The sequence below is a fragment of the Anoplopoma fimbria genome, chromosome 13 (genome assembly GCF_027596085.1).
Source record: "Anoplopoma fimbria isolate UVic2021 breed Golden Eagle Sablefish chromosome 13, Afim_UVic_2022, whole genome shotgun sequence".
NCBI lineage: Eukaryota > Metazoa > Chordata > Actinopteri > Perciformes > Anoplopomatidae > Anoplopoma > Anoplopoma fimbria.
In genome coordinates, this window is record NC_072461.1 from 29,446,409 (window position 1) to 29,508,908 (window position 62,500).

Genomic DNA, 62,500 nt, shown 5'->3' on the forward strand with positions numbered 1-62,500 from the left:
ATTCATGGAAACCTGCGAGCGAGAAAGCAAAAAGGGCTTCAGGGTGGAAGCAAAGCCAATAAGCGTAATAGTACAGGCAATAATAATAGTATGTGACTAATAATGATAGTGGTAGTAGCAGTGGGTGTCAGCAGGGCCACAGCAGGAGGCACGACCGCAGTCCAGATATAACCCCGACTCCTGGGAACCTGCGAGGCGAGAAAGCACAAGAACTCCGGGGAAGAGAGGGAGAGGAGCTCAGTGTATCCTAGGTAGTCCCCCGGCTGTCTAGGCATATAGCAGCATATCTAGGGGCTGGGCCAAGGCGAACCAGAACCAGTCCTAACTATAAACCAGAACCAGCCCTAACTATAAACCTGAACCAGTCCTAACTATAAACCTGAACCAGGCCTAACTATAAACCTGAACCAGCCCTAACTATAGACCTGAACCAGCCCTAACTATAAACCTGAACCAGTCCTAACTATAGACCTGAACCAGCCCTAACTATAAACCTGAACCAGTCCTAACTATAAACCTGAACCAGTCCTAACTATAAACCTGAACCAGTCCTAACTATAAGCGCTATCAAAAAGGAAGGTCTTAAGCCTGCTCTTAAAAGTGGTGAGTGTGTCTGCCCCCCCGGACTGAAACTGGAACCTGGTTCCACAGAAGAGGAGCCTGATAACTGAAGGCTCTGGCTCCCATCCTACTTTTATATACTCTAGGAACCACAAGTAACCCTGCATTGATGGAGCGCAGCTCTCTAGTTGGGTAATATGGAACTATAAGTTCCTTAAGATAAGACGGTGACTGGACAGTTAGACTATAAACCTGAACCAGCCTAGGTCAGGTTTATAGTTAGGACTGGTTCAGGTTTAAAATGGCGTAAAATGGCGCCGCGCGAGTGGCTGCCTCTTACAGCAGCTCCTGCTCACCTGTGAGCTTTTTCCTTTAAATTGTGTTTTTTTTTGTTACTTTCTGTTACTTCTTTTACTTATTTGATTTTTGTAAACATTTTTGCACTATGGCAGCGAGACACGTAGAGTTTCACGTGGTCTACCTGCAGTTTTTTGCACTTTTCACCTCCGTGCCCGGAGTCTCAGTCCGCAGCCATGGCCCCCTTTGTTTACAGCAGGGGTCAGCTGTTAGCGCTCCGGGACACGGCGCCGCTGCTGCCAGAGGAGAGACCCGAGGTTCCCCGTGAGCTGAGGAGGAGGAGACGGGGATGCCGTGCTGGGGCAGAACGTCGAGCCAGGACGAGACGTTTCAAACCCGTCCTTCCCTCCATCATCATGGGAAACGTACGGTCTCTCCCCAACAAGATGGACGAGCTATCAGCACTGACTCGCCATCAGAGGGAATACCGGGAGTGTAGCGTCATGGTGTTCACGGAGACATGGCTCACGGAGCTGACTCCGGACACCAACGCTGCACTGGACGGGTTCCGCATCATCCGGGCAGACAGGACAGCAGAGAGCGGTAAGAGGAAGGGAGGAGGCCTGGCAGTGTTTGTGAATGATAGATGGTGTAACTCTGGACACATCACTGTTAAGGAGCAGACCTGTACAGAGGACATTGAGCTGTTGGCCGTTAGCATGAGGCCGGTATATTTACCGAGGGAATTCTCGCATGTTATCATGATAGCTGCGTATATTCCCCCCTCTGCTAACGGAGAAGCGGCCTGTGACGTCATACAGTCGGCGATAAGCAGGCTGCTGACACAACATCCCAATGCCCTCCTCCTCCTCTCTGGTGACTTTAACCATGCCCCTCCTCCTCCTCTCTGGTGACTTTAACCATGCCCCTCCTCCTCCTCTCTGGTGACTTTAACCATGTCCTCCTCCTCCTCCTCTCTGGTGACTTTAACCATGCCCCTCCTCCTCCTCTCTGGTGACTTTAACCATGCCCCTCCTCCTCCTCTCTGGTGACTTTAACCATGCCCCTCCTCCTCCTCCTCTCTGGTGACTTTAACCATGCCCTCCTCCTCCTCCTCTCTGGTGACTTTAACCATGCCCCTCCTCCTCCTCTCTGGTGACTTTAACCATGCCCTCCTCCTCCTCTCTGGTGACTTTAACCATGCCCTCCTCCTCCTCTCTGGTGACTTTAACCATGCCCACCTCTCACCCACCCAGTACTTCACCTGCCCCACCAGAGACAACAGAACCCTGGACCTGCTGTATGCCAACACCAAGGAGGCATACACCTCATCACCCCTCCCTCCCCTGGGAAGATCTGACCACAACCTGGTGCACCTCCGGCCTGTGTACAAACCTCTTGTGCACAGGCAGCCAGCTGTGACCCGCACAGTCAAAAGATGGTCCGATGAAGCCAAGGAGGCTCTTAAGGACTGCTTTGACTCGACTGTGTGAGAAGTGTTCAGTGATGCCCATGGGGAGGACATCGAGGGTCTCACAGACACCATAACAGACTACATAAACTTTTGTGTGGAGAACACCGTACCCACCAGGACTGTACGGTGTTTTTCCAACAGCAAACCCTGGATCAATCCTGAGTTAAATACCCTCCTCAAGGAGAAGAAGAGGGTCTTTAGATCAGGAAACAAGGAGGAGCTGAGGACTGTGCAGAGGGAGCTGAGGAGGAAGATAAGGGAAGGGAAAAATGTCTACAGGACGAAGATGGAGGATCAGCTGCAGCAGAACAACATCAGCGGAGTCTGGAAGAGCCTCAAGGCCATGTCTGGCCTCAAGGGGCCCAACCAACAACCTGTGGGGGACCAACAGTGGGTGAATGATCTGAACTCATTCTTTAACAGATTTGATCAGCCACCCACCCCTCCCCCCACCCAGACCTCCCTGCCGCTGCAGCCCCCATCGTCTGCACCCCCTGTGGATTACCCCCTCTTCTTCCTCCTCCTCCACCCCCTTTTCCACAACACTCGGCTCCCCTCCACACTCCTCAAACACTGCACTCCTCCAACACCCCACCCCCACCCCCACTCCAACAACCTACAGCACACAGCCCCCTTCCCCCAACTTGTCCCTCTCAATTAACCAGGTGAGAAAAGAACTGAAGAGAATAAAGGTGAGAAAAGCCATGGGTCCGGACGGCATCAGCTCAAGGCTCCTCAGATCCTGCGCAGACCAGCTGTGCAGGATAGTGGAGCACATCTTTAACTTGAGCTTGAAGCTGGGGAGGGTACCACAGCTATGGAAGACGTCCTGCGTGGTACCAGTCCCAAAGACCCCGGGGGCCAAGGACTTCAGCAGCTTCAGGCCGGTGGCATTAACATCCCACCTGATGAAGACCCTGGAGCGGCTGGTCCTTGTGCACCTCCGCCCCTGGTGATCTCATCTTTGGACCCTCTTCAGTTCGCCTACCAATCTGGCATTGGGGTGGATGACGCTGTCATCTACCTGCTACAAAGATGCCTTTCTCACCTGGAAAAGGCTGGAAGCACTGTGAGAGTCATGTTCTTCGACTTCTTCAGTGCCTTCAACACCATCCAGCCTTTGCTTCTGAGGGACAAGTTGGAGCAGACCGGGGTGGACCACCACCTCACTGCGTGGATACTGGACTACCTCACCAACCGTCCACAGTATGTGAGGATACGGGAGTGTGAGTCAGATCGGGTGTCCTGCAGCACGGGGGCCCCACAAGGAACCGTTCTGGCTCCATTCCTCTTCTCCATCTACACATCAGACTTCACATTCAACTCTGCTACCTGCCACCTGCAAAAGTTCTCTGACGACTCTGCAATCGTCGGCCTCATCTCCGCCGGCGATGAGAGGGAATACAGAGAACTGAACCAGGACTTCATAGGATGGTGCCGGCGGAACCGCCTCCAGATCAACTCTGGTAAAACCAAAGAGCTGGTGGTGGACTTCCGCCGGGGAAAACACTGTCCTCCGGAACCAGTGAACATCCAGGGACAGGACATTGAGATTGTGCAATCTTATAAGTACCTGGGTGTTCACTTGAACAATAAACTGGACTGGACTAATCATTCAAAGGCACTTTACAAAAAGGGTCAGAGCAGACTGTATCTGCTGAGGAGACTGAGGTCCTTTGGGGTGCTGGAGCAGCAGCATCTCAACAGCAGACAAGAAGAGACTCAACAAGCTTGTCAGGAAGGCCAGCAGTGTGCTGGGGTGTCCACTGGATACGGTGGAGGTGGTGGGAGACAGGAGGGTGATGGCCAAGCTATCATCCCTGATGAACAACACCTCCCACCCCATGCAGGACACCCTGGCAGCTCTGTGCAGCTCATTCAGCCACCGGCTGCTTCACCCCCGGTGGTGAAGGAGAGGTACCGCAGGTCCTTCCTTCCTGCTGCTGTCAGGCTGCACAACCAACTCTGCTCCCAGCAGACCACATGACAATAATAACATGACAATAAAAACCTGTGCAATAATAGTTAAAAAAGTTAAAATAGTTGGGGGGGGGGGTTTCTGTCTGTAAATATAATATTTCAGTTACTGTTGTTTTTTCTACTGTTTTTTTTTTATTGCTTATTTATAATACTTGTTTTATTTTATTTTTTATTTTTCATTTTTTATTTTTTATCTTGTCTTCTTCTATTATGTCTCTTGTGTGCACTTTACTCTACGCTGCTGTAAGCCTGCAAATTTCCCCGCTGCGGGAATAATAAAGGATTATCTTATTTTATCTTTATAGTTAGGACTGGTTCAGGTTTATAGTTAGGGCTGGTTCAGGTTTATAGTTAGGACTGGTTCAGGTTTATAGTTAGGACTGGTTCAGGTCTATAGTTAGGACTGGTTCAGGTTTATAGTTAGGACTGGTTCAGGTTTATAGTTAGGACTGGTTCAGGTCTATAGTTAGGACTGGTTCAGGTTTATAGTTAGGACTGGTTCAGGTTTATAGTTAGGACTGGTTCAGGTTTATAGTTAGGACTGGTTCAGGTTTATAGTTAGGCCTGGTTCAGGTCTATAGTTAGGACTGGTTCAGGTTTATAGTTAGGACTGGTTCAGGTTTATAGTTAGGACTGGTTCAGGTTTATACTGTTTATAGTTAGACTGGTTCAGGTCTATAGTTAGGGCTGGTTCAGGTTTATAGTTGGGGCTGGTTCAGGTTTATAGTTAGGCCTGGTTCAGGTTTATAGTTAGGGCTGGTTCAGGTCTATAGTTAGGACTGGTTCAGGTTTATAGTTAGGACTGGTTCAGGTTTATAGTTAGGACTGGTTCAGGTGTATAGTTAGGACTGGTTCAGGTTTATAGTTAGGGCTGGTTCAGGTTTATAGTTAAGGCTGGTTCAGGCTTATAGTTAGGGCTGGTGGGTCCTGGAGGTGTGAAGATCCTGGAGGGTCCTCTGGGTACTGGAGGTGTGAAGATCCTGGAGGGTCCTCTGGGTCCTGGAGGTGTGAAGATCCTGGAGGGTCCTCTGGGTCCTGGAGGTGTGAAGATCCTGGAGGGTCCTCTGGGTCCTGGAGGTGTGAAGATTAAAGTGGCTGCAGTGGTGAAACTACATCCTCTCTTGTGCTTATTTGATGATGGAGCTGATGTTCCTGGGTGATGATGAAGCAGAAGGAGTCCACAGTGTCCTACCCAGCTCCATGTTATGTTTTTCCTTGTCATTCATCTATTCATTCATTCACCGTTTCCTGTTTTATTTTGATACTCTCACCTCTCCTTTCACAAAGCCTAACTTCACTTCCTGTCCCATCCTGATTCATTATCTTTCCCTCCCAAGCATTTCCAGTCTATCAGAGCCACCAGGTCCTTGAGACCTGAGCCAAGCTTCAGCTGTTCTCCTGAAGTTTAGTGTTCCTGTTTCTCATAACCTCTTCTCAGTAGTCTGTCTTTGCCTCTCGTGAGGCTCCTCCAGTCGTATCAAAGCTGTCGAAACAGACCGCTTCAATAAACTTGAACCCGACATCTCCGCCACAGAAATAAAATACTTGTTTTGATAAGGATCAAAGTAAACCAGTGGAAAGGCGTTTTAAAATAACACATGAGAGCACAGGTGACCTAACCATTACCGGACGAGGACGTCAGCAGTGTCATGACATATGTGGTTTTCAAGTTTTGATCTTTTGTTTGTTAATTTTAGCCTTAAGTGCTAGTGAGTATGTGTGTGCACGTGCGTGTATGTGTGTGTGCTGCTGAGGAATGAGTGCTGTGACTCAGGTCCAGTCCCAGTATCCCCCTAAAGCCTGAAACCTTGAACCCTCAGGGACTGACGTCTCTTGTTAATTTTTTAAGTGAAAGGCTGCAAGTGATATGAAATAGTGCAAATACGAATCGGACCGCACTATGCTGCAGCATATCACATTACCATGACAACGTCATTATATGTTTGTGTTTTATTTGATATATTTTTCCCATTTTTATATTAAACTCTGCTTCCATTCCTCTGATTTCATGAGTTTTATGCTCCATCTGTAATCCTTTGAATTTGCCAGGCTAAACCCCCATGTGCCTCTTTGTTTACCTTTTTTTTACGTCTCAATGCTTTCGCTGGTAATCCTGTGTCTAACATCACATTGCTATGAGAGAGACCCAAACACTGACTCTGATTTAACAGTGGGTTGGGATTGGGCCTCATAGTCCGGCTTTTAACCCTGAAGCCTTGTGAGCAATTTACACGTTGCCTAGCAACACAGTCAGGAATTATATTTAATTTGATTTAAAACAAGAAGGTTAGATTCATAATATGATTCCATGTCATTTTTGTTGAATCAGTTATGTCAGTCTTACATATATTTAGTATAAGTTTGTTTTATTGTGAACTTTCTTTCAGAGGTCATTTAATTAATTTATTGATATATGGAAATCATCTTCCGGTCGCTTTTATCTTTACTTACTGTGTGTGTGTGTGTGTGTGTGTGTGTGTGTGTGTGTGTGTGTGTGTGTGTGTGTGTGTGTGTGTGTGTGTGTGTGTGTGTGTGTGTGTGTGTGTGTGTGTGCTGAGACACACAGACCAATGGGCAGTCAGTGATGTCATGTGTCCCCATGGTAACCCCTGTGTTGTTGGTAACGTGTTATGGTCGGTCATTCAATCATGGAGGAGCAGAAAGTTCAAACCTGCGACTTTTACAGAACTGATCCAAACCTGCCGCATAGATTCAACAACCCTGACTGCTTCCAAGGTTACAGGTACAACTCTAGTCCACTAGTGATACTAGTTATGTAGTTATTTACTAACATACTGACAGTTTAACTAGTCATACTGACGGTTTAATAGTTAACTGGCGGTTTATCTCATCATACCGATGGTTTAACTAGTATGCTGACAGTTAACTGGTTAACTGAGGGTCTAACTAGCCAAACTGATGGTTAAACTGGTTAACTCACTGTTTAACTAGTTTACTGATGGTTTAACTGGTAATACTGAGGGTTTAACTGGTAATCTGACAGTCCAACTGACGATTTAACTAGTTAACTGATGGTTTAACAGGTCATACTGACAGTTTAACTAGTTTAAAGACTTTAACTAGTTTTAAAAGTTTTACTAGTCATACTGACGGTTTAACTAGTTTAAAGAGTTTAGTAGTCATACTGACGGTTTCACTTTACTGTTATTTAATCTGACAGAAACAGAGACAAACAAAAAACTTTAAAATACTTCTTATAGTACGTATCATGTATTACTACTGCTTTTATTATTTAGCATTTCACTACAATTTCTAATGCTATAATACAACTACTTTGATTGAAGAAGTACTTTATGTTTTATGTACTTATGTTAAACTATATCAAACTAATACTTTAACTCTAACATACTGTTTCTTTTCCAGTCAGAAAATTGGTCACCCACTTTATCGAACATCGAATCAAACGTACGGGAGCAAGAAACCAACTGTTCATGAGATACAGGTGAGACACAGACAGGCAGAGAGACAGACAGGCAGAGAGACGGAGAGGCAGCGATACAGACAGGGAGCGAGACAGACAGACAGGCAGAGAGACAGCAGAGACAGACAGAGAGACAGACAGAGAGACAGCAGAGACAGACAGATAGACAGACAGACAGGCAGAGAGACAGACAGACAGGCAGAGAGACAGCAGAGAGACAGACAGACAGACTGACAGACAGACAGGCAGCAGAGAGACAGACAGACAGGCAGAGAGACAGACAGACAGACAGAGAGACAGCAGAGACAGACAGAGAGACAGACAGAGAGACAGACAGACAGCAGAGAGACAGACAGACAGGCAGAGAGACAGCAGAGAGACAGACAGACAGAGAGACAGACAGACAGGCAGAGAGACAGACAGACAGGCAGAGAGACAGACAGACAGAGAGACAGACAGACAGGCAGCAGAGAGACAGACAGACAGACAGAGAGACAGCAGAGAGACAGACAGACAGGCAGAGAGACAGACAGACAGGCAGAGAGACAGCAGAAAGACAGACAGAGAGACAGACAGACAGACAGGCAGAGAGACAGCAGAGAGACAGACAGACAGAGAGACAGACAGACAGGCAGAGAGACAGACAGACAGCAGAGAGACAGACAGACAGGCAGAGAGACAGCAGAGAGACAGACAGACAGAGAGACAGACAGACAGGCAGCAGAGAGACAGACAGACAGACAGAGAGACAGCAGAGAGACAGACAGACAGGCAGAGAGACAGACAGACAGGCAGAGAGACAGACAGAATGATCTCAGGTTCCTGGTTCTGAAAGCAGTTTAAGTTAAAACTCTGAGTTAGGTAAACTGAAAAGAGGGAAACTCTGGTTGTCAGTTCTAGAAAGAGAGCTAACTTAAACTCGGACACTGTTACCATGGTAACTGACTCTGGGAACCTAAACTTGCTCACAAGTAGATTTCCTTTAAACATACTCTGAGCTTCTGTCTCCTCCATCTTAAAGAGATTCAGTTAGAATGTAAATGATACTCAACAGTCACTGTGTAGAATGATATCAGGTGTTTCAGTCTGAGTTTAAAGGAACCCTCCTCTGTGTGTTTCAGTCTGAGTTTAAATAACTATCCTCTGTGTGTTTCAGTCTGAGTTTAAAGAGCTATCCTCTGTGTGTTTCAGTCTGAGTTTAAAGGAACCCTCCTCTGTGTGTTTCAGTCTGAGTTTAAAGAACTATCCTCTGTGTGTTTCAGTCTGAGTTTAAAGGAACCCTCCTCTGTGTGTTTCAGTCTGAGTTTAAAGAACTATCCTCTGTGTGTTTCAGTCTGAGTTTAAAGGAACCCTCCTCTGTGTGTTTCAGTCTGAGTTTAAAGAACTATCCTCTGTGTGTTTCAGTCTGAGTTTAAAGAGCTATCCTCTGTGTGTTTCAGTCTGAGTTTAAAGGAACCCTCCTCTGTGTGTTTCAGTCTGAGTTTAAAGAACTATCCTCTGTGTGTTTCAGTCTGAGTTTAAAGGAACCCTCCTCTGTGTGTTTCAGTCTGAGTTTAAAGAACTATCCTCTGTGTGTTTCAGTCTGAGTTTAAAGGAACCCTCCTCTGTGTGTTTCAGTCTGAGTTTAAAGAACTATCCTCTGTGTGTTTCAGTCTGAGTTTAAAGAACTATCCTCTGTGTGTTTCAGTCTGAGTTTAAAGAACTATCCTCTGTGTGTTTCAGTCTGAGTTTAAAGAACGGTTCTCTGTGTGTTTCAGACTCAGTTTAAAGGGAGTTCCTGCCGGTTCTCGGAGGCCATGCTGCAGAGCGGGATGTACCGTGATCATGGCTTCAACACGTCGGTGGAGAGGAGCAGAGTGATGGTTTCCACGGCAACCCAGACCAACAGAGTCAACCTCCATAACTATTACTACGGAAACAAAAGCAAAGATATAAACAATTAAAGAAAAGGCTGGCGACCAAACTCACAACCTCGATAAGTAATGAAGTTTATGGTTACTTATTTTTATTTTAGAAAGTGATGAGTGGGATTTGACTGAACTGAAATCTGCATCAACAGACGGATTAAAGTCTTAAAAACTCGCAGAATCAGAGTTTAACATCTTCAGCTGATTGATTTCTTTCAACAAGGTTTAAATAATATGAAGGTTTTGAACTTCTGTTTAATTCATACATCAGATTAGTGAGCTGATTGTTTCTCCAAACCTTTAAGCTGTTTTTAATATTTATTACTAAACGATTACTCATTGATTCAAACATAAATAGAGCCGGCTAAATGTTTTCCTTCAGTACATACAGTGGGGGAAATAATTATTTGATCCCTTGCCGATTTTGTAAGTTTGCCCACTGACAAAGAAATGAAGGATCTATAATTGTTATGGTAGGTTTATTTTAACATTGAGAGACAGAATATCAAAAAAAAAATCCAGAAAATCACATTATATAAAAGTTATAAATTGATTTGCATTTGATCGAGTGAAATAAGTATTTGATCCCCTAACAAAACATGACTCAGTACTTGGTGGAGAAACCGTTGTTGGCAAGCTCAGAGGTCAGACGCTTCTTGTAGTTGGTCACCAGGTTTGAGCTCATCTCAGGAGGGATTTTGGTCCACTCCTCTTTGCAGATCTTCTCCAAATCCTGAAGGTTTCGAGGCTGTCGCTTGGCAACTCTAAACTTCAGCTCCCTCCACAGATTTCCTATGGGATTAAGGTCTGGAGACTGGCTAGGCCACTCCATGACCTTAATGTGCTTCTTCTTGAGCCACTCCTTTGTTGCCTTGGCCGTATGTTTTGGGTCATTGTCGTGTTGGAAGACCCATCCACGACCCATGTTCAGTGTCCTGGCTGAGGTAAGGAGGTTGTCACCCAAGAGTTCACGGTACATGGCCCCGTCCATCCTCCCCTCGATGCGGTGAAGTCGTCCTGTCCCCTTAGCAGAAAACCCCCAAAGCATAATGTTTCCACCTCCATGCTTGACGGTGGGGATGGTGTTCTTGGGGTTATAATCACCATTTCTCTTCCTCCAAACACGGCGGGTTGAGTTGATGAATAGCTCGATTTTGGTCTCATCTGACCACATTACCTTCTCCCAAGCCTTCTCTGAATCATTCAGGTGTTCATTGGCAGACTTCAGACGGGCCTGTACATGTGCCTTCCTGAGCAGGGGGACCTTGCAGGCGCTGCAGGATTTTAATCCATGACGGCGTAGTGTCTTACCAATGGGTTTCTTGGTGACTGTGGTCCCAGCTGTCTTGAGATCATGAACAAGTTCCTCCCGTGTAGTTCTGGGCTGATCCCTCACCTTTCTCATGATCATCGATACCCCACGAGGCCAGATCTTGCGTGGAGCCCCAGACCGAGGGCGATTGATGGTCATTTTGTGTTTCTTCCATTTCCGAATATTCGCACCAACAGTTGTCTCCTTCTCACCGAGCTGCTTTCCGATGGTCTTGTAGCCCATTCCAGCCTTGTGCAGGTCTACAATCTTTGCCCCGACGTCCTTAGACAGCTCTTTGGTCTTGCCCATGGTGGAGAGGTTGGAATCTGATTGATTGATTCTGTGGACAGGTGTCTTTTATACAGGTAATGAACTGAGACAGATGTCTTTCATACAGGTAACGAGTTGAGATTCAGAGTACTTTCTTAAAGTGAGAGGACTAATCTAACCGGTATGTGGGAGCCAGAATTCTTGCTGGTTGGTAGGGGCTCAAATACTTATTTCACTCAATCAAATGCAAATCAATTTATAACTTTTATATAATGTGATTTTCTGGATTATTTATTTTATATTCTGTCTCACTGTTAAAATAAACCTACCATAACAATTATAGATCGTTCATTTCTTTGTCAGTGGGCAAACTTACAAAATCGGCAAGGGATCAAATAATTATTTCCCCCACTGTATATGAATATAGAGACTCAGCTGTTCACCTTTTCTCATTAACATATAAATCTATTAAGAATTCATACAATAGTCAAACATTACAATCATACATTATTTATATGATAAGAATTCTGCAAGAAGGTGACACATCCATGTTTCAGAAAGTTTAAAGGTTAAAACTTCTGTTATAAAATAGTGATATTAAAGATAAATGACCTCCATTAACTTCTGATTAACTTCTGATTAACTTCTGATGAATTTATGATTAACTTATGACTAACGTCAGCATTAATGAGTGTTTCTTTAGTGACGGTAAAGTTCCATCAGATTAAACTGATCAACTCAGATGTTATACAGAAGTTTAACCAGCAGATGTCTCCAACTAGACACAGTTTAAACTATAAACACTTACTATGAATTCATATTAATGTTTACATTGATCAAAGGTGAGAAATATAATCTAATTTCAATATTTTAAAAAACTTCAGACTTCAGTGTAAAACAGGTTAAAGTTTATTTATTTATTTTAACATCCGTCTCGAGTTAAAATGTATAAATATATAAAATGATTCTGAACAGTGGTTAGCACTGTCGCCTCACAGCAAGAGGGGCCCAGGTTCAATTCCTGGGCCAGACAACCTTCTGTGTGGAGTTTGCATGTTCTCCCCGTGTCAGTGTGGGTTCTCTCCGGGTTCTCCGGCTTCCTCCCACAGTCCAAAGACATGCAGCTAAGGTTCATTGAAGACTCTAAATTGCCCGTAGGTGTGATTGTGAGTGTGAATGGTTGTCTGTCTCTATATGTCAGCCCTGTGACAGACTGGAGACCTGTCCAGGGTGAACCCTGTCCAGGTGAACCCTGTCCAGGGTGTACCCTGCCTTCACCCATTGACAGCTGGGATCGGCTCCAGCACCCCTGCGACCCTTAACTGGATAAGCGGTTACGGAAGATGGATGGATGATTCTGAACATCCTGATGTGAAAGAAGTGAAACTATGTTCATGTTTAATAAATTAAAATCATTTTGATAATTTCACTGTCTGTTTCCATTTCGTTCCTGTGAAATTTGTTAGGATTTCCTGCCAAAAGACGTGTGTGTGTGTGTGTGTGTGTGTGTGTGTGTGTGTGTGTGTGTGTGTGTGTGTGTGTGTGTGTGTGTGTGTGTGTGTGTGTGTGTGTGTGTGTGTGTGTGTGTGTGTGTGTGTGTGTGTGTGTGTGTGTGTGTGTGTGAGTGTGTGTGTGTGAGACTGTGTGTGTGTGTGTGTGTGTGTGTGTGTGTGTGTGTGTGTGTGTGTGTGTGTGTGTGTGTGTGTGTGTGTGTGTGTGTGTGTGTGTGTGTGTGTGTGTGTGTGTGTGTGTGTGTGTGTGTGTGTGTGTCTGTGTGTATGTGTGTGTGAGTGTGTGTGTGTGTGTGTGTGTTTCAGTGTGTCAGATGGTCCTCAGCAGGGTTGAGAACGCACACACACACACACACACTTTGATGTGCCTGCGGATAGAGATGTTGTTTCCATGACAACCGCGTGATGAAAACGATGATTAATTTAGAGACCTTTCTCTCCTCCATCTGTTTCTTCTTCTTCTCTTCATAAATCATAAACCTTCTGACTCTAGTTAATAAATGAATCTTTGTTTGATCAGATGGGAAGCTGATTGGTTACCTGTTTGTTTACACCTGTCGCTCATTAACAGACCAATCTATCCACAGCGTGGTGTCACCACTAATGATATAATAAAACATTTATTTATATATATATATTTATAAGACATAGACAGACACACAGAAACAATCACACTCTAACAAACACACTCTAACAGACACACACACACTTTAACAGACACACACACTCTAACAGACACACACACACCCACACTTTAACAGACACACACACTCTAACAGACACACACACACACACACACACACTTTAACAGACACACACACTCTAACAGACACACACACACACACACACACACACTTTAACAGACACGCACACACTCTAACAGACACAAACACACACACTTTAACAGACACACACACTCTAACAGACACACTCTAACAGACACACACACACGCTAACAGACACACTCTAACAGACACACACACACACACACACTTTAACATACACACACACACTCTAACAGACACACACACACACACACTCTAACAGACACACTCTAACAGACACACTCTAACAGACACACACACACTCTAACAGACATAAACACTCACACACTCTAACAGATGCACTCTAACAGACACACACACACACACTCTAACAGACACACAGACACACACTTTAACAGACACGCACACACTCTAACAGACACACACACACACACTTTAACAGACACGCACACACTCTAACAGACACAAACACACACACTTTAACAGACACACACACTCTAACAGACACACTCTAACAGACACACACACACGCTAACAGACACACTCTAACAGACACACTCTAACAGACACACACACACACTTTAACATACACACACTCTAACAGACACACACACACTCTAACAGACACACACACACACACTAACAGACACACTATAACAGACACACGCACACTCTAACAGATGCACTCTAACAGACACACACACACACACACACTCTAACAGACACACTCTAGCAGACACACACACACACTCTAACAGACACACAGACACACACACTCTAACAGACACAAACACACACACTTTAACAGACACACACACACACACTCTAACAGACACACTCTAACAGACACACACACACTCTAACAGACACACAGACACACACACTCTAACAGACACACTCTAGCAGACACACACACACTCTAACAGACACACAGACACACACACTCTAACAGACACAAACACACACACTTTAACAGACACACACACACACACACACACTCTAACAGACACACTCTAACAGACACACACACACACACACTCTAACAGACACACAGACACACACACTCTAACAGACACAGAGAGAGACACACACACACACACACACACTCTAACAGACACACAGACACACTCTAACAGACACACACACACATACACACTTTAACAGACACACACACACTCTAACAGACACACAGACACACACACACACTCTAACAGAAGGGACTAGAAATACTCGTTGAGACAACATGAACCTTTATTATCTTACATCAAACTGACTAAAACATTTTAATATTTGTAATATTTGTTTTGTTGCTATGACTGAAAACGCAGTATGACCTCATTTTGTTGAGCGATGATTTATATAAACAGTCTCTTATAAATAAGTGGGCAGTATCTTATAAAGTAAACAAATATTGGTCAAGAACAAAACAAATCTATGCTTAAGAAGTTGTGTTTTTAGATTATATTGCAAAAGTACGAGTTGTTTTTTGTCCAGTGTTTTAAAAAAATGTTTAAAGGCCCAGCTTACTGCTAAATGAGCGGATTCAGTAGTTTCATACTGCATACTAGTGACAAATCTACTATGTACTATACTTCTTAGAAACGCAGTAGTATGTACTATACTACATACTATCGAGGAACGCAGTAGTATGTACTACACTACATACTACTACATTCTCAGTAGTACTGACACCATCAGCAGGAAGTTCATGTTTCCACTTGGCCGATATTTCGCGTCATATCAGAGAAGAAGAACGAGAGAGGAAGAGCAGAGAGATGAGGGAGGGAGGAGGAAGAGCAAAGAGACCAGAGAGACGAGGGAGGAGGAGAACAGAAAGGGGAGGGAGGGAGGAAGAGCAAAGAGAGCAGAGAGATGAGGGAGGAAGGAGGAAGAGCGAGAGACCAAAGAGAGGAGGGAGGAGGAAGAGCAGACAGAGGAGGGAGGGAGGAGGAAGAGCAAAGAGAGCAGACAGAGGAGGGAGGGAGGAAGAAGAGCAAAGAGAGCAGACAGAGGAGGGAGGGAGGAAGAAGAGCAAAGAGAGCAGAGAGAGGAGGGAGGAGGAAGAGCAAAGAGAGGAGGAAGAGCAAAGAGATACGAGAGAGAAGAAGAGAGACAGATACACACCAGGTTAACAGATAAGAAGGTTACCAGATAACCAGGTTAACAGATAACCAGCTAACCAGATAAGGAGGTCAGTAAGGAAGAAAACACAGATGGAGTCTGAAGAGAATCTGCTCAACGTTTTTCTGCTGCTGCTGATCGGCTCACACTTCACTGTGGTGAATAAGAGATGTTTCTATTTATATTCTACTGTCTTCTGTTCTGTTCTACTGTCTTCTATGTATATTCTTCTGTCTTCTGTTCAATATTCTACTGTCTTCTATTTATATTCTTCTGTCTTCTGTTCTGTTCTACTGTCTTCTATGTATATTCTTCTGTCTTCTATTCATATTCTACTGTCTTCTATTTATATTCTACTGTCTTCTATTTATATTCTACTGTCTTCTGTTCGATATTCTACTGTCTTCTATTTATATTCTACTGTCTTCTGTTCGATATTCTACTGTCTTCTGTTCTATATTCTTCTGTCTTCTGTTTATATTCTACTGTCTTCTGTTCTATATTCTACTGTCTTGTATGTATATTCTAATGTCTTCTATTAATATTCTACTGTCTTCTATTATATTCTACTGTCTTCTGTTCTATATATATTCTATCTATATCTATTGTACAACGTCCCCTGTTGGACAAACAGGATGGAGGTCTTTACTTTGGTTGAGGTGAAACATGCAGAACAATCAACATCCAGTTAATATGGCAGGAAACAAAGAATTGTAAACAGAGTTGGTTTTCATAAACGTAACTATGAATATTATTTATTACCTCAGATGTTTTCACTGTTTGAGATTTGGTAAACTTCAAGCACAATTAATGTATAAAGACACTATAGTACGCCAGTAATGTACAAGAACAAGATCAGAACAACAGCAAAGAAAACAGTCAACAGATTCGATTTGTGAATGGTTTACAAATGAAGTTAACTGCTGAGATTAAAAATGTATATACGAGGATTAAACATAAAAGATGATTACATAAAAATACCTTTGAGGCAGGATCTTACACACTAATATAAAAGATGCATGTGAATAGAATAAGGTGGGCCTGCCGTAGAGGGGAGACTTGTTGTGACCATAGAACCAGTTTTTAAGGATGGGGTCCCTCGACTTCTCGGTACCTCCAGTCTCCCCTCACAAAATAGTTTGGAGCTCCACCCGTACAGTGCATGCAGAAGTAAAAATGAAACATACCTCATCTAACGACAGGCAGAAAAAAATATGACATCACGAAATTATGTCATAAAATATGAATAATTTACATTGTGTGAAGAAAAAAGCATTTTTTGTCAAAAAACCTATAGCTCACTAGTTTAGATGAATCTGGTTGAAGTAAACCAGGTTTTGACATTTCTGCTTTCAGCAGGTGTAAAGAAACAATGTTCCTGCCAAAATGTGTTTTATTCCTATTTATCACTCATAGTTTGATAAAATTCATGTTGACATTAAAAGACTACAAACTCCATTAAGGTTAATCAGGAAGTTCCACATTTATGAGCTGGAAAATGGACAGGTTTGAAATAATGTATTTATTTTAAAGAGTTAAGAATCTGAATCATGAGAAGTAAGAATAAATTAAATTGTTTGTATTTTAACACATTATTTGTTTTTAACACGTCTTCAACACATTTTTAACACGTTTGGTTCATCCCTCATTGAGGCCTCGACTCCTCCTTAAGGATCCTCATGGTCCAAATGTGAGAAACAACTCATGTGGAGAACATTTATTTTTACAATTAACACTTGAAATGATGAAGACATTTGCAAATGACAAGCTGGCACAAAACATGAACTTTGACTTAAATGTTTACCTCTTTACTTAATTCAATTCAATTCAATTCAGTTTATTTTGTATAGCCCAGAATCACAAATTACAAATTTGCCTCAGAGGGCTTTACAATCTGTACACATGCGACATCCTCTGTCCTTACACCCTCACATCCTCTGTCCTTCCCTCACATCGGCACAGGAAAAACTCCCCTAAAAAACCCCTTTAACAGGGAGAAAAAAGGAAGAAACCTCTGGGAGAACGACAGAGGAGGATCCTTCTCCCAGGATGGACAGAATGCAATAGATGTCATGTGTACAGAATGAGCAGCATAACAGAGATACAACACATTCAATGTATATGACATAAATGATTCATATAATAAGACTACTTATAATAACAGCAGCAATTATTATCGTAGAATTATAATTATGAAATAGGGATAGTAATGTGATTAATAATAATAATAATCGAAGTAGCAGTGGGTGTCAGTCGGCTCACAGCTGGAGGCACGACTACGGTCCAGGTACCACAACGATTCATGGAAACCTGCAGAGCGAGAAAGCAAAAAGGGCTTCAGGGTGGAAGTAAAGCTAAAATGCTTAATGGTACAGGTAATAGTAACAGTAATGTGACTAGTAATAATAATGGTGGTAGCAGTCGGTGTCAGCAGGGCCATAGCAGGATGCACGACCACGGTCCAGGTACAGCCACGATTTATAGAAGCCTGCGAAGCGAGAAAGCACAAAGACTCCAGGATAGAAGCAAGTCAATAAGCGTAATAGTACAGGGAATAATAATAGTAATGTGACTAATAATGATAGTGGTAGTAGCAGTGGGTGTCAGCAGGGCCTCAGCAGGTGGCATGATGACAGTCCAAATATAACCCCAGTTCCTGGGAACCTGCGAGGCGAGAAAGCACAAGGACTCCGGGGAAGAAGCAAAATCAGTAATGTGCATAAATAGGAGATTAATACATAAAGAAGGAGTGAGAGAAGAGGAGAGAGGAGCTCAGTGTATCCTAGGTAGTCCCCCGGCTGTCTAGGCATATAGCAGCATATCTAGGGGCTGGACCAAGGCGAACCAGAACCAGCCCTAACCATAAGCGCTATCAAAAAGGAAGGTCTTAAGCCTGCTCTTGAAAGTGGTGAGTGTGTCTGCCCCCCCGGACTGAAACTGGAACCTGGTTCCACAGAAGAGGAGCCTGATAACTGAAGGCTCTGGCTCCCATCCTACTTTTATATACTCTAGGAACCACAAGTAACCCTGCATTGATGGAGCGCAGCTCTCTAGTTGGGTAATATGGAACTATAAGTTCCTTAAGATAAGACGGTGCCTGGCCAGTTAGAGCTTTGTAGGTAAGTAGTAGAATTTTAAATTCTATTCTTGATTTAACAGGGAGCCAGTGCAGAGAAGCTAATACTGGAGTAATATGATCTCTTTTCTTAGTTTTTGTTAGAACACGTGCTGCAGCATTCTGGATCAACTGTAAAGATTTAAGAGACTTATTAGAGCAGCCTGATAATAAGGAGTTACAGTAATCTAGTCTAGTTACAGTAATCTAGTCTATTTTACGACTTTTACTTCCTCTAGATAGTCAAGTTTCAATGCATTTATTAACATTCTAGTTACTGTGATAAAAAACATGGAAATGCAGGTGAAGAACCAACTATTTTGGATTGTATAAATTCTTAGAGCCTGTCTATCCATCCATCCATCCATCTTCCTCCGCTTATTCGGGGCCGGGTCGCAGGGGCAGCAAGCTAAGGAGGGTCCTCCAGAGGTCCTTCTCCCCAGCAACACATTCCAGCTCCTCCTGGGGAACCCCGAGGCGTTCCCAGACCAGACGAGATATGTAATCCCTCCAGCGTGTTCTGGGTCTACCCCGGGGCCTCTTACCATTTGGACGTGCCTGGAAAACCTCTAAAGGGAGGCGTCCAGGGGGCATCCTGATCAGATGTCCGAAACACCTCAGCTGTCCCCTTTCGACGCGAAGGAGCAGCAGCTGAGCTCCTCACCCTATCTCTAAGGCTGAGCCCAGCCATCCTACGAAGGAAGCTCATTTTGGCCGCTTGTATCCGAACCATGGCCTCAGACTTGGAGGTACTGACTCTCATCCCGACCACATCACACTTGGCTGCAAACCGCCCCAGTGCGTGCTGAAGGTCAGGTTCTGAAAGAGCCAACATCATCCGCAAAAAGCAGGGATGCGATTCTGAGGTCCCCAAACCGGAAACTCTCCTCCCCCCGGCTGCGCCTTGAAATCCTGTCCATGAAAATCACAAACAGGGTTGGTGACAATGGGCAGCCCTGGCGGAGGCCAACATGCACTGGGAACAAGCTCGACTTTGTGCCGAGTATCCAGACACAGCTCTCACTTTGGTCATACAAGGACCGAATAGCTCGCAGCAACGAACCACATATTCCCGCAGTATCCCCCACAGGACTCCCAGAGGGACACGGTCGAAGGCCTTCTCCAAGCTCACAAAACACATGTAGACTGGATGAGCAAACTCCCATGCCCCCTCCAACAGACCTGCAAGGGTAAAGAGCTGGTCCACTGTTCCACGGCCAGGACAGAATCCGCATTGCTCCTCCTGAATACTAGGTTCGACAATCGGCCGGAACTTCCTTTCCAGCACCCTGGAGTAGATTTTCCCAGGAGGCTGAGCAGTGTGATATCCCTATAATTGGAGCACACTCTCCGGTCCCCCTTTTTGAAAATGGGAACCACCACCCCGGTCTGCCACTCCACAGGCACTGTACCCGACTTCCACGCGACACTGAAGAGACGTGTCAGCCAAGACAGCCCAACAATGTCCAGAGCCTTCAGCATCTCCGGTCGAATCTCATCCACTCCTGGCGCTTTCCCACTGAAGAGCTTTTTAACTACCTCAACGACCTCTGCCAGGCATATGGACGAGTCTTCCCCTGAGTCTTCAGACTCTGCCTCCTCCACAGAGGACGTGTTGGTCGGGTTCAGGAGTTCCTCAAAGTGTTCTTTCCACCGCTCGACAATATCCCCAGTCCGGGTCTGCAGTTCTCCCCCCTGCTGAGCACGGCCTGATACAAGCCCTGCTTCCCATTTCTGAGTCGTCTCACGGTTTGCCAGAACTTCCTTGAGGCCAGTCGAAAGTCCTTCTCCATGGCCTCCCAGAACTCCTCCCACACCTGGGTTTTTGCCTCAACTATTGCCGTAGCTGCAGCCCTTGTGGCCAACCGGTACTTGTGTCCACCAGCGGGTTCTCAGGTTGCCACCACGACAGGCACCAATTGCTCTCCGACCACAGCTCCTAGCAGCAGCTTTCACAATGGAGGTTCTGATCATGGCCCACTTGGATTCCATATCCCCAGCCTCCCCGAGAATCACCAGAAATTCTTCTGGAGGTGGGAGTTGAAGACCTAACCCTAACCCTCAGATCGGCCAGGCCGTTCCTCCCAATCATGCCCCTCCAGTTTTCTCCATCGTTACCCACATGAGCGTTGAAGTCTCCCAGAAGAAGTCCCCAGTTGGCCGCAGAGTCCCCAGTTGGCCGCATACTCCGAACTGCCGTTCGGTGCATAGGCACAAACGACAGTCACAGAATTCCCTCTCGCGATTTGCATTCGCAGGGAGGCGACCCTCTCGATCTCCGGGGAAAACTCCAAAACAGCGGCGCTCAGCCGGGGGCTCGTGAGTATCCCCACACCCGCCCGGCGCCTCTCACCCTGGGCAACTCCGGAAAAGGATAGAGTCCAGCCCCTCTCCAGGAGTTTGGTTCCAGAACCAGTGCTATGCATGGAGGTGAGCCCAACTATATCTAGTTTTTACCGCTCCACCTCCCGCACCAACTCCGGTTCCTTCCCCGCCAGAGAGGTGACATTCCACGTCCCTAGAGCTAGTCTGCGATGCCGGTCCTGCCCTGCCTGCTGCCCAGCTTACATTGCACCCGACCCCAATGCCTATCCCTGCGGGTGGTGGGCCCACAGGGCGGCGGCTCAATGTGGATTTTTCGGGCTGGGCCCGGCCAGGCCCCATGCGCCAAGGCCCGGCCACCAGACGAGAGCATGTCATGAAACTTTAAAATGTGTTAGTTTCCCAACTTATCCATAAAATAAAGATGTGAGACAGGCAGAGTCTAAAAATGAACAGAAAAATCAGCTTAGCATCCAAATTGTTGAATTCCAGATAAACAAATCAAGTCAATGCTTTGGTTTTGATGTATCCTAGACAAACTACAGTAAAAGAGCTAAATGTCATATTGTTAAATGTTGAACTCTGCACACAGTAGCAACATGAACCCTTTTGATGTCTCAATGCGGCTACAGAGAACATGTTTTCAGCTTGTCTGTCCCGTCCTTTCTATTGAATGAGATAGCTCAGAAACAAATGTCTTCAAATCTGGCTGAACCATCCACCTGGACTCAAAGAAGAACTAATAAGATTTTAATGCAGGTCAAGATCACTCTGACCTCACGTCTGTCTCAATCTCAGGGAACGCGATATCTCAGGAACTCCTTGAAGGACTTAATTTAAATTTGGCACAAACAGCTACCTAAGGATGAACTGATCAGAATTCACCTTCAACTTGCAAAACAAGTTTTTGTCCATAGCTCAAGAATTCATATTCAAATTAAGACAATTTCCCACAAATGTCTAATAAGATAAAATGTAAAACGATGACATTTTTGATTTGATGACTTGATTTCTTACCGTCAGATGTTTGAGAGGACGACTGCATGTCTGATTGTAGAAAGTGTCTTTACTTATAGATGTTATTCAGTTTGGTAGATGAAGAAGAAAAAGCTGTTCAATGTTTCAATCGGACTGACAGGTCAAAGAAACTGGAAGGTTAGATTTAAACAGGAACAGTTTCCTGTTTCAGTTTCACAATAAAAGCATCCTAGAACAAGTTGGTGCTAACTAAGCATCGTTGTGGTTCATTTATAATCTAAAGTCACACATCTGTAATCCGGATCTCGATGAACAAAATGTATATATATAGGAGGAACCCAGGGCCCTCTGCAGTAGGAGGAACCCAGGACCCACTGCAGTAGGTGGAACCAAGGGTCCACTGCACCAGGAGGAACCCAGGGTAAAAAACGTATTTGATATATTGATATCTTCATTGTGTAATTGGTCGCAAAACTAAATTACTTAAGAACGGTCATTAACCAAACCAAAATTACTAACCCAAAGTGGGCTGGATTAAAGATCACACAGAAAACCAAAGTCGAACATTTTTTAATCTTGGCTGATCCAACTTGGATTTCATCAGGACAACGCCTAATGTGCTTGGTCTCCAAGTGCCTGTATGCAATCCTGGCAACATCTGGACATGCTACTGATGACACGGCATATGGTGTGCTGGGGGATCTCATCCCAGACCTGGGTCAGTGCATCAGTGAACTCCTGGACAGCCAGTGGAGCTACTTGGCGGAATTGAATGCGGTGACACATAACGTTCCAGAGGTTCACAATTGGATGGAGGTCTGGGGAACGTGAAGGTAAATGACATCAATGCCTGCGTCATCCAAGAACTGCCCATACACTCTGATCAACAGGAGGAACCCAGGGCCCTCTGCACCAGGAGGAACCCAGGGTCCACTGCACCAGGGGGAACCCAGGGCCATGTGCAGTAGGAGGAACACAGGGCCTACTACGATTTCATCCCCGGTAGTTCACCCTCATGGAGTCTGTTTTTTTGAAAGTTTGATCCACATGAGCTACCCTCTTGTGCTTCTACAGTCCTGTCCAGCTCTCCTCGTGTTATGGCCCGTCTCCTGGTTCCTCCTCCATGCATTTGTGAATGTGCTGAGACACAGCAAACATTCTTTTGACAGCTAGACTACCTGTGCAACCTAGATGGAATGCAGGTATCCCCATATGCAAAAGGCAAAAATAGAGAAACATCAGCCAGGGAAGATGAGGGAGAAAACCGTTCCCAATTTGGGGTTGTCTTGGTGTGAATCTTCTGTCCACCTGCTGTTGCTTTCAGTTGAATCTGATTCACAATTTCTTACTCTTTCTAGCAGGACATCATATTTTTAATGAAGAGTGAAAAAATTAAAAGTAGACACTTATTCTTTGTTTGGAGAAAGAAAAAGCATTTATTTGGGTATTTGAATTAAAAAAAGGGTTAGGGTTAAAAAAAAAATTCTGTTTATGTGTGAATGGTCATTTATTTATTATAACAATACTAAATCTCTGTACTTAAGCTTTTCTTTTGTCATTTTATCCAATTTATCACTTTGTTAAATGTCAAATATTTCATGGATTAGGGATATTTCTTGAAAAATGAAACGAAAAGATGTTAAATACGGTAAAGATATTTACTTCTTTATTACTTTTTTTACAGTGTATCAGCGTTTTTTATCTGACACACGTTCCTCACCCTTCCTGCCAGAAAAGTTCCTTTTTTAGATGTAACAATTTTTTTACAGCGTAGTCTGCCTACTTCTCTGACTTTGATTGATTGATTGATTGATTGATTGATTGATTGATATAAGTTGATGATTGGAAACACAACTCTGCACAGCAGTAGTTACAATCATCACCATATCTTATTTAGTTGGTTGTCCTCTGATTTCCTGTCTAACAGGTGGGTCCTTCTGCCCCAGAGGAGGGCTGGCAGGTGTACAGTTCAGCTCAGGACTCTGAAGGTCGATGTGTTTGTACAGTGGTCGCTCCCCAGCAGACGGTCTGTTCCAGAGATGCCAGAACCAAACAGCTCAGACAGCTGTTAGAGAAGGTACCAAATACTGCTTGTAATAATGCTTTTAAAATAATATTTCTGGTAATACTACTACTAATAATAATAACAATGCTGATGTCACTTTCAGCAGTGACTTTGGAGTCTTTGAATCTTGAAGATCAACGGATCATTGGTTTTCTGCCAAAAACAACATGTACCTCTGTATAAAGGATAAATGGTATATTTATTTAACGTTATAACAATAAAATATTTCACAAGTCAACAGGGAATAAACTGTATAAAAAACAAAAAACAAGATCCCCTAGATGGCAGGAGGTAGCTTAACAAAACTTCTTGAGTTTCTCAGAGTTTACCAGGTTCACCTGGATGCAACATGAAGTCCCTATTGTAGGTAGGGATGTGTGGCAGAATTGAATTTGTGTAAAACCTGAAAGTGATATTCATGATAAAGATACAAAAAAGCGTACAACACACACACACACACGCGCACACACACACACACACACACACACACACACACACACACACACACACACACACACACACACACACACACACACACACACACACTACATGTTGTTAACTGGCCTAACTTGAATGTTGTTGTCGTTCTCTTGATGTGTTGTCTTTTTGCTTGTAATAAAAAATATATATTTATATTAAATATATATGTTTTATACATATAAAAATGATAAAGGTACCTCAATAGTAGTAATATAGTCATATATGTTATACTATTATCGGAATGTGTAGGTCCAGAATATGAGTCAGTCCATCGAGGTCCTGGACCAACGGACTCAGAGAGATCTGCAGTTTTTGGAGAAAATGGAAGTTCAGCTGAAAGGTCTGGAAAACAAATTCAAACAGGTGGAAGACGGACATGAGAGCAACATCGCCAGACAGTACAAGGTAACACCCACATTATGACATCGTGGCTTAAATTACCAATCCTCAACCTTTATGAAGTTATGTCACTGACTAACCAACCTAATCAACATCTGAGCAAAGCACTCTGTAAACTATGAGGCGCTTCATATCAAAGGCGATACAGTAAATGATCAAACTTATGTAGATACACGGGAAGTGATTCTACGATTAAGTCGGGTTGTGGGATGTTTGCTTTCCACTTGCAGTAAATGCACATTAATGAAATCAAAGTTTCTTCTATTTTATTCATGTAACTAAAGTGATTGAGGTGACCTACACATATTATTGTCAGTAGCGACGGAAGCTGCTGCTCTGCTAACATGCTGCTCATGCTTTGCTATCACTCTCACCCTGTTAATTCTACAAACATTATAATTAAATATATGTGATATGAGTCCTATAATTGGTACCAGAGCAACAATAGAGGAATCTGTTAAATACAGATTTAACACACAAGTGCTGCAGCAAAGTAGACACGGAGATCAGACATTGGAACAGTCTAGAGAGAGCACCATTGTGCAGAAGAAATGGACATGCTTTTTTATTTTTTTATTTAAAACAATTCAGCATATTACAATTTATAGTAGGAATATTGACTTTGCATCCCTCAAAACAATATATTCAAAACACGTCGGCCTATTAAAAAATCTGTGGGGATTTTTACAATTAATCTGATTTGTAAACATCAATCAATATACTCTTTTTAAGGCTACTGGACTTTTTTTGAAAACTAAATTAAACTCATCAAAACTGTCTTGCTTCATCTTTCCTCTGTTCCAACAATCACCAACTCTGGTTTTGTGGAAATAAACCCCTCAATTCATTGAGTAATAGACGCTGGCTGGAAAATATGCTGGCTTCTGTCTCTCTCAGCCGTTGCTGGTACCAGTGTTATTAAAAGGGTGATGAACGCGTTTGACGTTGCAAGAAGAAAACTGGAAAAAACATAAAAATGAAGCCTTACGAATGAAGATTAGGCAACTTGATTAACAATTTCTCCCCAACATTTGTTCAGAAACAGATTTTGAATGCTGAGGTAAATTGACGAGCATATTGAATGTGTACAAATCGGGGGACAGCAACTGCATTGTGTACCTGAGATTGTTGGAGTTTTATTTAGGAGTGCTGAGTAAACACAGGCATCCATGAAAATCATCTGAAGGAATGATTCAGTCCCCGGTAGAATTCAGAGGATTCTGAACATTTGAACTGTCCTTTTGCAGGATTCAATGATGTAGCATCCTTGATATTTCCTTGACTTTGAGAAACACTCAAGCGGTTGAATGTTTCCGTAAGACAAGCCGGGATGCTGCTTGCAAATAACCTCTCTCTTCACAAGTATACGAAAAACAAATTGCCTGTTCAGCTAATTAAATTAGAAGTACACAAAAGTAATCACACGATTTAAGAATGTAGCAAGTATGAAATGGAGTCGCTGATGCACGGACCACCTTCAGTTGAATGTGGACTTCTGGATATGTCTGGACAGTTATTGATCTCTGCTATGTGTCTGTCAGTCCATCAAAGCAAAGATGGAAGAATTACGTCCTCTGATCCTGGTCCTGGAGGCCTACAAGGAAGACGCTCTGCTGGTCCGACAGTTTAAGGAGGAGGTGGTCAATGTGACAGAGCTGCTGGGATCACTTCAGGAACAACTAGGAGGTCTGGACTACCAGGAACTCCACAGTCGAGTGATGGACCTGGAGGACCGGCTTAGGGCCTGCATGCAGAGACTGGGTGAGTAAACAACAATGAATTAAACAGACACTGGAAAAGTAAGGATGTTAAATACAGAATATAAAGGAACACCAAAGCAAAAACAGAAAACAGGGTCCCTTTCTTACAGTCATAGGAACATTTTCTTAAGTAGACGGCAGTCCATCAGAAAACAGTTTCTAATATTTATTTAGATGATCAGGCTAACAGGGAAAGAGCTGTTGTTTCTTAATGGCATCTTACAAGGAAACCTGCGAGGCGAGAAAGAACAAAGACTCCGGGAAGGAAGCAAAATCAGTAATTTGCATAAATAGGAGATTAATACATAAAGATGGAGGGAGAGAAGAGGAGAGAGGAGCTCAGTGTATCCTAGGTAGTCCCCCGGCTGTCTAGGCCTATAGCAGCATATCTAGGGGCTGGACCAAGGCGAACCTGAACCAGTCCTAACTATAGACCTGAACCAGTCCTAACTATAAACCTGAACCAGCTCTAACTATAAACCTGAACCAGTCCTAACTATAAACCTGAACCAGCTCTAACTATAAACCTGAACCAGTCCTAACTATAAACCTGAACCAGTCCTAACTATAAACCTGAACCAGCTCTAACTATAAACCTGAACCAGTCCTAACTATAAACCTGAACCAGTCCTAACTATAAACCTGAACCAGTCCTAACTATAAACCTGAACCAGTCCTAACTATAAACCTGAACCAGTCCTAACTATAAACCTGAACCAGTCCTAACTATAAACCTGAACCAGCCCTAACTATAGACCTGAACCAGTCCTAACTATAGACCTGAACCAGCCCTAACTATAGACCTGAACCAGCCCTAACTATAGACCTGAACCAGCCCTAACTATAAGCGCTATCACAAAGGAAAGTCTTAAGCCTGCTCTTAAAAGTGGTGAGTGTGTCTGCCCCCGGACTGAAACTGGAACCTGGTTCCACAGAAGAGGAGCCTGATAACTGAAGGCTCTGGTTCCTGTTCTACTTTTTGAGACTCTAGGAATTACAAGTCTCTAGTTGAGAAATATGGAACCATAAGTTCCTTAAGATAAGACGGTGCAACTGTAGAGATTTAAGAGACTTATTAGAGCAGCCTGATAATAAGGAGCTACAGTTATCTAGTCTAGAGGTAACAAATGCATGAACTAGTTTGTCTGCTTTGAGACAGGAAGTGACTGATTTTAAATGTTACATAAATGAAAAAAGGATCCGTCCTTGAAATCTGTTTTATCTCCGGACGGATCCTGATCAAAGATAACTCTGAGGTTCTTAACGGTAGTGCTGGATGCTAGAGCAATGCCATCTAGAGAAACTATATCCTTAGATAATTGATTTCAAGGGTGATCTGGGCCTAGTAGAATAACTTTAGTTTTGTCGGAGTTTAACATCAAGAAGTTACAGGTCATCTACGCCAGTGGTTCTCAACCTTTTTTCAGTGATGTACCCCCTGTGAAATACTTTTTTAGCCAAGTACCCCCTAACCAGCGCAAAGCATTTTTGGTTAAAAAAAAGATGTAATACTAAGCGCTCTGCCATCAGTGTCTGATTTATTAAACTGTCAACACTGATGATTGCATTGTTGCATTAAATTCAGTTTATGAACTTACACTTATATTTTATTGAATATTTATTAAATAACAATTTTTAAAGGATTTTTGAATGGATGCTAATTTTAAATATATATATTTTAAATCTCACGTACCCCCTGGAGTGCCTTCACGTACCCCCAGGGGTACACGTACCCCCATTTGAGAACCACTGATCTACGCATCTGATTTGCGACTGCTTTCTCAAAGGATCTTAGAGAGGAAGGGAAGGTTAGATATAGGTCTGAGGTTAGATATAGGTCTATAGTTAGATATAGGTCTATAGTTAGATATAGGTCTATAGTTAGATATAGTCTATAGTTAGATATAGTCTATAGTTAGATATAGTCTATAGTTAGATATAGGTCTATAGTTAGATATAGGTCTATAGTTAGATATAGTCTATAGTTAGATATAGGTCTATAGTTAGATATAGTCTATAGTTAGATATAGGTCTATAGTTAGATATAGTCTATAGTTAGATATAGTCTATAGTTAGATATAGGTCTATAGTTAGATATAGGTCTATAGTTAGATATAGGTCTATAGTTAGATATAGTCTATAGTTAGATATAGGTCTATAGTTAGATATAGGTCTATAGTTAGATATAGGTCTATAGTTAGATTAGATATAGGTCTATAGTTAGATATAGGTCTATAGTTAGATACAGGTCTATAGTTAGATATAGTCTATAGTTAGATATAGTCTATAGTTAGATATAGGTCTATAGTTAGATATAGTCTATAGTTAGATATAGGTCTATAGTTAGATATAGGTCTATAGTTAGATATAGTCTATAGTTAGATATAGGTCTATAGTTAGATATAGGTCTAAGGTTAGATATAGGTCTATAGTTAGATATAGGTTCTTTTATTAGCTTCTTTTTTAGAGGAGCTATAGAGTCTAGTGTCATTCAGTGAGCATGCAGCACTATCAACAAGATGGTCAATCTGAGACGGACTAAAGTTAGAGTAGGAGTCCTCTGTTATATGGAGACAGACTAAAGTAGAGTAGAGTCCTCTGTTATATAAAGGAGACAGACTAAAGTTAGAGTAGGTCCTCTGTTAGTCCTCTGTTATATGGAGACAGACTAAAGTTAGACCTCTGTTATATGGAGACAGACTAAAGTTAGAGTAGGAGTCCTCTGTTATATGGAGACAGACTAAAGTTAGAGTAGGAGTCCTCTGTTATATGTATATTACATATCATTACATATCATTCACCCATTCACACACTGATGACAGGCTACCATCAAGGTGCCACCATCAGACTCTAACTAACATTCATCATCCAGTCCACACCGATGGCCTTCAGGAGCAACTTCGGGTTAAGTGTCTTGCCCAAGGACACATCGACTGCCGAAGCCGGGTATCGAACCACCGACCCTCTGATTGGAGAACTACCTTGCTCTCCACTACGCCACAGCCTCCTACTCTAACTAACTAAAGTTAGAGTAGGAGTCCTCTTTATGGAGAATGACTAAAGTTAGTGTAGGAGTCCTCTGTTATATGGAGACAGACTAAAGTTAGAGTAAATATGGAGACAGACTAAAGTTAGAGTAGGAGTATATGGAGTCCTCTGTTATATGGAGACAGACTAAAGTTAGAGTAGGAGTCCTCTGTTATATCCAGTCCACAGATAAAGTTAGAGTAAGTCCTCTGTTATATGGAGACAGACTAAAGTTAGAGTAGGAGTCCTCTGTTATATGGAGACAGACTAAAGTTAGAGTAGGAGTCCTCTGTTATATGGAGACAGACTAAAGTTAGAGTCCTCTGTTATATGGAGACAGACTAAAGTTAGAGTAGGAGTCCTCTGTTATATGGAGACAGACTAAAGCTAGAGTAGGAGTCCTCTGTTATATGGAGACAGACTAAAGTTAGAGTAGGAGTCCTCTGTTATATGGAGACAGACTAAAGTTAGAGTAGGAGTCCTCTGTTATATGGAGACAGACTAAAGTTAGAGTAATATGGAGACAGACTAAAGTTAGAGTAGGAGTCCTAGAGTAGGAGTCCTCTGTTATATGGAGACAGACTAAAGTTAGAGTAGGAGTCCTCTGTTATATGGAGACAGACTAAAGTTAGAGTAGGAGTCCTCTGTTATATGGAGACAGACTAAAGCTAGAGTAGGAGTCCTCTGTTATATGGAGACAGACTAAAGTTAGAGTAGGAGTCCTCTGTTATATGGAGACAGACTAAAGTTAGAGTAGGAGTCCTCTGTTATATGGAGACAGACTAAAGTTAGAGTAGGAGTCCTCTGTTATATGGAGACAGACTAAAGTTAGAGTAGGAGTCCTCTGTTATATGGAGACGGACTAAAGTTAGAGTAGGAGTCCTCTGTTATATGGAGACATGGTAATGAATTAAACGCTGATGGAATGGCTTCTTTAAATTTGGCTACAGCACTATCAGATAGACATCTGCCTTGGTGTTCCTGTTATTTTGTCCACCCTGTGCCTTGGTGTTCCCGTTATTTTGTCCACCTTGTGCCTCTGTGTTCCTGTTATTTTGTCTATTATTCATGACATCATTATTTTCAGCCTGTGGGAAGCTGACAGGGATCTCTGAGCCAATCACCATCAAGACGTCTGGATCGAGGTTTGGATCGTGGATGACCGACCCGCTCGCTCCGGCTGGAGACAGCAGAGTGAGTCAACAAAAACAACACAATAATGTCGTCAGTTTTATCTTAACCTCTATAAACATTCTGGATTCATATACAGAATCAGGCAACAGAAGCGTTCTGGTGTCCATTAGTAGTCTGAGTAGTATTGACCTATAACGTTAGAGCATTTGGTAAATGCAGGTCAACAGAGCAAGGAGAAGGAACAAATCAGATCCCTCCTCTGACGTTCTGATCATGATTAAGTTTTCGTTTGTTTGAAATCAGCTTGAAATCTGGCTGCTTGTAAAACAATCTGGTCGTACCCGTCGCATCACAAATTGGTCATTGCCACATTATCAACGTGCAGAAGAGGAAGTATGGGCCCGGATATCCTCTGGAGGTCCAGGAATTAAGAATTTTGATGGTCGCCATTAAGACTGATAGGTTCAGAACGGACTCGTTGTTTAGACCGATGGGTTCTGAGAGGACTCGTTGTTTAGACCGATGGGTTCTGAGAGGACTCGTTGTTTAGACCGATGGGTTCTGAGAGGACTCGTTGTTAAGACCGATGGGTTCTGAGAGGACTCGTTGTTTAGACCGATGGGTTCTGAGAGGACTCGTTGTTTAGACCGATGGGTTCAGAGAGGACTCGTTGTTTAGACCGATGGGTTCAGAGAGGACTCGTTTAGACCGATGGGTTCTGAGAGGACTCGTTGTTTAGACCGATGGGTTCTGAGAGGACTCGTTGTTTAGACCAATGGGTTCAGAGAGGACTCGTTGCTAAGACCGATGGGTTCAGAGAGGACTCGTTGTTTAGACCGATGGGTTCTGAGAGGACTCGTTGTTTAGACCGATGGGTTCTGAGAGGACTCGTTGTTAAGACCGATGGGTTCTGTGTGGACTCATCCCTGCCCCACAAAAAACAAGGATCACAGGACTACTGACTTGTCACCCTGACCTCTGTGGTCATGATGTGTTTTGAGCGCCTTGTCCCTTCCCACCTGGGAAAAGGATGAAAGCAAGTATTTGTAGACATTTGTATACACAGATTTAAAGTTTAAAATTTGCATGGTCAATATTTCCTTCAGATTGAAACAGGTGTGGTAATGTAGAGATGATTCATAGTTTTCACACTGAGTGGGAACAGGAGGAGATGAACCAGAAGAATACTGGATCTCCCTCTAATGTGTTTAATTGTAAAAGAGACTGTTAGCTGATAACAGTTTAACTTTAGCTGAGACTACAGTTAGCTGTGTTTATTATGATGAAATAATAAGTATACATAAATATACATATCTTATTTGTATAGTGTATGGAATGCAGTTTATGTCATCACATTGACACAAATCATAATACAAATCTTTACACATTGTTTGATTATTTTTGGTTTCTTCCTTTATAGGTATGGTACATGGATGGTTACCATAACAACCGCTTTGTTAGGGAGTATCCGTCGATGAGTGACTTCATGGCGACAGATAACTTCACCTCTCATCGCCTGCCTCACCCCTGGTCTGGTACTGGTCAGGTGGTTTATAACGGATCCATTTACTTCAACAAGTTTCAGAGTCACACGATCATCAAGTTTGATTTCAGCACGTCGCTCATCAGCCGCTCCCGGCAACTGGACTTTGCTGGCTACAACAACATGTACCATTACTCCTGGGGGGGGCACTCAGACATCGACCTCATGGTGGATGAAGGAGGGCTCTGGGCCGTCTACGCCACGAATCAGAATGCTGGAAACATCGTCCTCAGCCAGTTAAACCCAAACACTCTGCAGATCATCCGCAGCTGGACAACCAACCACCCGAAACGCAGCGCCGGTGAGGCGTTCATGATATGTGGAACCCTGTACGTTACCAACGGGTACTCGGGTGGAACAAAAGTGTACTACGCCTACTCCACCAACTCCTCCACCTACGAGTACATCGACATTCCTCTGACCAACAAATACAGCCACCTGTCAATGCTGGACTACAACCCCCGAGACAGAGCGCTGTATGCCTGGAACAATGGCCACCAAGTCCTTTATAATGTGACTCTCTACCACATTATTCAGTAACACTTTCTATAGGTAGATGAAGATCACAGTATAAAGACATGCTTTATAGAAATCCTCATGGGCTCTTGTACAGAATCAGAGGAGAAGTTAGTTTTCATGTTTATATCTGTGTCCCCAGGACAGAGAGAGTTATATTAGCCTAGCTTAGCACAAAGACTAGAAGCAGGGGGAAGCTGTTTGGTTAGACACATGCAAAGAAAATCCACTTTTAATGGAAATCAGGTCTGATTGTTAAACATGTTGCATGTTGTTAGAGAACCAGCAAGCAGCCCATCCTGTAATCAGATGGTTTATTTTACTGTTCAGATAAAAAAAGTTCAAAGCAACAACTCAGAGCTCAGGACATTTGGGATATTGTTAACCAATAGTAGTTTAAAACCACAAAGTCTCGATTTGATATTTAAATTTTACACCTGTAAAATGTAACAACATGGAAATCAGACAGCCTCAGATTTGCTTTTGATGGAGCTGGGCTTGTAGTTTCCCTTTGCTTCCAGTCTTTGTGCTAAGCTATGAAAAACATGTGCAGGACCTGTGTCCTTACTGGAGCGTCTCCAAAGTGTTGGACTGTTAACTTAGATCTTAGATTTTAGTTATTTCATTAAATGAACAAAGTTAATTCTGTTTTTTTTTGGTTAATGACCAACGTATTTGACACAAAAGTTTTTGAAAAGTATAAAACACTGAAACAATCACAAAGAAATGAGAAATGTTTTTTCACAATAACAGACACTGAAATGTTGAAATAATTTCATGGTGGATACTGAAGATGAGACTTTATTTCTATTGGTCCCATTTCCTGACTTTATGAAATAAGACCTACTGTTCTTACTCTGAGGTAATAATAATTATGATACTAATGTCTTTTCTTACTATTGTAAATTATACAGCGATAAAAAAACATTTAGTAGTCTGTCTTTTCCAATAATTCCCTTTTTTAAAATCAGTTGTGGGAAGTCAGATCAAGTCCCCGGCCTCTGCTGTATACTGAAGTCCTGTCAGATCACTGAGCTGAAGCCACAGCATGATTATACATTCCATCAATACGTTCCATCAATACATTCCATCAATACGTTCCATCCATTCCATCAATACATATCATGATCAATACATTCCATCAATACGTTCCATCAATACATTCCATCAATACATACCATCAATACATTCCATCAATACATACCATCAATACATTCCATCAATATGTTCCATCAATACATTCCATCAATACGTTCCATCAATACATTCCATCAATATGTTCCATCAATACATACCATCAATACATTCCATCAATACATTCCATCAATACGTTCCATCAATACATTCCATCAATACATTCCATCAATATGTTCCATCAATACATTCCATCAATATGTTCCATCAATACATTCCATCAATACATTCCATCAATATGTTCCATCAATACATTCCATCAATACATTCCATCAATACATACCATCAATACATTCCATCAATACGTTCCATCAAAACGTTCCATCAAAACGTTCCATCAATACGTTCCATCAAAACGTTCCATCAATACGTTCCATCAATACGTTCCATCAATACATACCATCAATTCTTTGAGTGACAGGTTGGTGTGTTCTCAGGTGTGAAGGTGTGTAGCTGCTAGCTGTCTGCTGCGTCACGTCAAATTCCCTGACGATCCTCTTTGAATCTTTTTTGAATTAGACTGTTTTTGTGTGTTTGCTGCAGTTTGAAATGAGGCCCCTGGTCTGCTGGTCTGTTCATGCTGACGTTGTGCTTCATGCCAGATTTCTTCTGAAAGTGTCTGTCTCCCATCCAGGATCCACTATGGGTTAGGGTTAGAGTTAACGTCGGTGTTGAGATAAATCCAATATGAATTCTGTCTGAATGGATGAATATGTGAGGAATGAAGAGCAGAAAGTTTAAAAACTAACCCTAAAACCATCTGTCACAATCAAAGAACATGAGTTTTTTTCTGGTTGATCTCTTGTCCTGTTATCGCCATATTTCTTGGCATTCAGCTTTTACTGGTCTGTGAAAAATGAAACAATTTGAGTGTAGAAGTATGTTAAGATAGCAAACACTATGAAACATGGGATTTTATGTATTATTCACAGAATGCATGTAAGTAAATGTAAATGGATTACTGTTGGTTTCCACTAGCCTTAACATGTGAAATGTTTTGGATTTTATCACCAAACCACGATGTAATACTTGTACTTTTTATTAAAAAAAGTAAAATAAAGAGGCTTCACTTAACATACACCTTACAGTCTGCTGGATGTGTTTTTGTTTGAGAGAAGCAGCATGTTAATAATAAGAAATATCAAGGGAACTAATACACAAAAAACATGTCCTCGCTCCTCCTAAGGGCTTCACAATGCTCTTTGATATTTGATGTAAGTCATCATCCTTCAAATTGTATTTCCTGTCTTGTAACAAGAGGTTACGGGTTAGGGGAGAGGTTTTTTTAATTCCAGCGTCAGAATTGATGCACTCACCATCAACTGCCTCACACTACAATACTCCTATTTCTCCATGAGGCCTTTAGGATGTATGATGTGTACTTTAGTAATCCAAATGTTCTCGGTTTTCTGCCTTATGTGGTGACGATTGAGAGGTTAGAGGACAGTGCAGTGGTCCGTCTGTATGTCACGAGACACTTTCTCAGAACAGACGTAGAGCACCACCTTTTGGCCAAAGCTAAGAACAGCACTTTTGTGTTCCATTTGATATGAAGATTTCTGAAAGAGGAAACTAGTGTTTGGACACTTTTAGAGGTCTCTGCAGTTTTTTAATGGTTGTGCCTTTAAAAACAAGGTCCTTTTTTCCATGGTGCCCAAGTGTGTCTGAATGTGGCCCCTGATCTGGTTACATTAGAGTCATCTATGATAAGACATTTCTTTCCCCCACTCAGACTCCAGTCCTGTGCTTTTGGAGATGTGCTGAGGTGTCTCGTTGGTTGACATGTGGTCGGTGTTGGTGGTGTGAACTCTGTAGCTGACTGGTCCAGATCCAGCCGGGTCTGTACAGTTCCTTGTAGTCTCCTAGGTCATGGACTCATCGTGGGAGGCGGCGGGTTTGCTGGTGCAGCAGTGGGCATCGCCGAGAAGGGTCTTTCTGGTCTTTGAGGAAGGGGGCGGGGCTGGTGCGGCGTGGAGGTAGATAGCACGATGAGCAGGTCTTCATCACTCATCTGTGAAGCTGTCGGGTCCTCTGCCAGGTCCTTGCCAGGGGGGTCAAGGTCACTGTGGTGTGCTGCTTGGTTGGGGTCAGCGTTGGTCACTGGGGGGTCTGTACCTCTGTGGGCGGGGCCTTGGGCTGTGAGAGCGTGACAGTCATTGTAGTTGTCTGCGCATCAGGTTTTAAAGGGTTAGGGGGTTAGGGGTTATGGTGAAATCCTATTCCCATAGATCTCCTTGCGTCTCCGTCGACTTTGCGGTTGAATAGAGACCTAAGGCAAGGCACCGGGCCAGTCTTACAAGCCAGATGAACTTTGACCCGAGGAATAAGTCGGATGAGCTCTTCTTTTCTTCTTAAGCCGGTCTCTTCATTTTGAAGAAGGAATCCTGACCCCAAGATGGGTTAGGCTTAGGCATGGAAGAGGAATGGTTGGGTTAGGATGGCCCATAGAACACCAGAATGAGTAGTGTAAGACCGTACCAACCACAAAGACGCTGTAATTCAATTCACTTTATGTTATAGAGCCCAAAATCACAAAAGACAAATTTGCCTCAGAGGGCTTTATAATCTGTACACATCCTCTGTCCTTACACCCTCACATCCTCTGTCCTTACACCCTCTCCTCCTCTGTCCTTAGACCCTCACATCCTCTGTCCTTACACCCTCACATCCTCTGTCCTTACACCCTCACATCCTCTGTCCTTAGACCCTCACATCCTCTGTCCTTATACCCTCACATCCTCTGTCCTTACACCCTCACCTCCTCTGTCCTTACACCCTCTCCTCCTCTGTCCTTACACCCTCACATCCTCTGTCCTTACACCCTCTCCTCCTCTGTCCTTACACCCTCACATCCTCTGTCCTTACACCCTCACCTCCTCTGTCCTTAGACCCTCACATCCTCTGTCCTTAGACCCTCACATCCTCTGTCCTTACACCCTCACATCCTCTGTCCTTACACCCTCACCTCCTCTGTCCTTAGACCCTCACATCCTCTGTCCTTATACCCTCACATCCTCTGTCCTTAGACCCTCACATCCTCTGTCCTTATACCCTCACATCCTCTGTCCTTAGACCCTCACATCCTCTGTCCTTACCCCTCCTCCTCTGTCCTTAGACCCTCACATCCTCTGTCCTTATACCCTCACATCCTCTGTCCTTAGACCCTCACATCCTCTGTCCTTACACCCTCACATCCTCTGTCCTTAGACCCTCACCTCCTCTGTCCTTACACCCTAACATCCTCTGTCCTTACACCCTCACATCCTCTGTCCTTAGACCCTCACCTCCTCTGTCCTTAGACCCTCACATCCTCTGTCCTTAGACCCTCACATCCTCTGTCCTTAGACCCTCACCTCCTCTGTCCTTAGACCCTCACCTCCTCTGTCCTTAGATCCTCACCTCCTCTGTCCTTAGACCCTCACATCCTCTGTCCTTAGACCCTCATATCCTCTGTCCTTAGACCCTCACATCCTCTGTCCTTAGACCCTCACATCCTCTGTCCTTACACCCTCACCTCCTCTGTCCTTACACCCTCACATCCTCTGTCCTTAGACCCTCACATCCTCTGTCCTTACACCCTCACATCCTCTGTCCTTACACCCTCTGTCCTTAGACCCTCACCTCCTCTGTCCTTACACCCTCTGTCCTTACACCCTCACATCCTCTGTCCTTACACCCTCACATCCTCTGTCCTTAGACCCTCACATCCTCTGTCCTTACACCCTCTGTCCTTAGACCCTCACCTCCTCTGTCCTTAGACCCTCACATCCTCTGACCTTAGACCCTCACATCCTCTGTCCTTACACCATCTGTCCTTAGACCCTCACATCCTCTGTCCTTACACCCTCACATCCTCTGTCCTTAGACCCTCACATCCTCTGTCCTTATACCCTCACATCCTCTGTCCTTAGACCCTCACATCCTCTGTCCTTAGACCCTCACATCCTCTGTCCTTAGACCCTCACATCCTCTGTCCTTAGTCCCTTCTATCAGGATGGACAGAAGTCAATAGACAAGGTCAGAGATATGTGTATGTGAAATGTATAACATTATGAATGATAGTGGGTTAGGGTTAGTTTGTTTGAATTTACTTTATTAAAATCATCTTTACCGTTGACTGAAAAATACACAACTGTAAAAACACTCAAATCCAACTTTATTCAAACTTGTTTGTACAAACTATGAACAGATACAAAATGTAGTCCTTAAACAGATAAACAGGAAGTGGTTGTTTACATGCGACAGGTGTCGTGAAAGGCCTCCAGGGTCCTAAAGTCCCTCCATGTTGGAGGAAGTCCGTCCTGCAGAAAACGACCACAGCGCTGACAGGGAGACTGGAAGAGTTTAATGTAGCTCCGCAACCAAGTCTACAGAGGGTGAGACAGGTGGAGAGACAGACAGGTAGAGTTTAATGTAGCTCCGCAACCAAGTCTACAGAGGGTGAGACACAGACAGGTAGAGTTTAATGTGAGACAGGTCTACAGAGGGTGAGACAGGTGGAGAGACAGACAGGTAGAGTTTAATGTAGCTCCGCAACCAAGTCTACAGAGGGTGAGACAGGTGGAGAGACAGACAGGTAGAGTTTAATGTAGCTCCGCAACCAAGTCTACAGAGGGTGAGACAGGTGGAGAGACAGACAGGTAGAGTTTAATGTAGCTCCGCAACCAAGTCTACAGAGGGTGAGACAGGTAGTAAGACAGATTCTGCAGACAGGTAGAGAGACAGACAGGTGAGGCAGACAGATAGGCAGACAGATAGGGAGACAGACAGGTGAGGCAGACAGGTGAGGCAGACAGGTGAGGCAGACAGGTAGGCAGACAGATAGGGAGACAGACAGGTGAGGCAGACAGGTGAGGCAGACAGGTGAGGCAGACAGATAGGCAGACAGATAGGGAGACAGACAGGTGAGGCAGACAGATAGGCAGACAGATAGGGAGACAGACAGGTGAGGCAGACAGGTGAGGCAGACAGATAGGCAGACAGATAGGCAGACAGGTGAGGCAGACAGATAGGCAGACAGATAGGCAGACAGACAGGTGAGGCAGACAGGTAGAGAGACAGACAGGTGAGGCAGACAGGTAGAGAGACACGCAGGTAGAGAGACAGACAGGTAGGTAGATCAGTGTCTCACCATGAAGGATCGGACCACGACGTCGGGCATCTGGGGCAGCTGGTAGTGAAGCAGGGCAGTGGTGGCATGGTCAGTTACCTAGCAACAACACAACCAGTCAGAGCGCTGCACACTCAGCTCAGGTGTGCAGGAGTTCAGGGGAGAACGAGTGAATCTTACCTTCTGGAACACCTGGTACTTAGACTTGGTCCATATGTCCAGCTAAGAAGGACAGACAGGTTAATATGGAGACAGACAGGTATCAGGGGTCACCTGTCAGGTAAGCTTGACCTCCCACCTTTCCGTCCTCGTTGTAAACATTTTCATTGAATCCTCGAACAACGGTTCTGTCAATGAACAGCGAACGCATCACAACGATCGCCTTCAACACCTTCCCCAGGGTCACCTGAGAGAGAAACAAACACCTGTTACCTGCTGAAGATTACCTGCTGAAGAACACCTGTTACCTGGTTACCTGGTGTGAACACACCTTTACAGTGGGTTTGAATAGGTTTTATTACCAGCAGTACAGCAGACGTCCCGTTGGGTCTGAATAGCTCGATGGTCATATCAGGAAACATCCTGCCGATCCGAGAGATGACATCATCCACATACCTGTACACAGAGGAGCAGAGTATTACAGTACTGTAACACTCTGTACACAGAGGAGCAGAGTGTTACAGTACTGTAACACTCTGTACACAGAGGAGCAGATCTTACAGGTAGTAACACTCTGTACACAGAGGAATGATTACAGTACTGTAACACTCTGTACACAGAGGAGCAGAGTATTACAGTACTGTAACACTCTGTACACAGAGTATTACAGTACTGTAACACTCTGTACACAGAGGAGCAGAGTATTACAGTACTGTAACACTCTGTACACAGAGGAGCAGAGTGTTAGGTGAGCAGTACTACTGTAACACTCTGTACACAGAGGAGCAGAGTGTTACAGTACTGTAACACTCTGTACACAGAGGAGCAGAGTATTACAGTACTGTAACACTCTGTACACAGAGTATTACAGTACTGTAACACTCTGTACACAGAGGAGCAGAGTGTTACAGTACTGTAACACTCTGTACACAGAGGAGCAGAGTGTTACAGTACTGTAACACTCTGTACACAGAGGAGCAGAGTGTTACAGTACTGTAACACTCTGTACACAGAGGAGCAGAGTACAGTACTGTAACACTCTGTACACAGAGGTACTGTAACAGAAGTATTACAGTACTGTAACACTCTGTACACAGAGGAGCAGAGTATTACAGTACTGTAACAGGAAGTATGGCAGTATTTTACAATTAATAGATGCAGATCTCAACAGGTAGATGACACTAATGATTAGCGCTGATAAAAGGCTTTCGACATATTAATCAGGTGACTATGTTGAACAAGCATAAGTGTTACCACGGTTACTAGTGGTTTAACGACTTTCCTTCTAAATTCCCTCACTATTTTATTCTGTCTCACCACGTGTCCAGAGAAAACAAAAGAGAAACACTTGAAGGTAAACCGTCCTTAGACCCTCACCTCCTCTGTCCTTACACCCTCACCTCCTCTGTCCTTACACCTCCTCACCTCCTCTGTCCTTAGACCCTCACATCCTCTGTCCTTAGACCCTCACATCCTCTGTCCTTAGACCCTCACCTCCTCTGTCCTTAGACCCTCACCTCCTCTGTCCTTAGACCCTCACCTCCTCTGTCCTTAGACCCTCACCTCCTCTGTCCTTAGACCCTCACCTCCTCTGTCCTTAGACCCTCACATCCTCTGTCCTTAGACCCTCACCTCCTCTGTCCTTAGACCCACATCCTCTGTCCTCCCATCCTCTGTCCTTAGACCCTCACCTCCTCTGTCCTTAGACCCTCACATCCTCTGTCCTTAGACCCTCACATCCTCTGTCCTTAGACCCTCACCTCCTCTGTCCTTATCCCTCCTCTGTCCTTAGACCCTCACAGACCCTCCTCCTCTGTCCTTATCCTGTCCTTAGATTCAGACAAACTCTGTCCTTAGACCCTCACCTCCTCTGTCCTTAGTCCTTACCCTCACATCCTCTGTCCTTAGACCCTCACCTCCTCTGTCCTTACACCTCTGTCCTTACACAAGACCCTCACATCCTCTGTCCTTAGACCCTCACCTCCTCTGTCCTTACACCCTCACATCCTCTGTCCTTACACCCTCACATCCTCTGTCCTTACACCCTCACCTCCTCTGTCCTTACACCCTCACATCCTCTGTCCTTAGACCCTCACCTCCTCTGTCCTTAGACCCTCACCTCCTCTGTCCTTAGACCCTCACATCCTCTGTCCTTAGACCCTCACATCCTCTGTCCTTAGACCCTCACATCCTCTGTCCTTAGACCCTCACATCCTCTGTCCTTAGACCCTTATATCAGGATGGACAGAAGTACAATAGATGTCATGTGACCAGAATGAACAACATAACAGAGTTACAACACAAATCAAGACTTCATATTATAATAATGGGCGTCAGTGCTGAAAAACAAAAATTATTATTAAAAATCAAAGATAATCGTGACCTTAAACTTGAATTCATGTAGAATTGTGGATTTGGTAAACCAGTTTATAACCTATTCAATACACAGTTTATAACATAGTTAATAACACTGATTATAACACAGTTTGAAACATTGTTTATAACACTGATCAGAACACTCTTTATAACAGTCTTCATAACAGTGTTATAAACAGTGTTAATAGTTAATAACTGTTTAAAACAGATTTAATAGTTCATAACACTTCATAACAGTCTTTATAACAGAGTTTAATACATGACTGTAATGTAATGTAATGTAATATAACAGTTTATTACACTGCATGCACCGCTGCAGTACTCACTGAGGAGGTAGTACCAGAGTACTGGGTTGGACTTTGGGTCGTCTCTTGGCTGAAGCTCCCATTTGATTGGCCGATCGTTTGAGTGATTGTTGATTCAACAAACTGGAGGCCAAACCGGCGTGGTACTGCAACTACACAAACACATATACAGAAATACAAACAGGTACACAAATATCATCATCATGTACTGTATGTGATATCACATAGTTTTGACCAACTGTGGATCTGCTGTGTGTGCTTCCATTAGGCAATATTATCAGGAAAAACACAACATAAATGTTCATTGTTATGCAGATGATACCCAGTTATATCTATCGATTAAGCCAGACGAAACTAACCAGTTCTCTAAACTTCAACAGTCTTACGGACATAAAAACCTGGATGACCTGTAACTTCTTAATGTTAAACTCAAAGTTATTCTACTAGAAATCAATTATCTAACGATATAGTTTCTCTAGATGGCATTGCTCTAGCATCCAGCACTACTGTTAAGAACCTCAGAGTTATCTTTGATCAGGATCTGTCCTTTAACTAACAGATAAAACTCATTTCAAGGACAGCCTTTTTTTTTTTTTTTTTTTACTTACGTAACATTTCACGTGACTTCCTGTCTCAAAGCAGAAAAACTAGTTCATGCATTTGTTACCTCTAGACTAGATTACTGTAACTCCTTATTATCAGGCTGCTCTAATAGGTCTCTTAGATCTCTACTGGTTCAGGTCTATAGTTAGGACTGGTTCAGGTCTATAGTTAGGACTGGTTCAGGTCTATAGTTAGGACTGGTTCAGGTTTATAGTTAGGACTAGGTAGTTCAGGTCTATAGTTAGGACTGGTTCAGGTTTATAGTTAGGACTGGTTCAGGTCTATAGTTAGGACTGGTTCAGGTCTATAGTTAGGACTGGTTCAGGTCTAGTTAGTTTCAGGTCTATAGTTATAGTTAGGACTGGTTCAGGTTTATAGTTAGGACTGGTTCAGGTCTATAGTTAGGACTGGTTCAGGTCTATAGTTAGGACTGGTTCAGGTTTATAGTTAGGACTGGTTCAGGTCTATAGTTAGGACTGGTTCAGGTCTATAGTTAGGACTGGTTCAGGTCTATAGTTAGGACTGGTTCAGGTCTATAGTTAGGATGTTAGTTTCAGGTTTATAGTTAGGACTGGTTCAGGTCTATAGTTAGGACTGGTTCAGGTTTATAGTTAGGACTGGTTCAGGTTTATAGTTAGGACTGGTTCAGGTCTATAGTTAGGACTGGTTCAGGTCTATAGTTAGGACTGGTTCAGGTCTATAGTTAGGACTGGTTCAGGTCTATAGTTAGGACTGGTTCAGGTTATAGTTAGGACTGGTTCAGGTCTATAGTTGGTTCAGGTTTATTAGTTTCAGGTCTATAGTTAGGGCTGGTTCAGGTCTATAGTTAGGAGCTGGTTCAGGTTTATAGTTAGGACTGGTTTATAGTTAGGGCTGGTTCAGGTCTATAGTTATAGTTAGACTGGTTCAGGTCTATAGTTAGGACTGGTTCAGGTCTATAGTTAGGACTGGTTCAGGTCTATAGTTAGGACTGGTTCAGGTCTATAGTTAGAACTGGTTCAGGGCTAACCCTAACTTCACAAACATTATTTCTGTTTATTTATAATAATGATAATAGTTATTCTCACACCACTAAACTGAGATATCAGGTCTACAATCATCTGTAAAAACTGTGAAGAGTGACTTTGAGCTAACACATTAGCATGTTAGCTTGTTTACCTTGTTAGACCACTTGTAGGCTTGGAGCAGCTGAGAGTATAACGGGGTTTTGTCCTGAACTGGATCCAGACTGAGAAGACCGCTGTTATGAAGAGGATGAGACTCTGAGGGACGGCCGACCAGACCACTGAGACGCTCCAACTCACTGAGAGACAGACAGGTGGACACACAGACAGAGAGACAGGACATCTTTAGTTTGGTTTATTGTCTTGTTTTTTGTGTTGAAATTGGGCTACAACAGCATTTCAATGAACCTTGAATCCTTAAATATTCCTTAAAATATATTTCAATTTGAACGCTGTCTTTTGGGACAATGACTGAGTCTATGCTATTCATAATCAGTATATATTTACATGTAGTCTGGTGGGACAATGACTGAGTCCAAACTATTTATAAATCAGTATATATTTCTCTCGGTCATCCTCAGACGAGCTTCCATCGGAGTATATTTACATGTATTTATAATCAGTATATATTTACATGTATTTATAAATCAGTATATATTTACATGTATTTATAATCAGTATATATTTACATGTATATTTATATAAATTTACATTTATATATATTTACATGTATTTATGTGTATATTTAAATATACTTACATGTATTCATAATCAGTATATATTTACATGTATTTATATTTGTGTATATTTATATTTATTTACAGGTATTTATATTTGTGTATATTTATATATATATTTACATGTATTTATATATATCCATATATATTTACATGTATTTATATATATATATATATATATATATATTATAGATATATAGATATATTTATATATATTTACATGTATTTATACATGTGTATATTTATATATATTTACATGTATATATATTTATTTATGTATATATATTTACATGTATTTAGATTTGTGTATATTTATATATATTTACATGTATTTATATATTGATATATATATTTACATGTATTTATATATTTACATGTATTTATGTATGTGTATATTTATATATATTTACATGTATTTATATATTTATATATATATATTTATAGATATATATATATTTATATATATTTACATGTATTTATAGATATATATATATATTTATATATATTTACATGTATTTATGTGTATATTTATATATATTTACATGTATTTATATATATATATATATATATTAATATATATTTACATGTATATATATTTATTTATGTATCTATATTTACATGTATTTATATATTTATATATATATATATTTATATACATTTACATGTATTGATATGTGTATATTTATATATATTTACATGTATTTATATGTATACATATATATTTACATGTTTTTATATATGTGTATATTTATATATATTTACATGTATTTATATATATATATTTATATATATATATTAATATACATTTACATGTATTTATGTGTATATTTATATATTTACATGTATTTATATATATATATATTTATATACATTTACATGTATTTATATGTGTATATTTATATATATTTACATGTTTTTATATATGTGTATATTTATATATATTTATATACATTTACATGTATTTATATATATATATATATATATATATATATATATACACATTTACATGTATTTATATATGTGTATATCTATATATATTTATATATATATATTTATATATATTTATATACATTTACATGTATTTATATATGTGTATATTTATATATATATTTATATGTATATTTATCTATATATACATTTACATGTATTTATATATGTGTATATTTATATATATTTATATACATTTACATGTATTTATATATGTGTATATTTATATATATTTATATACATTTACATGTATTTATATATGTGTATATTTATATATATTTATATGTATATATGTGTATATTTATATATATATATATTTATATACATTTACATGTATTTATATATTTATATACATTTATATACATTTACATGTATTTATATATGTGTATATTTATATATATTAACATATATTTATATATGTGTATATTTATATATATTTATGTATATACATTTACATGTATTTATATACAGTGGGTACGGAAAGTATTCAGACCCCTTTAAATTTTTCACTCTTTGTTTCATTGCAGCCATTTGCTAAAATCGAAAAAGGTTTTTTTTTCGCATTAATGTACACTCAGCAACCCATCTTGACAGAAAAAAACAGAAATGTAGAAATTTTTGCAAATTTATTAAAAAAGAAAAACTGAAATATCACATGGTCATAAGTATTCAGACCCTTTGCTCAGTATTGAGTAGAAGCACCCTTTTGAGCTAGTACAGCCATGAGTCTTCTTGGGAATGATGCAACAAGTTTCTCACACCTGGATTTGGGGATCTTCTGCCATTCTTCCTTGCAGATCCTCTCCAGTTCTGTCAGGTTGGATGGTGAACGTTGGTGGACAGCCATTTTCAGGTCTCTCCAGAGATGCTCAATTGGGTTTAGGTCAGGGCTCTGGCTGGGCCAGTCAAGAATGGTCACAGACTTGTTCCGAAGCCACTCCTTTGTTATTTTAGCTGTGTGCTTCGGGTCATTGTCTTGTTGGAAGGTGAACCTTCGGCCCAGTCTGAGGTCCTGAGCACTCTGGAGGAGGTTTTCTTCCAGGATATCTCTGTACTTGGCCGCATTCATCTTTCCTTCAATTGCAACCAGTCGTCCTGTCCCTGCAGCTGAAAAACACCCCCATAGCATGATGCTGCCACCACCATGTTTCACTGTTGGGATTGTATTGGGCAGGTGATGAGCAGTGCCTGGTTTTCTCCACACATACCGCTTAGAATTAACGCCAAAAAGTTCAATCTTGGTCTCATCAGACCAGAGAATCTTATTTCTCATAGTTTGGGAGTCCTCCATGTGTTTTTTGGCAAACTCTATGCGGGCTTTCATATGTCTTGCACTGAGGAGAGGCTTCCGTCGGGCCACTCTGCCATAAAGCCCCGACTGGTGGAGGGCTGCAGTGATAGTTGACTTTGTGGAACTTTCTCCCATCTCCCTACTGCATCTCTGGAGCTCAGCCACAGTGATCTTTGGGTTCTTCTTTACCTCTCTCACCAAGGCTCTTCTCCCACGATTGCTCAGTTTGGCTGGACGGCCAGGTCTAGGAAGAGTTCTGGTCATCCCATACTTCTTCCATTTAAGGATTATGGAGGCCACTGTGCTCTTAGGAACCTTGAGTGCTGCAGAAATTCTTTTGTAACCTTGGCCAGATCTGTGCCTTGCCACAATTCTGTCTCTGAGCTCCTTGGGCAGTTCCTTCGACCTCATGATTCTCATTTGTTCTGACATGCACTGTGAGCTGTAAGGTCTTATATAGACAGGTGTGTGCCTTTCCTAATCAAGTCCAATCAGTTTAATTAAACACAGCTGGACTCCAATGAAGGAGTAGAACCATCTCAAGGAGGATCAGAAGAAATGGACAGCATGTGAGTTAAATATGAGTGTCACAGCAAAGGGTCTGAATACTTATGACCATGTGATATTTCAGTTTTTCTTTTTTAATAAATTTGCAAAAATTTCTACATTTCTGGTTTTTTCTGTCAAGATGGGTTGCTGAGTGTACATTAATGTGAAAAAAATGAACTTTTTCGATTTTAGCAAATGGCTCCAATTAGGGCTGGGCGATTTTTTCGGTTTAATCGATTAATTTGCATTTTTTCTTTCCTACGGTTTGTGAAATGGCTGAACCGAAAAATCGCGATTTAAAAACAGTTCTAGACTCTTCCGATTTGTTTTGCTGAATAGACTCCGTAGTAGCCTCCTCTCTCACTTTCCAGAACGCGCGCAAAACTCAGCCTACTGCAATCACATTCACCTCGCCCCCGACAGACTTGGGGGAGAGCCGGGTCGATTGAAACACTTTTCAGTTAAACGTCTTTTGCAAAGATGACGTTATGTATACAAATAATTTGTGATCAACAACTCACATGTGTGTTCTCTTAGTTACAAGTGTAATTTAATACATAATGATCGAGCTGTTTTTTAACTTTGAACGTAAGTTGACATCCGTTTCAAAAGCCCCGACTAGTCAGGACGTTTGAAACACACATGCAGGACGAATGAAACAGCATATTTTAAAAAATAATAAAAAATTTCGCGGGGTTGGTCAGTCTTGCCGTGGTTTTCGAGGAAATCGCTGTGTTTCAATCGACCCTGATCTCCCCTACCATAACAATGTCCACGAACACCGATGAAGAAGAACTCGTTCATAAAAAGGGTGCTACTTCAGTCGTATGGAAGTGGTTCGGGTACAAGCGGACAGACATAGAACAAACATCTGTACTTTGTAAGGTTTGTAGAAAGTTGATCGCGGCAAAACATGGGAACACAACCAACTTATTCCAGCACCTGCGACAGAGACATGCAGTGGAATGGCAGGAGTGTGTAGCACTAAAAGATGCAGATCCGAGCTCAAGCCACAAAGCGCCTGTAAAAAAGCAGGTAACCTTGGCAGCAGCATTTTCAGCAGTCATTCCTTATGACAAGAAAGGGCCCCGGTGGCAGGCGATCACAGATGCGGTGACATATCACATCGCAAAAGATATGGTCCCCATCTATACCGTAGAAAAAACGGGTTCATTAAGATGCTGCAAACGATAGACCCAAAATATCAACTGCCCAGCCGCAAGCATTTCGCCACAGTTGCATTGCCTAATTTATACAACATAACAAGAGCTGGAGTCGCAGAGCAGCTGCAAAACATCGTTTATTTTTCCACCACTACCGACCTATGGTCCAGCCGAACCACACACCCATATTTGAGTCTGACTGTGCATTTTATTGACGGAGAATGGACCCTGCGAGGCAAGTGCCTGCAGACATCGTACTTCCCGGACGACCACACTGGCGAAGTAATAGCCCAAGGGTTACAAGACTCGCTGGCCTCCTGGAAGCTTCGAGAAGACCGTCTTGTTTGCATGACTACGGACAGCGGTACCAACATGATTAAAGCCTTGAGACTGACTGAGTGGCCCAACCTCCAATGCTTTGGACACAGACTGCACAACGCCATCAGTAAGTGCAATTTATTTATTTAAAAAGGGACAGTGTGCAATTACATTGGACATATAAATGCACCAGATTTAGTTAAAAAACTATTCAATGCATAACAAAGTGCTACATGTATGTATAAAAACGAATTGAATGGATTGATGCAGTTGCATATTAGGTTGCACTGAGTTACATTATGATGTGTTCAAGCTCTATTCAGTAAAAAAAAAGTGTGTGTGTGTGTGTGTGTGTGTGTGTGTGTGTGTGTGTGTGTGTGTGTGTGTGTGGGCTACGCATTAATTAAATTATACCAGTACAGTGTGAAACATTTTCTTTTCTTTGTCAAACAGAATTAAGCTTAATTAAGAAGTGTTAGACTATCATAATGTGTAAGATAATGCATGTGTTCCTGCGGACACACTAGGCTATGTGTTAAAGAGAGACACATGCATAAAATAATTTAACACTGTAACCCTCTCTCCTCCCACTGGTTTGACTAGTCTGTGCTACAGCCATCTCCTTGTATTGTCATAGTTTTTTTTCTTGTGTTTGTCTGTCATGGAAAAATACAATAATATTTAAATCATTAAAAAAAAGACTCACAATGTGTGAATGCAGTTCTTGTCACATTGATTAAATGGTGCTATTCTAAAATGTTCCTTTTTGGTTTCCTCCCTTTTTCTTTCCTTTTTACAGTGAATGGTATGAAAGATCCACGGATTGACCGTGCCATCGGTGTTTGCAAAAAAGTTGTAAGTGCCTTTTCCTTCAGTTGGAAGAAGAGAAGAGATATGGCAGTGGTACAGGCTGAGCTCGGTCTACCATCTCACAACCTCATCACCGAGTCCCTAACCAGGTGGGGTTCGAGACAACTGATGGTAGAACGAGTGTTGGAACAGGAGAAGGCCATAGCACAGGTCCTGGGAGCAGACAAGAAAAGCAGGCACCTGGTGCCCACCTGGCAGGACATTGACGTGTTGGAGTCAATGAATAAAGCTGTAAGTCCACTGAAGGAATTCACTGATGCCCTATCTGGTGAAGCCTACGTGAGTGTCTCCTACCTCAAACCGGTACTCCACCTGTTAAACAACAGCCTTCTGCAGCCAGAGGAGGGTGAGACCGAGCTCACCAAACAAATCAAGAGCAACATACTCAACTACCTCAACAATAAATACAATGACCCTGTAACACAGGAACTCCTGGACATGGCCTCACTCATGGACCCCCGGTTCCGGACAACGTATATAGCAGATGACGAAGTGGACGGAATCAAGAAAAGAGCTGTTACAGAGCTGATGTCTCTTCCAGCTGAGAAAAGCAAATCCCAGCCTGGCACATCTGTGCAGGACCTGCACCAAGAAGAAGCTGCTGAGCCTGTTACAAAGAAGAAGAAAACTCTAGCAAGCTTCTTCAAGAAGAAGACAGTGACGCCTACCTCCCAGTCAGAGCAGGACAAAATTGAAGCTGAGCTGTCATCCTACTTGTTGTCGTCTGAGACAGACCCTGATACAGACCCACTGCAATGGTGGAAGGTACATGAAGCTAACTTCCCAAGACTGAGTAATCTGGCCAGGAAATATCTCTCCATTCCTGCCACAAGTGCCCCTTCGGAGAGGGTTTTCAGTACGGGGGGTAACATTGTAACATGCCAAAGAGCATGCCTCAAGCCAGAGGCAGTAGACAGGCTTGTCTTCCTCGCGAAAAACCTGTAGACAACTTCCCAGAAAGTTAAAGGGATGTTATTTTGTTTGAGAGTATTTTCATCATAAATTGTATTATCATTATTTATTATTTGTTGTATTTCATTTTACAAGTTTTTCAGGAATGGCCTACAAGATCTTTTTTTTTTCAGTTCGCTTGGACCCCTGGATAACTGCTTGCAGTTTTGTTGTGTTAATAAAGAAAATATGTATTTAAATTTTGCCCTGGTCTTTTTAATTTGTTTAGAGAAAAACAGAAAAAAAAAATCGAGGTTTAAATCGAAAATCGTCCATTAGTTAGAAAAAATCGAGATTTTATTTTTAGGCCAAATCGCCCAGCCCTAGCTCCAATGAAACAAAGAGTGAAAAATTTAAAGGGGTCTGAATACTTTCCGTACCCACTGTATGTGTATATTTATATATATTTATGTATATTTATATACATTTACATGTATTAATATATATTTATTTATATATATTTATGTATATTTATATACATTTACATGTATTTATATATATATATTTATATATATTTATGTATATTTATATACATTTACATGTATTTATATATGTGTGTATTTATATATATATATATATATATATATATATATATATATATACATTTACATGTTTTTATATATGTGTATATTTATATATATTAATATATATTTACATGTATTTATATTTATATATATTAACATGTATTTATATTTATATGTATTTACATACATGTATATTTATATATATTAATATATATTTACATGTATTTATATTTACATGTATTTATATTTACATGTATTTATATTTATATATATTTACATGTATTTATATTTACATATATTAACATGTATTTATATTTATATGTATTTATATTTACATATATTAACATGTATTTATATTTATATGTATTTATATTTACATGTATTTATATTTATATATATTTACATGTATTTATATTAACATGTATTTATATTAATATATATTTACATGTATATATATTAACATGTATTTATATTTATATATATTTACATGTATTTATATTAATATATATTTACATGTATTTATATTAATATATATTTACATGTATTTATATTTATATATATTTACATGTATTTATATTAATATATATTTACATGTATTTATATTTATATGTATTTATATTTATATATATTTACATGTATTTATATTAATATATATTTACATGTATTTATATTTATATGTATTTATATTTATATATATTTACATACATGTATATTTATATATATTAATATATATTAACATGTATTTATATTAATATATATTTACATGTATTTATATTTATATATATTTATATATTATATTTAATATATTTACATGTATTTATATTAATATATATTTATGTATTTATATTAATATATATTTACATGTATTTATATTTATATATATTTATGTATTTACATGTATATATTAATATATATTTACATGTATTTATATTTATATTTATTTACATGTATTTATATTATATATATATATTTATATTATATATATATTTTATATATATATTTACATGTATTTATATTTACATGTATTTATATTTATATGTATTTACATGTATTTATATTATATATATTAACATGTATTTATATTAATATATATTAACATGTATTTATATTTATATATATTTACATGCATGTATATTTATATATATTTACATGTATTTATATTAACATGTATTGACATGCAGTCTGGAGGACTCACTTCAGGTCTCTGTTCACTGCCTGCAGGTTGTCCTGGAACTCGGCTATGAACTGCTTCTCTCGGCCCTCCAGAGTCTCCCGGTTCTTCATGCCATCCTTCAGGGACTCGAACACGCGGCTCACGCTGGAGCGCAGCGCCTGGATGCCGCTAATGGCGTGAGAGAAGGCGTCCAGATTCACGCCGACATTCACCACGTCCGCCATCTTCTCTCCTCTGAGTCTGCTGCCGGCGCTCAGAGATGACGTCACAGGGTCTCCTCAGCTGTTTTTCTTTCTCTTTCTCTCTAGTTCTGCTTAACCTGAATACTTCTCTTCAAACGTGAAACATGTGTCCTAACGGGTTTCATATGTTATTCGTGAAGCATATAATAGAGATATATTATATATGTATGTATGTATATATATATATGTTGCCCTGGTCAAAAAAGTTAGGGATTAAAAAGAAGTTCCTAATAGTTCCTAATAATGTTTTAATAAAATAACTCAAAGTAATTTAGCTTAATCAAAATGGTTAAATGGGAAATTAAGATAATCTCGTCATAAATAAAGGATGTAAATATGTGAATAAGAGTTGAAATGAACAGCTAACGATGGGTTGAACTACGTGAACCCTAAGTTCACCTTTAGGTTGACTGAATGGCTTCTCAAGGTATCAATCAGCCACACCTTGTTCGTAGGTAAACGAGGGGGCGGGGCTAAAGATAGAAGTAGAGCATGTAGAACATGTAGAGCATGTAGAGCAAGTAGAGCATGTAGAGCTAGTAGAGTATGGAGAGCATGTAGAACATGTAGAGCATGGAGAGTATGTAGATAATGTAGAGCATGGAGAGTATGTAGATAATGTAGAGCAAGTAGAGCATGTAGAGCATGTAGAGCATGTAGAGCATGTAGAGCATGTAGAGCATGTAGAGCATGTAGAGCAAGTAGAGCATGTAGAATGTAGATGTAGAGCATGTAGAGCATGTAGAGCATGTAGAACATGTAGAGCATGGAGAGCATGTAGAGCATGTAGAGCATGTAGAGCATGTAGATAATGTAGAGCATGTAGAGTAAGTAGAGCATGTAGAGCATGTAGAGTAGAGTAGAGCATGTAGAGCAAGTAGAGCATGTAGAACATGTAGAGCATGTAGAACATGTAGAGCATGTAGAGCAAGTAGAGCATGTAGATCAAGTAGAGCATGTAGATATGTAGAGCATGTAGAGTATGTAGATAATGTAGAGCATGTAGAGCAAGTAGAGCATGTAGAACATGTAGAACATGTAGAGCATGTAGATAATGTAGAGCATGTAGAGCAAGTAGAGCATGTAGAACATGTAGAGCATGTAGAACATGTAGAGCATGTAGAGCAAGTAGAGCATGTAGATCAAACAGTAGAGCATGTAGAGTATGTAGAGCATGTAGAGTATGTAGATAATGTAGAGCATGTAGAGCAAGTAGAGCATGTAGAGCATGTAGAGCATGTAGAGTATGTAGATAATGTAGAGCATGTAGAGCAAGTAGAGCATGTAGAACATGTAGAGCAGTCATACTCAATGTAGCGGCCAGAAGGCCTTTGTGGCCCGCGGGGTGTCTATTAATGGCCCTCGAGCTGTTTTGAAAAGTTTTTTTAATTATTAAAAAAAAAAAAAATCGTGCTGGGCGCTCTTATTTTGAAACCGCGCGCCGCGATCTCAATACGAGGCTGGGGTTCAACGATAAACAGATAAACAGATAAACAGATAAACAGATAGCACTCCAGCCCACAGACCGCTCCAGCCCTCCCAAACTCGAGGCAGACAGTCCATCTCAGCAGCAGTCAGTCACACGTATGTATACACATATGTATATATACATATGTATACATATGTATATATACATATGTATACCGACCGGAGCCGTAATGGCATGCTCCAAATTTGCCCCAAAAAGAAAACTGGACAGCGAAAACCGCCAGTTCCAACCAGAGTGGACAGAAAGGTTTGCGTTCTTTCTACCACCGTCCAGCCCTCTGTGCTTAATATGTCAAGAGTCTGTCGCGGCAATTAAAAATGTTGTAAATGTTATACATACGTTATGTTATGATACGTTATCGGACGTACACGGTCCCAATAAATGGCCCCTTGAGTCACTGAAAAAAAAGTTGTGAGCCCCTCATCATTTCTACTTGAGTACCCCTGATGTAGAGCATGTAGAGCATGTAGAACATGTAGAGTATGTAGAGTATGGAGAGCATGGAGAGTATGTAGAGCATGTAGAGCATGTAGAGCATGTAGTAGAGCATGTAGAGCATGTAGAGTATGTAGAGTATGTAGAGTATGAGTATGTAGAGTATGTAGAGCATGTAGAGCATGTAGAGTGTATGTAGAGCATGTAGAGCATGTATGTAGAGTATGTAGAGCATATGTAGAGCATGTAGAGCATGTAGAGCATGTAGAGTATGGAGAGTATGGAGAGTATGGAGAGCATGTAGAGTATGGAGAGTATGGAGAGCATGTAGAGCATGTAGAGTATGTAGAGTATGGAGAGCATGTAGAGCATGGAGAGTATGGAGAGCATGTAGAGTATGGAGAGTATGGAGAGTATGGATGGAGAGCATGTAGAGTATGGAGAGTATGGAGAGCATGTAGAGTATGGAGAGTATGTATGTAGAGTATGTGTAGAGCATGGAGAGTATGGAGAGCATGTAGAGCATGTAGAGTATGTGTAGAGTATGGATGGAGAGCATGTAGAGCATGGTAGAGTATGTAGAGCATGGAGAGTAGGAGCATGTAGAGTATGGAAGCATGTAGAGTATGTAGAGTATGGAGAGTATGGAGAGTATGTAGAAGCATGTAGAGCATGGAGTATGGAGTATGTAGATGGTAGAGCATGTAGAGTATGGAGAGAGCATGTAGAGTATGTAGAGTATGTAGAACATGTAGAGCATGTAGAGCATGGAGAGTATGTAGATATGGATGTAGAGCATGTAGAGCATGGAGAGTATGGAGAGCATATGTATGGAGAGCATGTAGAGTATGTATGGAGAGCATGTAGAGCATGTAGAGCATGGAGAGTATGTATGGAGAGCATGTAGAGTAGAGTATGTATGGAGAGCATGTAGAGCATGTAGAGTATGGAGAGTATGGAGAGCATGTAGAGCATGGAGAGTATGAGCATGTAGAGCATGTAGAGCATGTAGAGTATGGAGAGTATGGAGAGCATGTAGAGTATGTAGAGTATGTATGAGAGCATGTAGAGCATGGAGTATGGAGAGTATGTAGAGTATGGATGTAGAGCATGTAGAGCATGTAGAGTATGGGAGTATGGAGAGTATGTAGCAGTATGTAGAGAGCATGTAGAGTATGGAGAGTATGGAGAGTATGTAGAGCATGAGTATGTAGAGTATGGAGATGTATGTAGAGCATGTAGAGCATGTAGAGTATGTAGAGAGCATGTAGAACATGTAGAGTATGGAGAGTATGGAGATGTATGTAGACATGTAGAGCATGTAGAGTATGTAGAACATGTAGAACATGTAGAGCAAGTAGAGTATGTAGATAATGTAGAGCATGTAGAGCAAGTAGGGCATGTAGAGTATGTAGAGTATGTAGAACATGTAGAGCATGTAGAGTATGTAGATAATGTAGAGCATGTAGAGCAAGTAGAGCATGTAGAGCATGTAGAACATGTAGAGCATGTAGAGCATGTAGAGCATGTAGAGTATGTAGAGCATGTAGAGTATGTAGAACATGTAGAGCATGTAGAGTATGTAGAGCATGTAGAGCATGTAGAGCATGTAGAACATGTAGAGCATGTAGAGCATGTAGAACATGTAGAACATGTAGAACATGTAGAACATGTAGAGTGAGAAGGGAGAGGACGGGAGACAGTTTGATGAATGTTGTCAGTAAACAGAAGAAAGCGAAGCTGAAGACATTAATGCTACGTTCACTCCCAACGCGTTCCTCTGTCAGGTTACCTGCAGGTCCGTTTGTGTTTATTCCTTCATTCGCGCCAAAGAGGGGGCGGGGCTTACCTCCCTGGAAACCGTCGTCAACTCAGCCATTTATTTCCATTACATTACATTACATTACATGACATTATATTACATTACATTACATGACATTATATTACATTACATTACATTACATGACATTATATTACATTACATTACATGACATTATATTACATTACATTACATTACATGACATTACATGACATTATATTACATTACATGACATTACATGACATTACATGACATTACATGACATTATATTACATTACATTACATGACATTACATGACATTATATTACATTACATTACATTACATGACATTATATTACATTACATTACATGACATTACATGACATTACATGACATTATATTACATTACATTACATTACATTACATTATATTACATTACATTACATGTATTTATGTTTGTGTATATTTCCGCCATCAACCATTCATAAATAACTACTATATCTGCTTTATTCTTGCTGTGGCAGTCCCAGATGTCCCGGGAAACTGAACGCCGTCTTGTCTTCATAACATCACCGTATTCACTGAATCCAGCTGGTTTACTCCAGCTGTGTGGTCTGAAAGTAAACCATTTTACTGTGATTTGTACAAAAAAGGACGCCGAAATAACATCATAATGATGCCGCTTTTGTAATAAGTCAGAATTCATGTTTCGTTGGTTCTCTCTGCAGGACGACAGGACATCACTTTATAAAAGCTTGTTTTCTGAACGGAGCTGGACTTTGCTTACATGACAGGATGACAGGAGGAGAATCTCAATGCTGATTGGCTGTCGCAACACAGCGTAACGCGAAATTTGCGTTATTTGCGTTATTTGCGTCATTCTCGTCATTCTCTCCGCCCGTCACGATTCGCGTCTACTTGCGTATATTCGCGTCTGTGCATTGCCTTTACATGTAAACTAAACACGCGAACATTCGCTTTGCGCTTGGTGTGAACGCAGCAGAACGTTTACATTTCTGTTGATTTAGCTGAAAGTTTGTGAGAGTGTTTATGTATAGTTAAAGTTTGTGAGAGTGTTTATGTATAATTAAAGTTTGTGAGAGTGTTTATGTATAGTTAAAGTTTGTGAGAGTGTTTATGTATAGTTAAAGTTTGTGAAAAGTTTGTGAGAGTGTTTATGTATAGTTAAAGTTTGTGAGAGTGTTTATGTATAGTTAAAGTTTGTGAGAGTGTTTATGTATAGTTAAAGTTTGTGAGAGTGTTTATGTATAATTAAAGTTTGTGAGAGTTCAATTCAATTCAGTTTATTTTGTATAGCCCAAAATCACAAATTACTAATTTGCCTCAGAGGGCTTTACAATCTGTACACATGAGACATCCTCTGTCCTTACACCCTCACATCCTCTGTCCTTAGACCCTCACATCCTCTGTCCTTAGACCCCTCTGTCCTTAGACCCTCACCTCCTCTGTCCCTCTGTCCTACACCCTCACATCCTCTGTCCTTAGACCCTCACATCCTCTGTCCTTAGACCCTCACCTCCTCTGTCCTTAGACCCTCACCTCCTCTGTCCTTACACCCTCACATCCTCTGTCCTTAGACCCTCACATCCTCTGTCCTTAGACCCTCACCTCCTCTGTCCTTAAATCCCAGGATGGACAGAAGTCAATAGATATCATGTGTACAGAATGCAGTAGTAAGCAGAGTAACCAAGGAAACATTAAGAATACTTATGAAAGCAGCAATGACTATAGTGGAATTAAAATAATGATATAGGGAATAGTATTAGCAGTGGCTGTCAGCCGGGTCACTGCAGGAGGCTAAACCACGGTCCAGGTACCACAACGATTCATGTAAACCTGCGAGGCGAGAAAGCAGAAAGGGCTTCGGAGTAGAAGCAAAGCCAATATGCGTAATGGTACAGGGAATAATAATATTAATGTGACTAATAATAATAATGGTAGTAGCAGTTGGTGTCAGCAGGGACACATCAGGATGCACGACCACAGTCCAGGTACAGCCACGATTTATAGAAGCCTGCGAAGCGAGAAAGCACAAAGACTCCAGGGTAGAAGCAAGTCAATAAGCGTAATAGTACAGGGAATAATAATAGTAATGTGACTAATAATGATAATAATAATAGTAATGTGACTAGTAATGATAATAATAATAGTAATGTGACTAGTAATGATAATAATAATAGTAATGTGACTAATAATGATAATAATAATAGTAATGTGACTAATAATGATAGTGGCAGTAGCAGTGGGTGTCAGCAGGGCCACAGCAGGAGGCACGATGACAGTCCAGATATAACCCCAATTCATGGAAACCTGCAAGGCAAGAAAGCACAAGAACTCTGGGGAAGAAGCAAAATCAGTAATGTGCATAAATAGGAGATTAATACATAAAGAAGGAGTAAGAGGAGCTCAGTGTATCCTAGGTAGTCCCCCGGCTGTCTAGGCATATAGCAGCATATCTAGGGGCTGGGCCAAGGAGAACCTGAACCAGCCAGTGAGAGTGTTTATGTATGGTTAAAGTTTGTGAGAGTGTTTATGTATAGTTAAAGTTTGTGAGAGTGTTTATGTATAGTTAAAGTTTGTGAGAGTGTTTATGTATAGTTAAAGTTTGTTTTATGTATAGTTAAAGAGAGTGTTTATGTATAGTTAAAGTTTGTGAGAGTTTATGTATAATTAAAGTTTGTGAGTGTTTATGTATAGTTAAAGTTTGTGAGAGTGTTTATGTATAGTTAAAGTTTGTGAGAGTGTTTATGTATAGTTAAAGTTTGTCAGAGTGTTTATGTATAGTTAAAGTTTGTCAGAGTGTTTATGTATAGTTAAAGTTTGTCAGAGTGTTTATGTATAGTTAAAGTTTGTCAGTTTATGTATAGTTAAAGTTTGTCAGAGTGTGTATGTATAGTTAAAGTTTGTGAGAGTGTTTATGTATAGTTAAAGTTTGTGAGAGTGTTTATGTATAGTTAAAGTTTGTGAGAGTGTTTATGTATGGTTAAAGTTTGTGAGAGTGTTTATGTATAGTTAAAGTTTGTGAGAGTGTTTATGTATAGTTAAAGTTTGTCAGAGTGTTTATGTATAGTTAAAGTTTGTGAGAGTGTTTATGTATAGTTAAAGTTTGTCAGAGTGTGTATGTATAGTTAAAGTTTGTCAGAGTGTTTATGTATAGTTAAAGTTTGTGAGAGTGTTTATGTATAGTTAAAGTTTGTCAGAGTGTTTATGTATAGTTAAAGTTTGTCAGAGTGTTTATGTATAGTTAAAGTTTGTCAGAGTGTGTATGTATAGTGTTTTAAAGTTTGTCAGAGTGTATGTATAGTTAAAGTTTGTGAGAGTGTTTATGTATAGTTAAAGTTTGTCAGAGTGTTTATGTATAGTTAAAGTTTGTCAGAGTGTGTATGTATAGTTAAAGTTTGTCAGAGTGTGTATGTATAGTTAAAGTTTGTCAGAGTGTGTATGTATAGTTAAAGTTTGTCAGTGTCTGTGTGTGCGTTATATATATTCTTTACTCATAGATGTATCATCACTAGCTCTGTTGTTTCATGTTATATATATTCTTCATATATATGCAGCCACACCCACAAACATCTAAGCTCCGCCTCTTCTCCAAGCACAGAGAGACGACCTCCTCAGTCTCATAAGAACTAAACTGATGAGTCAGGTTTTTTTAAAACAACACCTCTGTTCACCTGTTCACCTGACATTCATACCAATAAAACATTTTAAAAATCAAAAATGACTGAGAGAGGGAGAGAGAGACAGACAGACAGAGAGAGAGAGACAGAGAGAGAGAGAGAGAGAGAGAGAGAGAGAGAGAGAGAGAGAGAGAGAGAGAGAGAGAGAGAGAGAGAGAGAGAGAGAGAGAGAGAGAGAGAGAGAGAGAGAGAGAGAGAGAGAGAGAGAGAGAGAGAGAGAGAGAGAGAGAGAGAGAGAGAGAGAGAGAGAGAGAGAGACAGAGAGAGAGAGAGAGAGAGAGAGAGAGAGAGAGAGAGAGAGAGAGAGAGAGGACAGTTGAGCTCTGAGAGGTTTAACAGTGAAGAAGGGGGAGGAAGGAAGAGCAGCAGGAGATTAAGAACAATAAGAAGAGAAACAAGAAGAACAGAAACAAGAAGAGATGAAGACGTTTAGTGTTTAATGGACTATTTAATGAGCAAGAACCAACCTGAAGACCCCACAGACAGGTGAGTTACACAGAGCAGGAGATAGACAGACAGGTGGAGAGAGAGACAGGAGACACCACTGACAGGTGAGCAATACAGAATAAGAGAGAGACAGACAGGTGGAGAGAGAGACAGGTGGTGAAGTCTGATGAAAAAGATATGAATCTGTTATTTGTGTTCATAAAGAGTTTCATCGTTATTCTAATTAAATATTACAATAATATTTGTTAATTAATATTATTAGTTTGTTGGTGATGGTGTTCTAGCACCACCTTTAACTTTTAGAATAATGAAGTCCATTACAACACCATCACTAATGGTGAACTCAGTGATGAACATGTGTTCCTAATAAAGAGACAGAGGAAGTGGAGGATCAGGGTGGATGAATCTGATGGATGAGAGGTGGAGGATCAGGGTGGATGAATCTGATGAGGAGAGGTGGAGGATCAGGGTGGTGTTGTTGTTTTAAGAGGGAAGTCACAGTTTAATAAAGGAGACAAAGTCTCTGAGTCTCAGTTTAATCTTCTTTCTCATCAGTTCAAACAAAAAACAAAAAAACAAACAAACAAAACAAACAGGCAGCAGATAGACTTGGACCAGGACTGACCAGATCTCTCTGGACCAGGACTGACCAGATCTCTCTGGACCAGGACTGGACCAGGACTGGACCAGGACTGACCAGGTCTAACTGGACCAGGACTGACCAGGTAAATCTGGACCAGGACTGACCAGGTCTAACTGGACCAGGACTGACCAGGTCTACCTGGACCAGGACTGCCCAGATCTCTCTGGACCAGGACTGACCAGGTCTAACTGGACCAGGACTGACCAGGTAAATCTGGACCAGGACTGACCAGGTCTAACTGGACCAGGACTGACCAGATCTCTGGACTGGACCAGGACTGACCAGGACTCCAGGTCTAACTGGACCAGGACTGACCAGATCTCTCTGGACCAGGACTGACCAGGTCTAACTGGACCAGGACTGACCAGGTCTACCTGGACCAGGACTGCCCCGATCTGGTTTTAATATGCGTGTTGTTTGTGTGCTTTCATTGCAGACTGGCGGCGGCGGACTGGAGACCTCAGGTGTGAACCATCACCTAGAAATCAGGACCAGCACAAGACAACCACTTCGTCACCTTGACGACCGCCTGTTGGACGAAGGTCGGGAACTGAGCCTGTGGATTCAAAATGTGGGAGGGGAACTTCCTGTCTGTCTGACTGTCAGTCCAGCATGTCCCCCTCCTCCCATGTCTCCTCCCCCCGTCTCCTCCCCCTCCTCGTCCTGTTGCCGTTGGGCCGCTGTCAGTCGGGTGGTCAGTTTGACGTGTGCCGGTCTCTGCGCGGCTCGGAGGCGGGGCCAGGATGGGAGTTCTACCCCTGTCAGCCTTCACCTGCCAACATGAAGGAAGTGATGCAGATCAGAGTCGACCCCCCCGGCATCACCTGTGGGAACCCACCTGAGAGGTTCTGCACATTGGTCAGTCATACACACCTGAACGCACACCTGAACACATTAATGAACACACCTGAACACATTAATGAACACACACCTGAACACACACCTGAACACATTAATGAACACATTAATGAACACACACCTGAACACATTAATGAACACATTAATGAACACACACCTGAACACATTACCTGAACACATTAATGAACACACACCTGAACACATTAATGAACACACCACATTAATGAACACACACCTGAACACATTAATGAACACACACCTGAACACATTAATGAACACACACCTGAACACATTAATGAACACATTAATGAACACACACCTGAACACACACCTGAACACATTAATGAACACACACCTGAACACATTAATGAACACACACCTGAACACATTAATGAACACATTAATGAACACATTAATGAACACACACCTGAACACATTAATGTACTCAACGCACACCTACACATACAAGAGATAGACACTGATCTTACTGGGATCTGGTACTGGAGTTAGTGGGTTTAATGGGAGAACCACATATTCTCCTCTGAACAATGTCTCTGAATGTAACGAGGAGAA

General features: G+C 41.4%; 3 protein-coding genes across 4 annotated transcripts; 2 read left to right on the top strand and 1 right to left on the bottom strand.

The window, feature by feature from the left end:
- Positions 1 to 6,960: 6,960 nt before the first annotated feature.
- On the top strand, positions 6,961 to 9,705 carry pierce1 (piercer of microtubule wall 1). Its single transcript, XM_054611297.1, has 3 exons — positions 6,961 to 7,055; positions 7,697 to 7,775; positions 9,512 to 9,705. Exons 1-3 carry the CDS (start codon positions 6,961 to 6,963, stop codon positions 9,695 to 9,697), a joined length of 360 nt encoding a protein of 119 aa, XP_054467272.1. The 3' UTR covers positions 9,698 to 9,705.
- A 5,931-nt stretch (positions 9,706 to 15,636) lies between these two features.
- LOC129101196 (noelin-like) lies at positions 15,637 to 33,951 on the top strand. The gene is made up of 6 exons (XM_054610876.1): positions 15,637 to 15,818; positions 24,003 to 24,152; positions 24,870 to 25,025; positions 26,561 to 26,780; positions 30,894 to 31,000; positions 32,361 to 33,951. The coding sequence occupies exons 1-6, from the start codon at positions 15,753 to 15,755 to the stop codon at positions 33,021 to 33,023; spliced, it is 1,362 nt and encodes a 453-aa protein (XP_054466851.1). The 5' UTR covers positions 15,637 to 15,752; the 3' UTR covers positions 33,024 to 33,951.
- A 4,340-nt stretch (positions 33,952 to 38,291) lies between these two features.
- med27 (mediator complex subunit 27) lies at positions 38,292 to 52,643 on the bottom strand. 2 transcript variants are annotated; one of them, XM_054610916.1, is made up of 8 exons: positions 52,336 to 52,634; positions 43,905 to 44,049; positions 42,165 to 42,295; positions 39,825 to 39,918; positions 39,602 to 39,709; positions 39,484 to 39,525; positions 39,325 to 39,402; positions 38,292 to 38,560 (listed from the first exon to the last, which is right to left on the bottom strand). In XM_054610916.1, exons 1-8 carry the CDS (start codon positions 52,536 to 52,538, stop codon positions 38,426 to 38,428), a joined length of 936 nt encoding a protein of 311 aa, XP_054466891.1. In that variant the 5' UTR covers positions 52,539 to 52,634; the 3' UTR covers positions 38,292 to 38,425. The 2 variants fall into 2 exon arrangements, with proteins under 2 accessions (XP_054466891.1, XP_054466892.1); XM_054610917.1 differs by lacking the exon at positions 38,292 to 38,560 and adding an exon at positions 38,686 to 38,863 and having other exon boundaries at positions 52,336 to 52,643.
- Between the last annotated feature and the right edge of the window lie 9,857 nt (positions 52,644 to 62,500).

What these genes read in the sequence shown, in the direction of transcription:
- pierce1 (XM_054611297.1), top strand. Translation starts at nt 6,961, where the DNA reads ATGGAGGAGCAGAAAGTTCAAACCTGCGACTTTTACAGAACTGATCCA. An exon ending in GACTGCTTCCAAGGTTACAG is followed by an intron (nt 7,056 to 7,696) that starts GTACAACTCTAG and finishes TTTCTTTTCCAG; the next exon opens with TCAGAAAATTGGTCACCCAC. An exon ending in CAACTGTTCATGAGATACAG is followed by an intron (nt 7,776 to 9,511) that starts GTGAGACACAGA and finishes TGTGTGTTTCAG; the next exon opens with ACTCAGTTTAAAGGGAGTTC.
- LOC129101196 (XM_054610876.1), top strand. Translation starts at nt 15,753, where the DNA reads ATGGAGTCTGAAGAGAATCTGCTCAACGTTTTTCTGCTGCTGCTGATC. An exon ending in ACATCGCCAGACAGTACAAG is followed by an intron (nt 25,026 to 26,560) that starts GTAACACCCACA and finishes TGTGTCTGTCAG; the next exon opens with TCCATCAAAGCAAAGATGGA. An exon ending in CTCCGGCTGGAGACAGCAGA is followed by an intron (nt 31,001 to 32,360) that starts GTGAGTCAACAA and finishes CTTCCTTTATAG; the next exon opens with GTATGGTACATGGATGGTTA.
- med27 (XM_054610916.1), bottom strand. Translation starts at nt 52,538, where the DNA reads ATGGCGGACGTGGTGAATGTCGGCGTGAATCTGGACGCCTTCTCTCAC. An exon ending in CCTACAAGTGGTCTAACAAG is followed by an intron (nt 42,296 to 43,904) that starts GTAAACAAGCTA and finishes GTGTTTGTGTAG; the next exon opens with TTGCAGTACCACGCCGGTTT. An exon ending in TCGTGGTCCGATCCTTCATG is followed by an intron (nt 38,561 to 39,324) that starts GTGAGACACTGA and finishes CACCCTCTGTAG; the next exon opens with ACTTGGTTGCGGAGCTACAT.